At 39.1% G+C, this 51183-nt stretch overlaps 3 protein-coding genes across 8 annotated transcripts; 2 read left to right on the top strand and 1 right to left on the bottom strand.

Moving 5' to 3' along the window:
- Positions 1-641: 641 nt before the first annotated feature.
- Positions 642-50657, top strand: LOC132543290 (uncharacterized). Of its 6 annotated transcripts, XM_060206775.1 has the most exons (5): positions 19591-19615; positions 25975-26066; positions 39598-39819; positions 47172-47293; positions 48792-50657. In XM_060206775.1, the coding sequence occupies exon 5, from the start codon at positions 48898-48900 to the stop codon at positions 50227-50229; it is 1332 nt and encodes a 443-aa protein (XP_060062758.1). In that variant the 5' UTR covers positions 19591-19615; positions 25975-26066; positions 39598-39819; positions 47172-47293; positions 48792-48897; the 3' UTR covers positions 50230-50657. The 6 variants fall into 6 exon arrangements, with proteins under 6 accessions (XP_060062761.1, XP_060062759.1, XP_060062758.1 ...); XM_060206774.1 differs by lacking the exon at positions 47172-47293; XM_060206778.1 differs by lacking the exons at positions 19591-19615; positions 25975-26066; positions 47172-47293 and adding an exon at positions 642-698.
- LOC132543312 (uncharacterized) lies at positions 3117-4842 on the top strand. The gene is made up of 2 exons (XM_060206800.1): positions 3117-3174; positions 3731-4842. The coding sequence occupies exons 1-2, from the start codon at positions 3117-3119 to the stop codon at positions 4840-4842; spliced, it is 1170 nt and encodes a 389-aa protein (XP_060062783.1).
- On the bottom strand, positions 23480-26204 carry LOC132543311 (uncharacterized). Its single transcript, XM_060206799.1, has 3 exons — positions 26110-26204; positions 24161-24974; positions 23480-24079 (listed from the first exon to the last, which is right to left on the bottom strand). Exons 1-3 carry the CDS (start codon positions 26202-26204, stop codon positions 23480-23482), a joined length of 1509 nt encoding a protein of 502 aa, XP_060062782.1.
- Positions 50658-51183: the final 526 nt, after the last annotated feature.

The following is a 51183-nucleotide window of genomic DNA, read 5'->3' as shown; positions in this document are numbered from 1 at the left end:
CCTGAATTCGGAATAGATTATTTCGTTATCTTATCACTATAAAATTACAATACACGCCTTGTTTATCAGACGAACTTTATGTTTTTGTAAACAAACAAGTAATTGAATCCAATACATTCGTGAATATCCCGGAACGGATTTTCCAATCTCCATTGCAAGGAGAGCGCATCCTAATCCAATATGCCTTGCTGAAGCCAGTACTGAGCTGTTTCTATAGCCATTTTTTTCGGTTTGGAGGAAATGTTATTGACATTTGGTTCTGTAGCATACACTGTGTTCGCGTGCTGAACACGATATGCAAACTGTTGCATGACAAATTCCATGTTTTATTTAGACAGCTGTATGCATCATACAAATTTTATGAATGAATGAATGGGAATTCAACAGAAAGAAGTATAAACTGAATCATCTTTAGAGTTTTAATGGTTATCGTTGATGGGTGATCCTTCGGGGAGATCGTTTTGATAGGTGTTTTTGTAACGTGAATAATTACTACTGTAAGTCAGGGTGACGTATCGCTACGGAGGGAACAGTACTGATATAGATGTCGCGCTGTAGATTATTCTCGGCTCTATACATTGGATTGTCACTGAGAGCATCGCGTGCTTCACGTTTCTATAGCAGAATCTTCTCGATACCTCATCACCACATACAGATGTGTAACAGCCTATTTAAGGGACCCATGGAACCATGACCAGGTCAGTTGTACCATTCCTTATATTTGTCGAAGTCATTTTCGCATTTTTAATTTTCTGCTTCTGTTTGAAATTTAAGCAGAATTTTAGCTTTTCTTTCTTTGTCTTGTAAGCATTTTTATTACCTGTTGTCGTATTTGAAAGAAACGGCAGAAACGTTCCCCGTGAACACACACCAGCTAATCATTCAACAATCGACATGTACATACACACAGGCTTTACCTTTGTACCTGTGTTTTCTTACACATTCCTGTAACATGTAAACGCACAGCGGAAGCAATGCGGTTTGTTCTTCTGACGTATAAATTGTGAGGGCTGATGAAAGGTCACGCTGAAGTTTAGTAGATAAGGGGTCGTTGAGGTGGGACTCCTGAAAGATTTCTCTAGTAAAGATAGCTTGTTATCTATGTACTATCCTATTCTTTCATTTATATAATGTACACTGTAAGGAAAACCTGATTGTTTGTTGTGACCGAAAGCATGTGACTGTGAACTTGTCAAAGGTTGGAGAAGTGTGTGTACATGCCCGTGTACCACGATAACTCGTGCCGTACTGGCCCTAGTTTGCTAACCCGTGTATGTTTCATAATCGTGCTCAAGATTCGAGGAACACGATTTTGTGGACTCGACTCCCGGGACAAAGACCTATGTTTCAAGAACAACACGCGTACAATAACGTCTGTATCTCAACCCCTTGGATCAACAGAACAATGCATCGTGTTCCCGTGCCATTGGATAATGCTACACGGGAATAAGTGCGTGAAAATTGTGTCTTGTACTTCAGCTTTGAAGACGACAGCACAGTACTAATATCCCGAAAAAATATAAGTTAGAACTCCATCGTCGGGAATCCCACAAAGGTACGTCTAAAGTGGTAAAATATGCTCAATCTATTATCAAAACTGGTCACATTTTTCGTCAAACAAATCCATCGTCATATACACTCGTCACATCAGTTGTCACGATCACACGTCACATCAGTCATTAAAAACACTCGTCACATCAGTTGTCACACACACTCGTCGCATCAGTCATTAAACACACTCGTCACATCAGTTGTCACCATCACACGTCACATCAGTCGTTAAACACACTCGTCACATCAGTCGTTAAACACACTCGTCACATCAGTCGTTAAACACACTCGTCACATCAGCCGTTAAACACACTCGTCACATCAGTCGTTAAACACACTCGTCACATCAGTTGTCACCATCACACGTCACATCAGTCGTTAATCACACTCGTCACATCAGTTGTTACCAACACACGTCACATCAGTCGTTAAACACACTCGTCACATCAGTTGTCACCATCACACGTCACATCAGTCGTTAAACACACTCGTCACATTAGTCATTAAACACACTCGTCGCATCAGTCGTTAAGCACACTCGTCACATCAGTTGTCACCATCACACGTCACATCAGTCGTTAAACACACTCGTCACATCAGTCGTTAAACACACTCGTCACATCAGCCGTTAAACACACTCGTCGCATCAGTCGTTAAGCACACTCGTCACATCAGTTGTCACACACACTCTTCACATCAGTCATTAAACACACTCGTCACATCAGTTGTCACCATCACACGTCACATCAGTCGTTAAACACACTCGTCACATCAGTTGTTACCATCACACGTCACATCAGTCGTTAAACACACTCGTCACATCAGTTGTCACCATCACACGTCACATCAGTCGTTAAACACACTCGTCATATTAGTCATTAAACACACTCGTCACATCAGTTTTCACCATCACACGTCACATCAGTTGTCACACACACTCGTCACATCAGTCATTAAACACACTCGTCACATCGGTTGTCACACACACTCGTCACATCAGTCATTAAACACACTCGTCACATCAGTTGTCACCATCACACGTCACATCAGTTGTTAAACACACTCGTCACATCAGTTGTCACCATCACACGTCACATCAGTCGTTAAACACACTCGTCACATCAGTTTTCACCATCACACGTCACATCAGTCATTAAACACACACGTCACATAAGCCGTTAAACACACTCATCACATCAGCCGTTAAACACACTCGTCACATCAGCCGTTAAACACACTCGCCACATCAGTCGTTAAACACACTCGTCACATCAGTCGTTAAGACACTCGTCACATCAGTCGTTAAACACACTCGTCACATCAGTCGTTAAAACACTCGTCACATTAGTCGTTAAACACACTCGTCACATCAGTCGTTAAAACACTCGTCACATCAGTCGTTAAACACACTCGTCACAGCAGTCGTTAAACACACTCGTCACATCACGCGACACATCAGTCGTGTTGTTTCCCTCCCTGTTATATCTCCCGTTACATATACACATTAGTCACATACATGTACACCGTGACAAATTGTACGTGCAGCTGCCATCTTGATTGTCTACATGTACAAATTGAAACCTAGGTCACAACTCTTTTCTGCAGTGTTCCTGCCAAAGAAAGGTCAGGGTCGTCTTGTGGTGTAGCGATTTTAAGTGTTGATTTGTTTAAGGTATTGTACAATGAATGTGACCACAGTAGGATGCATTCTCAGCAATACACAATGCTTTATGGTACGTAACAAAACCACACAGCAATAATCCAATTGTAAAACTCACTTCCTTCAATGCATAAGGGCAAAGGGGAGGAATTGAATTAACGCAAAGATATTTGATTTTAGAATCACTGCAGCTCTTGTCACGTGATATTACTGGGAGAGAGTATCATGCTGTAGACAGTTGTTTTATTAACGTGAGCCAATTCCCGGGTGAGGGCACATTCCGACGTTTTGTTTTTAACTGGGTGAACAAAATGTATGTTTTGTTGATTATATGTGATGTAAGTTACACTATTAAGAAGGTTTGTGTATTCCACAAGCAAGTTCCCATCAATGGGAACATTCGGTAAAGTCTACTTCCAATTCTGGAGTGAAGTTCCATCTAAATTTTCATGCATATAAACTTTTACAACGTTCAGCCTTCATAAATAAGGTTGCTTTCACTATTTCACCACATATTAGCTCATTTTAAACCTCCAACAAAATTCCCACTAAATCTGAGTTTCAACACCCAACTCAAACCTCCAACAAAATTCCCACTAAATCTTACTTTTAACACCCAACTCAAACCTCCAACAGAGTCCCCACTAAATCTTACTTTTAACACACAACTCAAACCTCCAACAAAGTCCCCACTAAATCTTACTTTTAACACCCAACTCAAACCTCCAACAAAGTCCCCACTAAATCTTACTTTTAACACCCAACTCAAACCTCCAACAAAGTCCCCACTAAATCTTACTTTTAACACCCAACTCAAACCTCCAACAAAGTCCCCACTAAATCTTCTTTTTAACACACAACTCAAACCTCCAACAAAGTCCCCACTAAATCTTACTTTTAACACCCAACTCAAACCTCCAACAAAGTCCCCACTAAATCTTACTTTTAACACACAACTCAAACCTCCAACAAAGTCCCCACTAAATCTTACTTTTAACACCCAACTCAAACCTCCAACAAAGTCCCCACTAAATCTTACTTTTAACACCCAACTCAAACCTCCAACAAAGTCCCCACTAAATCTTACTTTTAACACCCAACTCAAACCTCCAACAAAGTCCCCACTAAATCTTAGTTTCAACACCCAACTCAAACCTCCAACAAAGTCCCCACTAAAACCTCCAACAAAGTCCCCACTAAATCTTACTTTTAACACCCAACTCAAACCTCCAACAAAGTCCCCACTAAATCTTCTTTTTAACACCCAACTCAAACCTCCAACAAAGTCCCCACTAAATCTTCTTTTTAACACCCAACTCAAACCTCCAACAAAGTCCCCACTAAATCTTACTTTTAACACCCAACTCAAACCTCCAACAAAGTCCCCACTAAATCTTACTTTTAACACCCAACTCAAACCTCCAACAAAGTCCCCACTAAATCTTCTTTTTAACACCCAACTCAAACCTCCAACAAAGTCCCCACTAAATCTTACTTTTAACACCCAACTCAAACCTCCAACAAAGTCCCCACTAAATCTTACTTTTAACACCCAACTCAAACCTCCAACAAAGTCCCCACTAAATCTTACTTTCAACACCCAACTCAAACCTCCAACAAAGTCCCACTAAATCTTATTTTTAACACCCAACTCAAACCTCCAACAAAGTCCCCACTAAATCTTACTTTTAACACCCAACTCAAACCTCCAACAAAGTCCCCACTAAATCTTACTTTTAACACCCAACTCAAACCTCCAACAAAGTCCCCACTAAATCTTACTTTTAACACCCAACTCAAACCTCCAACAAAGTCCCCACTAAATCTTACTTTTAACACCCAACTCAAACCTCCAACAAAGTCCCACCCAACTCAAACCTCCAACAAAGTCTTCTTTTTTAACACCCAACTCAAACCTCCAACAAAGTCCCCACTAAATCTTACTTTTAACACCCAACTCAAACCTCCAACAAAGTCCCCACTAAATCTTACTTTTAACACCCAACTCAAACCTCCAACAAAGTCCCCACTAAATCTTACTTTTAACACCCAACTCAAACCTCCAACAAAGTCCCCACTAAATCTTCTTTTTAACACCCAACTCAAACCTCCAACAAAGTCCCCACTAAATCTTACTTTTAACACCCAACTCAAACCTCCAACAAAGTCCCCACTAAATCTTACTTTTAACACCCAACTCAAACCTCCAACAAAGTCCCCACTAAATCTTACTTTTAACACCCAACTCAAACCTCCAACAAAGTCCCCACTAAATCTTACTTTTAACACCCAACTCAAACCTCCAACAAAGTCCCCACTAAATCTTACTTTTAACACCCAACTCAAACCTCCAACAAAGTCCCCACTAAATCTTACTTTTAACACCCAACTCAAACCTCCAACAAAGTCCCCACTAAATCTTACTTTTAACACCCAACTCAAACCTCCAACAAAGTCCCCACTAAATCTTACTTTTAACACCCAACTCAAACCTCCAACAAAGTCCCCACTAAATCTTACTTTTAACACCCAACTCAAACCTCCAACAAACCTCCAAGTCCCCACTAAATCTTACTTTTAACACCCAACTCAAACCTCCAACAAAGTCCCCACTAAATCTTACTTTTAACACCCAACTCAAACCTCCAACAAAGTCCCCACTAAATCTTACTTTTAACACCCATCTCAAACCTCCAACAAAGTCCCCACTAAATCTTACTTTTAACACCCAACTCAAACCTCCAACAAAGTCCCCACTAAATCTTACTTTTAACACCCAACTCAAACCTCCAACAAAGTCCCCACTAAATCTTACTTTTAACACCCAACTCAAACCTCCAACAAAGTCCCCACTAAATCTTACTTTTAACACCCAACTCAAACCTCCAACAAAGTCCCCACTAAATCTTACTTTTAACACCCAACTCAAACCTCCAACAAAGTCCCCACTAAATCTTACTTTTAACACCCAACTCAAACCTCCAACAAAGTCCCCACTAAATCTTACTTTTAACACACAACTCAAACCTCCAACAAAGTCCCCACTAAATCTTACTTTTAACACACAACTCAAACCTTCAACAAAGTCCCCACTAAATCTTAGTTTCAACACCCAACTCAAACCTCCAACAAAGTCCCCGCTGTATCTTCCTTTTTAACATCCAACTCAAACCTCCAACAGAATATCAACTCAACCTCTCTTTTTAAACACCTCACTCAAACTCCAGTTGAATGATTCTTTCAGTACTTTATTATAAAAAATCACACTAAACCTTTTACTGTTGTAGTTAACACACCACTCAAACTTCTACTGTTGTAGCTAACACATTACTCAACCTTCTACTGTTGTAGTTAACACACCACTCAAACTTCTACTGTTGTAGCTAACACATTACTCAACCTTCTACTGTTGTAGTTAATATACCACTCAAACTTCTACTGTTGTAGTTAACACACCACTCAAACTTCTACTGTTGTAGTTAACACACCACTCAAACTTCTACTGTTGTAGCTAACACATTACTCAACCTTCTACTGTTGTAGTTAATATACCACTCAAACTTCTACTGTTGTAGTTAACACACCACTCAAACTTCTACTGTTGTAGTAAACACACCACTCAACCTTCTACTGTTGTAGTAAACGCACCACTCAAACTTCTACTGTTGTAGTTAACACACCACTCAACCTTCTACTGTTGTAGTTAACACACCACTCAACCTTCTACTGTTGTAGCTAATATACCACTCAAACTTCTACTGTTGTAGTAAACACACCACTCAAACTTCTACTGTTGTAGTAAACACACCACTCAACCTTCTACTGTTGTAGTAAACACACCACTCAAACTTCTACTGTTGTAGCTAACACATTACTCAACCTTCTACTGTTGTAGTTAACACACCACTCAAACTTCTACTGTTGTAGCTAACACACCACTCAAACTTCTACTGTTGTAGTAAACACACCACTCAACCTTCTACTGTTGTAGTAAACACACCACTCAAACTTTCACTTTTGTAGTAAACACACCACTCAACCTTCTACTGTTGTAGTTAACACACCACTCAACCTTCTACTGTTGTAGTAAACACACCACTCAAACTTCCACTGTTGTAGTAAACACACCACTCAAACTTCTACTGTTGTAGTTAACACACCACTCAACATTCTACTGTTGTAGTAAACACACCACTCAAACTTCTACTGTTGTAGTTAACACACCACTCAAACTTCTACTGTTGTAGTTAACACACCACTCAAACTTCTACTGTTGTAGTTAACACACCACTCAACATTCTACTGTTGTAGTAAACACACCACTCAAACTTCTACTGTTGTAGTTAACACACCACTCAAACTTCTACTGTTGTAGTTAACACACCACTCAAACTTCTACTGTTGTAGTAAACACACCACTCAAACTTCTACTGTTGTAGTAAACACACCACTCAAACTTCTACTGTTGTAGTAAACACACCACTCAAACTTCTACTGTTGTAGTTAACACACCACTCAAACTTCTACTGTTGTAGTTAACACACCACTCAAACTTCTACTGTTGTAGTAAACACACCACTCAAACTTCTACTGTTGTAGTAAACACACCACTCAAACTTCTACTGTTGTAGCTAACACATTACTCAACCTTCTACTGTTGTAGTTAACATACCACTCAAACTTCTACTTTTGTAGTAAACACACCACTCAAACTTCTACTGTTGTAGTAAACACACCACTCAACCTTCTACTGTTGTAGTTAACACACCACTCAAACTTCTACTGTTGTAGTAAACACATCACTCAAACTTCTACTGTTGGAGTAAACACACCACTCAACCTTCTACTGTTGTAGTAAACACACCACTCAAACTTCTACTGTTGTAGTTAACACATTACTCAACCTTCTACTGTTGTAGTTGACAAGTAAGTCAACCTTCTACTGTTGTAGTTAACACACCACTCAAACTTCTACTGTTGTAGTAAACACACCACTCAACCTTCTACTGTTGTAGTAAACACACCACTCAAACTTCTACTTTTGTAGTTAACACACCACTCAACCTTCTACTGTTGTAGTTAACACATTACTCAACCTTCTACTGTTGTAGTTAACATACCACTCAAACTTCTACTGTTGTAGTTAACACACCACTCAAACTTCTACTGTTGTAGTTAACACATTACTCAACCCTTTACTGTTGTAGTTGACACACCACTTAAACTTCTACTGTTGTAGCTAACACATTACTCAACCTTCTACTGTTGTAGTTAACATATTACTCAACCTTTTACTGTTGTAGTTAACACACCACTTAAACTTCTACTGTTGTAGCTAACACATTACTCAACCTTCTACTGTTGTAGTTAACACACCACTCAACCTTCTACTGTTGTAGCTAACACATTACTCAACCTTCTACTGTTGTAGTTAACACACCACTCAACCTTCTACTGTTGTAGCTAACACACCACTCAAACTTCTACTGTTGTAGTAAACACACCACTCAAACTTCTACTGTTGTAGTTAACACACCACTCAAACTTCTACTGTTGTAGTTAACACACCACTCAAACTTCTACTGTTGTAGCTAACACATTACTCAACCTTCTACTGTTGTAGTTAATATACCACTCAAACTTCTACTGTTGTAGTTAACACACCACTCAAACTTCTACTGTTGTAGTAAACACACCACTCAACCTTCTACTGTTGTAGTAAACGCACCACTCAAACTTCTACTGTTGTAGTTAACACACCACTCAACCTTCTACTGTTGTAGTTAACACACCACTCAACCTTCTACTGTTGTAGCTAATACACAAACTTCTACTGTTGTAGTAAACACACCACTTCTACTGTTGTAGTAAACACACCACTCAACCTTCTACTGTTGTAGTAAACACACCACTCAAACTTCTACTGTTGTAGCTAACACACCACTCAACCTTCTACTGTTGTAGTTAACACACCACTCAAACTTCTACTGTTGTAGCTAACACACCACTCAAACTTCTACTGTTGTAGTAAACACACCACTCAACCTTCTACTGTTGTAGTAAACACACCACTCAAACTTTCACTTTTGTAGTAAACACACCACTCAACCTTCTACTGTTGTAGTTAACACACCACTCAACCTTCTACTGTTATAGTAAACACACCACTCAAACTTCCACTGTTGTAGTTAACACACCACTCAAACTTCTACTGTTGTAGTTAACACACCACTCAACATTCTACTGTTGTAGTAAACACACCACTCAAACTTCTACTGTTGTAGTTAACACACCACTCAAACTTCTACTGTTGTAGTTAACACACCACTCAAACTTCTACTGTTGTAGTAAACACACCACTCAAACTTCTACTGTTGTAGTAAACACACCACTCAAACTTCTACTGTTGTAGATAACACATTACTCAACCTTCTACTGTTGTAGTTAACACACCACTCAAACTTCTAGTTAACACACCACTCAAACTTCTACTGTTGTAGTAAACACACCACTCAACCTTCTACTGTTGTAGTTAACACACCACTCAAACTTCTACTGTTGTAGTAAACACATCACTCAAACTTCTACTGTTGGAGTAAACACACCACTCAACCTTCTACTGTTGTAGTAAACACACCACTCAAACTTCTACTGTTGTAGTTAACACATTACTCAACCTTCTACTGTTGTAGTTGACAAGTAAGTCAACCTTCTACTGTTGTAGTTAACACACCACTCAAACTTCTACTGTTGTAGTAAACACACCACTCAACCTTCTACTGTTGTAGTAAACACACCACTCAAACTTCTACTTTTGTAGTTAACACACCACTCAACCTTCTACTGTTGTAGTTAACACATTACTCAACCTTCTACTGTTGTAGTTAACATACCACTCAAACTTCTACTGTTGTAGTTAACACACCACTCAAACTTCTACTGTTGTAGTTAACACATTACTCAACCCTTTACTGTTGTAGTTGACACACCACTTAAACTTCTACTGTTGTACTAACACATTACTCAACCTTCTACTGTTGTAGTTAACATATTAACAACCTTTTACTGTTGTAGTTAACACACCACTTAAACTTCTACTGTTGTAGCTAACACATTACTCAACTTCTACTGTTGTAGTTAACACACCACTCAACCTTCTACTGTTGTAGCAACACATTACTCAACCTTCTACTGTTGTAGTTAACACACTTCTCAAACTTCTACTGTTGTAGTAAACACACCACTCAAACTTCTACTGTTGTAGTTAACACACCACTCAAACTTCTACTGTTGTAGTTAACACACCACTCAAACTTCTACTGTTGTAGTTAACACACCACTCAACCTTCCACTGTTGTAGTTAACACACCACTCAACCTTCTACTGTTGTAGTTAACACACCACTCAACCTTCTACTGTTGTAGTAAACACACCACTCAAACTTCTACTGTTGTAGTAAACACACCACTCAACCTTCTACTGTTGTAGTAAACACACCACTCAAACTTCTACTGTTGTAGTAAACACACCACTCAAACTTCTACTGTTGTAGTTAACACACCACACCACTCAAACTTCTACTTTTGTAGTAAACACACCACTCAAACTTCTACTGTTGTAGTAAACACACCACTCAAACTTCTACTGTTGTAGTTAACACACCACTCAAACTTCAACACTCAAACTTCTACTGTTGTAGTAAACACACCACTCAAACTTCTACTGTTGTAGTAAACACACCACTCAACCTTCCACTGTTGTAGTAAACACACCACTCAAACTTTCACTTTTGTAGTTAACACACCACTCAAACTTCTACTGTTGTAGCTAACACATTACTCAACCTTCTACTGTTGTAGTTAACATACCACTTAAACTTCTACTTTTGTAGTAAACACACCACTCAAACTTCTACTGTTGTAGTTAACACACCACTCAAACTTCTACTGTTGTAGTTAACACATTACTCAACCTTTTACTGTTGTAGTTAACACACCACTCAACCTTCTACTGTTGTAGTTAACACATTACTCAACCTTCTACTGTTGTAGTTAACACACCACTCAACCTTCTACTGTTGTAGTTAACATACCACTCAAACTTCTACTGTTGTAGTTAACACACCACTCAAACTTCTACTGTTGTAGTAACACACACCTTTTACTCACACCTTCAACCTTCTACTGTTGTAGTTAACACACCACTCAAACTTCTACTGTTGTAGTTAACACACCACTCAACCTTCTACTGTTGTAGTTAACATACCACTCAAACTTCTACTGTTGTAGTTAACACACCACTCAAACTTCTACTGTTGTAGTAAACACACCACTCAACCTTCTACTGTTGTAGTTAACACACCACTCAAACTTCTACTGTTGTAGTAAACACACCACTCAACCTTCTACTGTTGTAGTAAACACACCACTCAAACTTCTACTGTTGTAGTTAACACACCACTCAAACTTCTACTGTTGTAGTAAACACACCACTCAAACTTCTACTGTTGTAGTTAACACACCACTCAAACTTCTACTGTTGTAGTAAACACACCACTCAACATTCTACTGTTGTAGTAAACACACCACTCAAACTTCTACTGTTGTAGTTAACACACCACTCAACCTTCTACTGTTGTAGTTAACACACCACTCAACCTTCTACTGTTGTAGCTAACACACCACTCAATTTTGAAAGATTTGAAATACCCAACCTCTAGGCATGTATAACATTGCTGGGCTTTCAGATCCAGTTGAGCGATACAGGCCCTGTGGGCCCCTTACCAATTCCGTGTACCGGAATTTCCGCAACTTCGTAATTTTGATAAGAAACACTTATGATAAATGTAGCTGTGATTACACTAGTATATATAAAATGGCCATATAGCATGTAAGGACAACGACTGAGTATTCAGGCGCATAAATCCATCCCCAATCCGTAACTAAAACCTAATTAACATTTTATAGAATCCGCTTTATTAACCAATAGCAGACCCGATAAACATTCGGTATGCACTTTAGTATGAGTCAAATTGCGCGAGGGTACAAGTACACACAGGAACTCCCAAAGTGATTTTAATCGGTTTTGCCGGAAAAACCTCCAATGAGTACGTCAGCGGCGTTTGGTCCTCCTATTCCAGGTCAATTAATTCCAATATGTCCATTCCAATGCTTCCGTTGTTGGATGTTTCCCTTGGAGACGACTGAATCTTTTCTGAAGTCACCGTGTTAAGAGGCTTAATATCTTCAGTACGTGTTGTAGTGGTTAATTGGTCAATGGCCTTGGCCGAAACATTTCCGAAGTGAATATATTAGCACGCTAAACTAAGGCTGTTGTGCGTCTTAGCACAAATTGGTATTGCAAATTAACCCATTCATAAATTTCCACAAGCCTGTAATTCATCTTAGTACATTGTACCATGTTTTGCGTACTCTTGGAGAGTATGTAACTTTCTGCTTGTGATTCCGAAACCATCCTTTTGACCTTTAGCTCCTCTTGGAATTCTGGTACTGTAAAAAACAACAGTCAGTCCAGACAACGATCGATGTTTTACGAAACTACCGCTAAATGGTCTCGTGACCAATAAACATACGAAACTACCGCAAAATAGCCTGTGGTGACTAATAAACATACGAAACTATCACTAAAAAGTCTGCGGTGATCATTTATCGATCACTACAACAACTAATTGCTACAAAATTGGATTTAAATGTGACTTGTAGGGGTCATTACACACCGTTGTAGTGAAGATTCAAGGATAAAAAGGGCAGCGTCCCATTGGTGGGGCGAAGAGAAAAGGCTAAAGAAAAGGGGAAGTAACTGGTGAAAATATTTACAGGGGATTTAGGACAACCCAACGTGAGCAGATAATGATTTGAGGTGAAGAAGTGGAAAATGCGTTAAATATTGGCAATGAAATAAATATTATCTAGGGAATTAATCAATTCCAGAGGGTGTTTTATACTATTGATTCGGAGTGTAACAAGTTGAGGTAGATCGTGTAGAGCAGCCATTACAGAATCTGCTGATTGGCCTGAGTAGAATAGATTGCCAACATGTATGTAACAATTGTGCTCAAACGAGAAAAAGCTGTTAAAATAAAGACTAACTGGAGAAGTAAATTGTATTTTACATGTAATGATGGTAAAATATCACAACCGAAATAATGAAATCAATTTCAATGCATGGCTTTGTATTGCATGTTTCATACCTATATTCAGATATCCAGACTCAAGCACAGGATCACTTTATCACAATGCAGATGTTTATAAATCATAGAATCGACCAAAGCTTATATAACCAACGATAAAAGATGTGTGTAATTCCATCATGAAAAAGTGACAAAAATTCAATTTAGGACTTAGTCAACAATAATCACTTTCTCACTGCTATGTTGTTTGTGATATTTACGCAAATGTGTTTCCAGTGTTTTATTGGTCCACACGTATTTCAAGTTAAACGAATGTTTCCGATAAGATTGTCGGAAATATGCTTTGTACTCTTCGAATTTTTATATGAACGACACACTGAACTCATTCTGGTATTGACGTATAGGAGTGCAAAAATATCATCAGTCCGACTGGCAGTCGGCATTACAGAACGGGGGCTCTCGGAAATGGTCTGGTGATTCGTAGATCTTACGTAATATTTGACAAGTTTACGTGTATTTGTTTCCTGTTCAGCCTGTTGTGCCAGGACCGGAAGTCGGTCCTGTACTATGCATTTGACTGTAAACACATAAATAGTCTGGAATTCACAAGATTATAACAGATAGATTTGGTCCCTAGTTAAACTTCGTGACTAATATACCAGGTTGGTCGTGTTTCACGCCCTAGTCGAACTTCGTGACTAGTATACCAGGTTGGTCGTGTTTCACGCCCCTAGTCGAACTTCGTGACTAATATACCAGGCCCTACTTGTATAAAACATCTCAACTTAAGATTTCCTCAAGTCGAGATTTTCCTCTGCTGATATCTCCTCAAAAACGGCTTGTATAAAATTTTCTCAAGGAACAGGAGGAAGTCCTCGGCTAGGATGTCCTGAAATTCCTTGAAGAATTTTTATACAAGATATTTTCAAGGAGATATTAGCCGAGGAAAATCTGGGCTTGAGGAAATCTCAAGTCGAACTTAGTGACTAATATACCAGGTTGGTCGTGTTTCACGCCCCTAGTCGAACTTCGTGACTAATATACCAGGTTGGTCGTGTTTCACGCCCCTAGTCGAACTTAATGACGAAAGGTACATATGTACCGTGTTGGACGTTTTTCCCCAATCGAACGTTGTGACTAGGATTCCATCCTGGTTGTGTTTCATGCCCCTAGTCAACGTTGACTGTGTCTTATGACCCTAGAGGCTATTAGTGACTAAGGTACTCCGACCCCCGATAACTCGGTTCGAGCGTGGGTTTAAGTGACCTGAGATGGATATCTGAGGTGTCCGATTTTCCCTACTCGTAGCTAATGGATTTCCCATCATTGCAGACATGGTTATGACCTTGGCCAATACACTTTACCCTTTTCGCATGCGACGGACTTTCCGTATGTTGTCAGTGAGGTAGTCACCAACCACTATCAGGAAATCCAACTTCCAAATCACTCTAGACGAATGAAGGGACTAGGGTGATGCGTTAGATGTGTATCACAACCATAGAAAACTTAGTGATAGTGAAATTTGCTATGTAGTGCCGAGGCCCTGAAATTTAAAAAAACAGTTCAAGAGGATAAGTCCATGTGGACATTTTGTAAAACTTTGGACCGCATCACATCTGAATGATGACAACCGGTGTAAACGAGAAACCCTATTGTGAACATAATTAAGTAACTATCACATGGTCCTGTTTAACCTCGCAGTGCTATATATTCATGCTGGAGATGGTTACTGGCTGCGTTTCATATTCTAAGTCGTGCTGGTATGATGTCAAAAAATAGTCTGCTCATTGCAAATTAGTTCCTTCTGTAGAAATGAATGTTGTTTTGTAATTTTGTAGCGATATAGCTCCACAGAGAAATTAAAATCACCGGCTGTCAAAAACCGGAGAGGTTTTACCTAGATACTGGTAGGTTTGTGTGAATACCGAAGAGGTTCGTGAAACGCCTCCCAAGGTCGGGATAATCGACCAGATTCCCTTCCAACATTGGTGTTGTAACACTGATTAATATTATAAATCTTATTTGTGTGATAGAATTATACAGAATAAATTGAATTAGGACATGGTTTTTAATCAAAAATTTGTCTTATCTATACTGCAGATGTCTGTTACTGATAAGGTATGGTTACAGAACACGACAAATTATTGAATTTAACAAGGTCGCTGACTCCATTTTGGTCTAAATTGATAAAAACAACGGCTAGTCACGTATGATAGATATACACTACGGTATCTTAGGGTTTTTGCCATAATAATGTATATGTGTTGTTCAGCTGGAGAAGAGGTCAGTGATAAATGTTGAATATACTTTTAAATTCAAATTGTTTTTATATTTCTTTCAATATCAAAAACTCAAAGATGCTCTGCATTCTATATAAAGATAGCAAATTGAACAAGTACAGGCTTAGGTACCCAAACTTTTAAAACCTTACCTTTTCCGGTCTCATTCCAATGCTGTAGGAAGCACCGGATGTATATAATTGACGCTTCTGGCCATCCGTTTTCAAAATTAAGGAGCGAATTTAAATGTCATTCATCATAACTTGATAGGTATACAAAAAAAACCAGCATACAAATTCCATATCCTATACCTTGATATTTGAGTTTCAGTGAGGAAGGGAGTGTAGTCAGCGGAAGGAGAAATGCTATATCTATTATATGTTGCCGGAATATTTCTCAGTCTCCCGCGGCAGACTGAATGAAGCTCAGGGGAATGTGAAAACTCCACTAAATTGGCTCGACGTTTGGGAACGATAAAAATGACATAACGACTAATTACACATCAAGTTTCTCCAATTGAAATGTAGACAACGTCAGCATCGGCTTTAACTGAAGATAAGCACAGCTAGTATATAAGCGTGCCGACTTTAACGGTGTAACCTTCTGATAACACCTAAAAAGGGTTGTGTGTTTTTATCAGTTATTTAATGTAGTTTTCACTGTCAAAGGTATCGCTCTTGTCTTTAGTTACCTGGCAATAATTAACTTAAATATATCGATAACTTTTTTCTACCTCACGGAAACTTTGTTGGGTTTCGGGAAAAAGGAGAAATGTCACGAATTATTTTCATCTAAATAAGCTGTTTACTGGTAGGATAATGGAGTGTAAACTAACCATGCGTACGTAATTATGTAGAATGTTTGTTGGTTTTTGATGTTGAATATGGAAAGCAAAAGTTCAAGATATTTATTTTCTGTGTAAGTTGACTAAAAATCAATATCCATTGCTTGTAAATTAACAAATTAATATAGCTTGCTATGATTATAAACACGTAAACGTCGAAGTGGATCGAACTACACAGAATGTCAGATTCCACGGGTCATGAATGACCTTCACAGCAACAAAGAACCAAGCCACTCACGCTGTATACCGGCTTGCTCTGAAATATATATACTGATTATCTTAGCATGAGATATCAACTTGTTCCGAATTATGGTTTCTCTTGTCGGTACAGGATTTAGACAAATTCCAATACACGTGATTTTTTGTTTTCAATCCTGTACCGACTTTTCAGCGAAGCTCTTCAAGATAAAGACAAGACTTATAATTAAAATCAGAGACTTATTATAAATTATCATATTTGTGCGAGAATGGGAAAAATAATTTCATGTAAGAGTTATCTCCCTTATATGAACGTACCATTGTGATTCACCCTGTTTCCTATTTCACTTGACGGCATCAAGTTATAACTACAGACAGTGATGCCAGAATGTAGCTTTTATTCATTTAGAGAATATTTTAAGTTCTAACTAGGCATACTTTGTAACTTATATCTTAACATGGAATTAATCATTTTGATTATGCAAATACTCTGGCGCAATTTACTTTAGTTTTACTTGCGTAGAAGACCCACACGTCATGATGTGAGCCTGAAGTTTAACAAAAGCGGAACTGAGAACCAGACCAGAGTTCCTTTTAAGGAAAAGGTATATGTTGACAAAACCAAAGGTCCAATATACATATTAATTCGGGACAGGACTGGAACCCACCAACTTTTAGATAGAAATGAAGACTACTACAACTTTTGAAAAGAAATAGGTCTTATACAGAACTCTCACTCAAACTCTAATTAAACGGAACTAGGGTCTGGTTCCCAGCTCCGATTTTCTTTCACAGAACTATTGACAGGGAACCAACTTCAGACTCCCTATAAAGATCCCTGTGTGGCTTTTCGAAAAAGTGCAGGCGTGCTAACGCCGATCCAGGGATTGGGGATAGTGATGGGTTATACAATTTTTAAGGCATTTGACGGACTTCAAAATCATCCTAACTTAAACCCAATCTATGTAGGCCTCCATTTCTTCCTTTGCATTTCAGGGCAGCATGTTTCAGACTGCTAGAGTTTTTAGACAACGGAGCCGTCTTCTAAAAATAACTTACTCACACTATCACCGCTACAGATGGTTCCACCCTGTGTAAGGGATTCAGGTCGCCCCCTCACGCCGTCAGAACACTGACTTTCGTCGTTAAGACGATACCCGATTATGAATACATGTACAATAAGTCAGCTCATGCTACGTTATTTTCAGACTTTGAATTTTTTCATACTATTGAGTTTATTATCACTTTGGGTGTAAATTTCTTCATAAGATATCATTTTATACATTACGCCAATATGATACAGATGAAGATCGTAAGTACGTAAGAAATATGTTATTTGTATTTTATGTGTTGTATTTTACCAAGAAGACAAACATTGTACAAGCTATGTATTGGTGAACTTAATGATCTGACGGCTAAGATTATTCGATCTCGTTCCTTTGGCTCTAAGTCTGTTAGTTTATTATTAATCACTCTTGTTGGCCCGGATGGGAGCGCCCGAGGGGACTTATTGTGGGAGAAAACAGAAGTACCCGGGGAAAAATCACGTGGTCGGGCAGGCACGATAATTAATACATTAATTTAGTAGTGAATAAGCGAAATATAACCACTGGCATCAAATCATAGTGAAATCATTATCTTCATTTTCAAAATACTAATTAGGTACCAGATCTGTTTCAGTCTCAGCCATTGACTGAGATGAGACACGTCACTTTAATATGATGCAATACATTTAAACCATAGTAATTTCACATTTTGCCTGTTTTATGGACGAAAATTCATTTTGAAAACATGAATATTGTTTCGGAAAAGAAATATGATGAGGCACCCGGGGTAATGATTTAGTCTTACAGGGCAAATATTGACTGTTTCATATTTAGTTATGGGACGTGCTTGATATATATTTGCCGGCACCGTTATCCTTAAGGAGAATGTTTTGGCATCAACGTCACATTAATGTTTTATTCATCGTTGCGACATTGATACCCAAAATCTCGCAGGATTGGATATCGCTATTATACAGAACAAAGGAAGAAAAATAAAGCACATTAATATTTACGTGTGTCAATCATATACGAAAGTTCTTAACGTGGTTTACTAAGGCACATGCGATTTGAATAATGGACCATGTGATCTTCATATATACATGATGTGGATTGTGTCAAAATAAAGTGCTTTAATGACCATGAGGCCGACAAAGTCTAGCCTGCTATCAATTTCTGTCTGCAAGCTTGCCAAGTACCCATCAGTTATTGGTAAAACCTGTTTTTGATATTCAAAATTTAAAGAAACAAATAAGACCAAAAAGAGCAACCTAAATTGTGTTTTAATGAATTGATTTGTTGAAAATATGCCCATAGATATGTTTTTAATAATTTTGTTATTTTTTTTTATTCTCAGCAGGAGTTTTCTAAAAAAATGAAAAAAATTACGATTTCAATATTTGGTATGTTAACAATAAAAATGTTTCTCCCGTATAAAATGACACAAAGTTTTAATAAGTTAAAGAAATAAACCAACGCGAGTTTTTTTAATGAAAGGAACAAATTAAGGTCGCCCTTTACAAGGTGTTAGGATGTCTTCTGTCACCTCTCACCGTCAATAGTGATGCCGCTATCGTTGGTGTTAATTTTACTCCTTTCCCACATCCTCGCGATGAATTGTAATATATGTAAATTACCGTGTACTGTGATGCCTGTGGTTTTGCAAGCCCCGGGCTAAACACCATCCGACATAGCCGTTACGTAACCGTCATGTAAACAAACCCCACATTACCGATAAATAGAAGGCATGTAAAATGGCGTCGTTTTTTTGTTTTTTGGTTTTTTTTCTTTAATGGGTCCTGGATCCGTTATACAGAGTTTACGCCATCTGTCTGGAGTGGGCTGAGTTGTACGGAACATCTGCCTGAGAACAGTCCTAATTTGATAACTGTAAGTACATAATTGCATACATATTGTACCTGCATTGCACCATTTCAATTAACGTAACATGTTTCGCCTGTCTATATCGAATACAGATACGTTACACATTGCAATCCGCTGTGTTGTAAACAACTCCCAGCTTTTCAATTATCGTAACGTAATTTTTGTCGACATTTTCTAATTTAAAATGACTGAAGTTACATTGTACATTGTGTACCTTTTTTACTCATAGTACAACTCTCGTCAGAATTGTCATGGTTGTGGAAGGAGATGAAACCTTTCTTCACGCATCTCTCTTCCTCTCTCTCCCTCTCTCTATCTCAATCTGTCTGTCTGTCTGTCTGCATGAACATTAAACAGAGGAGGGAGGGGATGTAAAACGTATTCTGATTTCGACTTCTGACATCCGTCGTGCGTGTATTTAGTTCAAGCAAAAATAACGTTATCACATCGACAACGTGAGCGATGGCATTAAATCATAAAGAGTACACCCCACCCCAACCTCTCCCCTCCGACCCCTCTTTCCCCACCATTGGTTTGTACATTAAGAAAGATATTCTTGTCATGAGTATAAAAAGACATCTTGGCAAGTAGGAGAATACCGTAGATCCAAGGTCATTTGATCAGCCGTGCCTCACTGTTTATATCGCGTTCGTGTCCTTGTGGAAATGAAGAAGGATGGCGGGTTTAGATGATGGAAGTTGATCACGAGCCAGTGGTCAGAATAACCCGGTGGTTATCAGGGAAGATGTTTGATGAAAATGTGCACGGTTGTGTCTTTGGTTTCAATGTCATCTGGGTGACCTCTTGCCCTACGTGACCAATCTTTTGTAATTGCTTTCAATAAATTGTCTTCTATAATGTAAATAAATGAGAAGGAGAGATCTGTACGCGTATTGTGTGTTAAGCTGTAGTATTTTGTCAAACTGTCACTCAAGACTATATTTAGAACATGATAGACATAACATTGCTAAGGCCATGTATTCCCACGACTATGACGTCATCATGTCTGACCTCTGACGGTCCAAACTTCAAAACATAACATTGCAGTTCCGTGTAACATTAACCTAGCCAAAGCAGCGAAGTACACCATAAAATGCCATCGTCTCTGGTCATTACGTAACAAAGTTCGATCCCAGGTCAACTTTTTTTTAGCTGATTTGCAAAACGTGAAATAGAAATTGGCAATAATTTCCAACAGCCTGCATGTACTAGGCGGGCCATGCATATTGATCGTGTCGTTTTATGTCCTGGAGAGTCACTGGAACGGGAGGGGTAACACGCCGACGTCAGTCACCTGGCAGCCGTTTAACAGTTTGTTATAGGGAGGGAGAGACGATCTGACTCGACTTTGTGATATCTCTTGACATGAGGCGCCGAGTAACATACATGGCTGGCATGGATAACCCTCCTGTAATGCTCCGTATTTGGTTGTAAATAATGTGAGCTTTTGTCCAGAGGCTCTTCAACAGTCTCTCACAAAGAAGACGATCTCACGAGAAATAAGATATCACCCAGATCGATACAGATGTTGTCGTTTGCCTGTCAATATCATGTAAGTGAAGTAAATGCATTCTGCATCCTGTGACTCTTAATTACAGTCACGCCTGGAGCTGAAAATCATATTTCCATCATAACAGGCATATTCTTCCAAAATACAGTTTCCAATTTCCGAAAAAAGACATGAAATAATTAAAACCGCAATATCTATGTAATCCGGTCCGCTCTGTACATACCAATGTCTTCTTGACCATTAAACCCAACGTTCAAAGTGACGTCCGCCGAAGTCCGTAGTTGTTACCACAACAACAAGAAGACAAAGGTGGGTTTCTAGACTGGGTTAAATGCCTTAGAATATCTTTTCTCCGCTAGACTGCGCTCGTTGTGTTTTCGAAGCGAAGACTAGCAGAGAGCAGAAATATTACGACCGACAATCCAGTCTAGGTGTTTTTCCCGAAAAAAAAACGCACTTGAAATGTAATGTATTTCACATAGTTATATTGTATCTTTGTCCAAATGGAACTTTGTCAAACCATTCAGTCAACATAGCGATGAAGTACAAACAGAAAATAATCTGACTGTTGGAGAAATAAAGTTTGAGTCGTACTAACATCGGAGGCCAAGTACATGGACGTGAATTTAAGTCTACATCGCGGTAGAAACATACCCAAGGAATGTCATAAAATGGATTTATTTGCTCTGCAGAAAGTATTAGGTTTGTGATAAATTAGACTGTTTTTCGTAGTTTCAACGAGGTTGGATGTATGTCTTTTTACTCTTAAATGAGTATTTCTGGTTAATTAACTAACGTCATTTTTGATGCCGCATTGAGTATAATAATGAATACCGTAAACATTCTTGACTTTGAGTTGAAGTTTTTCGATATTTTTGAAGAGTGAATAAAAGCAGAAATAATGATGACGATAAAAAGAATATTTACGTCATAAAATGACGTCATCGAAAATCAGACATGGATGCCATTAGAAACCAGCTTGAAGTTAACAACAGTAATATTCTAAGGATTAATTTACAATGAATATTAATTGATTTCTTCTTCAAATATACAGTCTTCTATGGTTGACGTGACAATCAAAACTGTTGAACACTTACCGTATGCTTTAAGCACTCTTTTACATGTTTATGGTACAATATTTTCAGAGAATGGTCCATGTTGAAAATGGCTTATTGATTTTTTCTCTTAATGTGAATGAAATTGTGTTCGATACAGGCATACAGGTATGTAAGAAAAGAAAAATATGATTGGCAAAAATGAATAAATCAGGCCTGCTGACTATGTTTTGTAAGCTTTCAATTTTTGTTTTATTCTAGTTTTACATTCATCACGCTATGCAAATTACGTCTGATATCAATAGAGCACCGACTAGTGTATGTATAATTGTATATTACGGTGGCTGAGTTGTGTTATATGTCTCGTTGTTTTGTTATTGAGGGGTGAAATGACGAAGATTTAAAATAAGCTGAATTAGACAACCAAATACTGGGATGATATTCGATACCAGAGAATATAAGATTTTTCACAAAAGGAGAAGTGACGCTGTATGCTATTTTTTCTTGAATGAATGTTACGTATTGTTACGACAGGACATTAACGTGATTACAATTTTGGGGTTTTTTTTAACCGACAATCAATGACCGTTTGGGAATGGAAAGTCGGAGAGAAAGAAGGAGTAACATTTTTCGTCAAAAAGAGAGATATTAAGAAGTGTTCAATATCGTCATTTTGACGAACGGACGAAACAGTGAAAGACAGAAATAATTCACCTTGCAAACGCGTATGACGTAGCTTTACGTGGTTTTACCTCCGTTTGCTGTGACGTCAACAATTTACACAGCATGTTACAACTCTTACATAGCAACCTAGCTGTTATCTTGTCAGGAAACGTATTAGAAACAGTTTTCTATTGGTGAAGTTTTTTGGCATTAGAACTCAATTTCTACAAAAATAATGAAATAAATGCAAAGTGATGCAATTGATCGTTTGTACTGACATGCTGCAGCGTCACGTAAACATTGGTTTTACTTTTTTTGGCGATAATGTATACAATATGTCATTTTGGTGTCTTTCATATGTCTGAGAAAAGCGTAGTTCAAAGATGATTCGATTTAAATTTTTGATAAATTTCTTTTTTTTATCAAATGATTTCTCTGTTATGATATAATGGTACTAAGGTGATTGAAAGCGAGGATGAGTTAGATCATACAGCAAAACAGAAAACTACATTGATCAGTGTTTCAACTATTGCATGGATGTCATTGGACAAAGCATATTTTGTTATGATTTATTTCATTTATTCCGTAACTTACATTTAAAATACCGCCGAGATAAAGATGATGTAATAAAATCACGAATATTTAATCAAATATTAGGCAGTATGCTTTGATGAGACGACTCGCTTTCTGTGATGAGACGACTCGCTCTCTGTGATGAGACGACTCGCTTTCTGTGATGAGACGACCCGCTTTGTGTGATGAGACGAGACGACTCGCTTTGTGTGATGAGACGACTCGCTTTCTGTGATGAGACGACCCGTTTTGTGTGATGAGACGACCCGCTTTCTGTGATGAGACGACCCGCTTTCTGTGATGAGACGACTCGCTTTCTGTGATGAGACGACCCGCTTTGTGTGATGAGACGACCCGCTTTCTGTGATGAGACGACTCGCTTTCTGTGATGAGACGACCCGCTTTGTGTGATGATACAACCCGTTTTGTGTGATGAGACGACCCGCTTTCTGTGATGAGACGACCCGCTTTCTGTGATGAGACGACCCGCTTTGTGTGATGAGACGACCCGCTTTCTGTGATGAGACGACCCGCTTTCAGTGATGAGACGACCCGCTTTGTGTGATGAGACGACCTGCTTTCTGTGATGAGTAGACTCGCTCTCTGTGATGAGACGACCCGCTTTCTGTGATGAGACGACTCGCTCTCTGTGATGAGACGACCCGCTTTCTGTGATGAGACGACCCGCTTTCAGTGATGAGACGACCCGCTTTCTGTGATGAGACGACCCGCTTTGTGTGATGAGACGACCTGCTTTCTGTGATGAGACGACTCGCTCTCTGTGATGAGACGACCCGCTTTCTGTGATGAGACGACTCGCTCTCTGTGATGAGACGACCCGCTTTCTGTGATGAGACGACCCGCTTTCAGTGATGAGACGACCCGCTTTCTGTGATGATACAACCCGCTTTGTGTGATGAGACGACCCGCTTTCAGTGATGAGACGACCCGCTTTGTGTGATGAGACGACCCGCTTTCTGTGATGAGACGCTCTCTGTGATGAGACGACCCGCTTTCTGTGATGAGACGGCCCGCTTTGTGTGATGATACAACCCGCTTTGTGTGATGAGACGACCCGCTTTCAGTGATGAGACGACCCGCTTTGTGTGATGAGACGACCCGCTTTCTGTGATGAGACGACTCGCTTTCTGTGATGAGACGACCCGCTTTCAGTGATGAGACGACCCGCTTTCTGTGATGATACAACCCGCTTTGTGTGATGAGACGACCCGCTTTCAGTGATGAGACGACCCGCTTTGTGTGATGAGACGACCCGCTTTCTGTGATGAGACGACTCGCTCTCTGTGATGAGACGACCCGCTTTCTGTGATGAGACGGCCCGCTTTGTGTGATGAGACGACCCGCTTTCTGTGATGAGACGACCCGCTTTCTGTGATGAGACGACTCGACCCGCTTTCTGTGATGAGACGATCCGCTTTGTGTGATGAGACGACCCGCTTTGAATGATGAGACGACCCGCTTTGAATGATGAGACGACTCTTGTGTAATGATACTACTCGCTTTCTGTGATGAGACGATCAGCTTTGTATGATGAGACGACCCGCTTTGTGTGATGAGACAATAAGATTTTGGCTACTTCATCCGCATTACAATGTCTTTAATTTCCATGTCAACGAAAAGGACCACAGATTTAACATTATGCTGTAATTTTGTGATTTGTCGTATTTGTTTTTCACACGTCAGAATACAAGGGTTTTATCAGCGGTAAGCTCACTAGGTGTCGCGACATGTCTGCCAGTGTCTCGCCCCGGGAGCTTGTTTCGGCTCCGTCAACGATTTCTATGGTGCCAAAATGTGAGACCTTTAATCGACCGTCTGTGCTGGAAGTCTTATTTTGATTTGATGTTGTCTTAAATGATAGAAACATCACCGGGACAGGTCCAGAGGGAAATATTAATTGCCCAAATTTGGTATTTGTATGGAGCGGATGTACTCATTTTATGCATGCGCGTTTCTTTTTAAAATGTTCAACATGCAGAATAATGAGCTTGCATCCTTTGATTTAGTAGCATCTCGACTTTATAATTGGAAACGGCAACCATTTACCAATTTCCTATTTAAAATTTTGGCATTTGAAAGTGAATTAGTCAAAATTTAACTAAGTTGATTGTTAAATTTAACTCCCAACTGAATATCTAATTAACGAGCTAGGTGAGCCGTGCGAGATTTGCTTGGATTAACTTTATGCAAACAGATGGTTCGTTTAGAATAAATAAATTAGTTCTGTTCTTTATTACACAGACACAAGTACAGAGGTCGTTCTTAATCTTTGCGCAGTCATCACATCTGGAAGAACTAAGATTATCATTTTTGATTCCGAGCTAACATTATCGACTCTGAGAAATCCTTCTGTTGTTTATTATATTTTTCTTTGGTAGGAAATCGTTTCTTTGAGTTAGAATATCTATTACTCAGACTCATAACAAACGTGTTCTGTCGAAATCATTTAAAGAAAACCCTGGTGTTATTTCCTTCTCTCATATCAGTAATGAATAAGCTAACAGCACCATATTGACAATCTATTTTGGTTTATTTCTCTGTAGGCGGAAACAGAGCCAAATAACGGCAGAGAAGTTATTCTATACCTAACCCACAGACCTTCCTCGGGCTTTGATTTATCAACGCGCATGTTTGGGTAAGCCATTCGATTAAAGCATTGATATATGTGAAAATTTTACTCGGCATAGCGATCTATGAAAGCACTCAGATCCACAGCACACAGATGATTGAATTGGTAGACGTTTACGCCTGACAATGGTCGTGCTCCCGACATTTTGACCATACCCCAATCAGGGTCATGAAGTAATAAGGATAAATCGTAATGCTTACTATATAACATTAAATTACATTTTCTCGTTTACGGAAAATGCCGACGGTTCCCGATCGTTTATAACGGTCTCTCCCATTAAATTTCGAATATTCAATTGTACTTTCAGTTTTGAGAGTGAAAGCCATTGTCATTATATACCTGATTTCTCCAATTGGAAATATTTTGTTTTGGTTCAAGTCACCTCAAAATATAACAGTTAACATTTCCACTAACAAATGTTGGTTTAAATAACGATGCGACCACGTCAGATGTCCAGATTAACATTAATCATAACCTTGTTGGAAGCCTGCAGACCTTCAACCGTCCATTTCTCACTCTTAATTTCATTACGTGATAGCTATGTCTTCATCAGACATGCCGAGTTTCCGCCGGCTGCACGCGCTTGTTCCACCCTAAATAAAAATGTAAGTTGTCTAATTTCTTTTTGACCAATCAGAGGGCTAGGATATCGATGCTTTCGGCAAAAATAAAAATTGCAGTTGATATTGACATGGCTATTTAATAACAGAATTTGAGGTGAAATTGACTACAAGCATCTTACAATATCATGTCGTCTGCACGAACATTTTAGAACAGAGAATGATGGTGAAAATATTTAAGAGATAACATGATATTTTTTTATATTCTATTCTACTACAGTAGAATTTAATCATCCTAATTAAATATGTCTTAATGTCCGTTCGATAAAAATTTTATACCAATCATGAAATGTGTATCCCGCCAAAATCGATAAAGTCTCATTGCTGTTATACCTGTGCAAAGGGCACGTCCGAAAGGACGAATGAAGTAATTATGAAATGAATGCAAAAAAAAAGGTGCAATGCAGACATGATTTGATTTGACGGAGCAAAAACACTGTTCAGTTTATCAAAGATTTCCATGGCATAACCCAGGGACTTTCTCATCACAGTCCGCTTCCCCGTTTTTAAATGTCACATGAATCCATATTCCAGGGGTTTCCCCCACTTAGCATACTTTCCGCGGCAGCTGATGGCGAAATTTACAACACACGGTTTCGATAGTTTGGTTATGGGAATGTTATATTGACATCGTTTTGTGGACTTTGATTTAGAACAACCATTTTGTTGGCATGTCAATATTATTTGTTCCTGTAAACATGGCTGTACAATGCACTCGTACGAAGAAATTTTGTTCTAAAGACATCTCATCGAATGATCAACTTGTTTATCCTTCTTCCTGGCACATCTGTTTTATCTCCAAATATCTTTTTATGTCAGCAATAATAGCTATATAACCGATTATGGTTTTGTGAACAAACTTTCCCCTGACGTGAACAGTGGGGCCCATCCAAACTAACACGCCGGCTTCGAACACTGCCAAACGCTCGGGCGACCTTGATGTACAGATGATTTGTAGAAATTGAACACGTATGTCTTTCCTGTCATTTGTTTTCGCAGAGGAAATCCCGAGAAACTTGGTACTGGTTTCTGAAGTTGAAGTGCCGTTTTGATAGGTAAACCCTTTGTGATATGTAGGCCTATATTGCATTAACGATCTGTCATCACGTTCATCATACATGAACGCAATACCCAATGAAGTATGATAAATGATGATTTTTTACTTGACGTTATGGTTTTGGATTGAATCTGAGGTATTGCCTGTCAAATCACGTTATACCCCAGTTGAGGAAGAAACACGTCAGTGAAGTATGGCAAATTTGCGGTGACAAATAGGGCTTAGGGAAGGATCTTCTTCAATAACACCTAGTGTTGTTGTACACGTGTTCATCAGCTTAGTGTCATTGTAATACTAGTAAGCTAGGCATAGATTGATGGTATCTTTGAAGGTTTGGAGCATTAGATACATCCGCTAATTTGTACAATACCGATGGTTAGGTATTAGGAATAAAGAATATATTTTTGGATGTATAGCATAAAATGGCGAGATTTATGTGTGGCTAGGATCCGGTATCATGACATTTTGCTCTCATTATATCTAAGCTGTGTCCAGTTTGTCCGACGTCTGTAAACGAATGTGAACTTTATTATGGCTTACGTCAGTACTTCAGGCAAGTGTAGCTGAAACATACCGGAAGCCTCTACATTTTGGTTGAAACATGTCCAGAGATAGCTCTGTTTCATTGAAACATGTCTGGAGCCTGTCCATATTGATGGGACATGTCGAGAGTCTCTACATCTTGGTTGAAACGTGTCTAGAGTCGTCTCAGTTTTATTAAAACAAGTCTGAAATCTCTAAATCTTGGTTGACATCTGTCTATAATCAACCCAATGTGATTGCATCATGTTAGGAGCCTCTACATCTTGGTTGAAACATGTCTTGAAGCAGTGCAATTCGATTGAAACATGTCCAGTGCCTGTCCCCTGTGGTTGAAGCATGTCTTTAGAGTGCGGGTCATCCCTTATCTGTCTCTTTATATTGTCTCTATTCTCATTGTATTAAGACTATTTTTGTGTATTGCTGAGGTCTCTAGAGAGCATGGATCGTGCTGTATTAAAGTAACAGACAGACAGATGGATATAAAACTTCCTTATTTGTAATTATCTCTGACAGTAGTATTCCACCGCAAATTACAAGTGTAGATTTCTAATCAGCAAACATGACAGTGCTATGCGGAAGAGTATCCGTTTGGCCGTGATTCGGTTAGGGGCCCCGATAAATGTCACAGTTAACGAAGGCGGATGTTTATGTAAGTAATTGTATTATTGCGCGAGTTCAACGGATCTCTGTGTTGCGATGCTAAGACAGTAACGAACCTATCCATCTCCCTGACTTACTTCTGATCTAATCACATCTTCACGATATGGCCCGAAGACGACACCTACCGGATGGATACATCGTGGACTCTATTTATTTAAACCCTTATAAGAATTATCTCAGCCAAGATACAAGTTAGTTTGTACACTAAAGTTGAAATATTTGCCACTTTTCCCCACCATAAAATTTCGAAACAGACTGCCGGACTCTGTGTTCTTATAGATCAATACTTTATTTAAGCTAACGGAATGGTGCAAATTTCACTCAAACCGGTGGTTTTGCCCGATTAATCAATAACTTATCAATTGCCTCCAAGCAGCCATGTTGAAGTGGGTGAAGTTTCGATGTTTATGAGTATTTAATGCCGTTTTATTTTAGTTGGCGATGGTTGCCATGATAACGAGCTGACTGATGGCTGCTAATGACCAAATGTACATGTCAATAGTAATCACACAGATAATACGTAACTGCAAGTTTTATTCTATAACAATAAAAAACAAAAATTACAAGAAACCATAAACTTGTTCAAAAAGCGTTCTGACATTTTGTATGGTCCATAGAGCTATGAAGAAAAACACTGCCTGTGTGACTTTGTGTGTTCGCATACCAAAACAACGAAATATTTTTTTTACATTTTATGTAAGTTTCCATTTGCCATTAGTATGTAAAGATGTAATAAAAGGGTCAATGAACAGATACTGTATGGTGGGTGTGTCTGATGGTGGGTGTGTCTGATGGTGGGTGTGTATGATGGTGGGTGTGTCTGATGGCGGGTGTGTCTGATGGTGGGTGTGTCTGATGGTGAATGTATCCGATGGTGGGTGTATCTGATGGTGAATGTATCTGAAGGTGGATGTATCTGATGGTGGGTGTATCTGATGGTGGGGGTATCTGATGGTGGGTGTATCTGATGGTTGGTGTATCTGATGGTGGGTGTGTCTGATGATGAACGTATCTGATGGTGAATGTATCTGATGGTGAATGTATATGATGGTGGGTGTATCTGATGGTGGGTGTATCTGATGGTGAATGTATATGATGGTGGTGTGTCTGATGGTGGGTGTGTCTGATGGTGGGTGTGTCTGATGGTGGGTGTGTCTGATGGTGAATGTATCTGATGGTGGGTGTGTCTGATGGCGGGTGTGTATGATGGTGGGTGTGTCTGATGGTGGGTGTGTCTGATGATGAATGTATCTGATGGTGAATGTATCTGATGGTGGGTGTATCTGATGGTGAATGTATCTGATGGTGGGTGTATCTGATGGTGGGTGTATCTGATGGTGGGTGTATCTGATGGTGGGTGTATCTGATGGTGGATGTATCTGAGGGTGGGTGTATCTGATGGTGAATGTATCTGATGGTGGGTGTATCTGATGGCGAGTGTATCAGATGGTGAATGTATCTGATGGTGGGTGTATCTGAGGGTGGGTGTATCTGATGGTGGGTGTATCTGATGGTGAATGTATCCGATGGTGGGTGTATCCGATGGTGGGTGTATCTGATGGTGGGTGTATCTGATGGTGAATGTATCTGATGGTGGGTGTATCTGATGGCGAGTGTATCAGATGGTGGGTGTATCTGATGGTGGATGTATCTGATGGTGGGTGTATCTGAGGGTGAATGTATCTGATGGTGGGTGTATCTGATGGTGGGTGTATCTGAGGGTGGGTGTATCTGATGGTGGGTGTGTCTGATGGTGGGTGTATCTGATGGTGGGTGTATCTGATGGTGAATGTATCTGATGGTGAATGTATCTGATGGTGGGTGTATCTGATGGTGGGTGTATCCGATGGTGAATGTATCTGATGGTGAATGTATCTGATGGTGGGTGTATCTGATGGTGAATGTATATGATGGTGAATGTATCTGATGGTGAATGTATATGATGGTGGGTGTATCTGATGGTGGGTGTATCTGATGGTGAATGTATCTGATGGTGGGTGTATCTGATGGTGAATGTATATGATGGTGGGTGTATCTGATGGTGGGTGTATCTGATGGTGAATGTATCTGATGGTGAATGTATATGATGGTGAATGTATCTGATGATGGGTGTATCTGATGGTGGATGTATCTGATGGCGGGTGTATCTGATGGCGGGTGTATCTGATGGTGGGTGTATCTGATGGTGAATGTATCTGATGGTGGGTGTATCTGATGTTTAAGTTTGCTGAAATATGTCTTTTAAAATTGTTTACAAAGTTTCATCCGATCATTTATGTACAAAACCTTTTTAATAAATGTAACTATGTCGATTTCAGCAACGCTAAGTTGAGTTAATAGTACAATTTCTGTCTTTTGATTTCCTGTCCATTCTAGTACAACTCTTGATGACGTCGTTAAAAAGTTGTTTTGTTTTGCCGTCATGACATAGAGTGCAAAATGACTGCATATGGGATCGAATCATCATGTCGGCCAAAACAAGACAAGATATGAAATATTGGATATGGTTCTGGTTCGATGTGTACAATTTGAGGTAAATACTCGACGAACCTGCTGGAACTGAATACTGAACATTCGGAATTTTTTCATGGATTTTTTTTTCAAAATGTTGTCAGTATCAGAATATATTGACTTGACCGCAGGTTAGTTCGGACAAACAGCAAACAAAATAGATGGAATTGTCCCCGGCCAATTTGAATAGACCACCTAAATAGGAAACTAGTAACACACCAGGCTTGATCAAAGCTGCAGTCACACTTAGAACACATATTCTACATTTATGTACCACACTTAGATACTAAAAATGATTGAAAAGTCGGTTGTATCTAAGGACTGATCTCCAAAGTTGCCATATTTGGTTGCAGTGCATTGCGCATGTGCAAACGCTTGTTGACATAATGACGGCCCGCTTTATATCGGTCTAATAATTACCAGCTGTTTTCGTGTTGGATTAAGGCCTAATATCATCGTAAATAAAAAGTGATTTATAATCTTAAAAACATCCAACGTATTCTCAAGTTGTCGGGAAATCCTTAAACATTGTCCACTCGCATAAATCAATCAGTTACCTTAAATAACGATAGACAATGCTTTAAAATGCTAACATTTTTTTCCACTGAATTATACCAGCTCGGCGGTGAAATTGGCGATAGTTAAATTCGGGCGATAAATGGAAGTTTTACAGTTGTCACGTGTGAAAAGCACTAAATCATTCTAAATATAAACCAATACAGCAGTTTAACTGCGACCCCTATTTCATATAAAAGCTGACGATATAGACAGATCAAGTCAATGTTTGAACAAACCTGTGTCGTTTAGACGCTTGGGGATTAGACTGGTGTTACATAAGGGTACTTGGGGTAAAGGTGCCAACTGCTGATCCTACAGTGACATCAGATGTGACGCCATTTTGTTTCTGCTGGTAAATGTATGTGGGTTCCTTCCAGAATAAGAACATCTCCTGCCTTAATTGATTTGTGTTGATTGTGTTAGCAAATACTGCACGTTTCCTTGTCTCGATACATGGGTTTTTTGTTTTTTTGTTTGGGGGGGGGGGTGGCAAATTTGATTACTTTGCTTTGACGTTGCTTAAGACAGAACAGCCTTCATTCACGATAATATGCCCAATGCCTTTCAAGCTATCGGCCCTCGGATCATCCCCACGCCCTCCCTCTAGTCTGGGGTCACACTTGCAATGCAGGAGAGGAGGTTTAATCGGGAAAAGTTGATCATATATGTTTTTGGTTAATCAGCCAGGAATATGTGCTTTAGGGACTAAAATCATGAAATATTTCTCGATAAAAGCCTCCATTAACCGTTACGTAATCAGGTCGATCTGTTACTACAGAGCTGCATAACGTCAAACGGTTTACGACTTTTATTTCTCATACCGACAATCAAAGCCAGCACATATAACTATTGAACTATTAAGGTTAGGGTTTGAAATAGCTCTGTCAGAAGAATAAGACAGTTCCATACAATGAGATAGGGGTATACAATTTAGAAGGGTTTTGGCAATGTCGATTTAAGTGAGACAAACAGTCCCAAAGCAATATGTTACTTGTCTATATGTAGATAGGGTGAAACTAAAATCAAATCAAATGATCGACGCACGCTTGTTCTCCACTGGAGATACATGTATGTGCAACTATGTATGCTGGTGGTACCGCAATTTCGACCTTGGAATCTGTCCTTGAACAATTTATTTATAAACATGAAATATATCTACGTTGTTAATTCCTTGCAGTTTCCTAAGAGTATGCCACGTGCTGCATAAAAATTCTGTGAGATACTCTCACGAAAACCACAGATATGCTATTGGTGAATAACAGACGCCACACCTCATGCTAAGGTGTTTTAAAAACGAACCACATAATCTTGGTATATATTACTTGAACAAATCAGACTGTGCTGGAATACCTGTTGGATAGAGGCATATGGTTACCCATGCGAATATATTGGAATCAGGCACACGTCTTTGTATGCAGATTTAACCGTCGGAGACTCCCGAAATACGTAATGATGAAGAGTGACATGTGATAGTGTATCGGTAAGGGAGGCCAAACCAATACCAAAAGCCACAGGATGGCGTATTAGAATAGGACTCTGTAACTTCAGTGAAAGTTTCCCTTCTTTGACAAAATCATCACGTTTAATATCAATTTGTATAGTTTATTATTGTCTTACGCTCTGTTAATAACCAAGGTCATTTAAGATAAAGGTGGCAGGTTTGGGTGGCGGAGGAAAGCCGGAGTTCCCCGAGAAAAGCCAGCCCCACGTGGGTCTCGAACGGGTTAGTGATAAAGACGGTCTAACGTCTACACCAGTCAACCGCCGCGATCCCTCGTCTTAAAATCAAAGTTTATATTGAAGATATAGAGACTTTAAGGTATGGTTTGGTTTGTATTCTTTGGTTACTAATCGAGGTGAAATGCTATTTAAATTAAAACTATCTATTTTTGCAACAATTACGAAACAAGTTATATCACGCGAGGGGTCTTGTTTATTGTGGGAGAAAAACAAGAGTACATGGAAAAACCCAAGTGGTCGGGCAGGGACCCGTACCTTTCTAGTTCCGTTCGGGGAATACAACCCTGGAATATTAAGTGAAAGACGATTGCGTTTCCTCTGCGCCACCTAACCACCCTAATGCTATATGACTAGATGTCCTTTGCTGCTATCGTTTTATCATCATATTCGTCTTCAACAAAACAACACTTGTGGCAGACTAAGGAGATACCTCTTCTGCTATAGTTTAATGCGAATCTCTGGATATGGAGCTGATATCCCTGTTATCACGTGTCAGGCACGGTTCATGACGTAGACTTTTGTCTCCGAGGTGGTTTGTCCCAGTACATTCTCGCGTGACTTTCGTTACGTTAATGTTGCATGCTTTCTATCATACATCTATTGTACAATGCAATATCTCAAACCAATCCATGTAACCCGTTTAAGTTTGTATACTGAATTAAACACGTTAGGAGTGTTTTTTCAATGTTGTTCCGTCTGTGAGGACAAATGTCAGTCAGTGTCACGTGTCGCTCTGAGCAGACACTCCAACACATTCCTTATCAATATTGAATAGGAAAAAAAACGCGTCTTTTGTAACGTAACACGTGTGTGTGCGGCTCTTTGTGAAATACAGACACATCAATGTTTTACTGATAATAATGTATGGCCTTATGAATATATATCACTCTCATCGTTAGCCGTGTGTGTTCTGTGGGCCGTGTCAGATGTTACTGGTAACCATAGAACACCGTCACGCTGCGCAAGGTCACATGCCTTTCCACATAATTAGCGTTCGTTCCATTCCAGAACATTGCAACGCGTTGCAAATTGCTCTTCTGGAATTGAGCGCCATTGATTTAAACGAGACTTTAAAAATATTTTATAGGCAGTCTTAATGGTATGCCACTTGGCGATGAGCAGTAATTAATTAGAAAATTAAGGGGATAATCCGGATATATGGATGTCGTGTATCGAGTTAATTGATCAGCTGAAGATACAATTGATGGACATCCGCTTCCGGTGTACGTTAACTTGCGTGTACTATTGGTAAATTGTAATTACAGGTCAATGCATCACAGCCTGTTTGAGCTTCTTTGTAGGTGACTTTAACACTGAATCACGCAAAGTGTAACTTGAGCATTATACATGTAGCAGATCCGCAGAAATTAGATGTATATCGTAAATGAGTGTTAAAATACCTGTGTTACTGACGGTACATCATATTCAACCATTTAGGAACATGTGAAGGCCACGATATCTCGGTCGATAGAGCATTGAAAATTGTAACCACATGCGAAGATCTTAAGTGACGTATTTTTTCTCGGCAATATAGGAAGCGGATGAACAGTCTGTATTGACATGGCTGCATCCTTGAGAAATGCATGTAGCGGGCATCCCGTATGTTGTTCACTGATGTAGCCACCACCTATTAAATGGATAATATGTCTCAAATTGACGCCGACTGTTCAGTTAACGAAACAAACGTACAATGTATATAAAAAACCGCCAAGTCAGCGTTACAGTCATTACATGACAATGGCAATCATACGGATAATATTTACCGTAGATGTGCTGACGTTACGTCACTACAACAGTCAGAATCATGAAAACGAGTTTATTACGCCACGGTAAATGTAAACGTGTTTATTGCGTCATGATAATGTAAACATATAATAGTTTCCATGCACAAGTTGTCATTTCGTCTTGTATGTCAGGTTGTAACGCGGTAAATACCTCGTGAACTACACACAGTATGTAGATATCGTGCGGCCTCTGTGTGTGTGATGGTATTTTCTACCCCAGATAGTTTGAAGACGAATATATAGAGAAAGATAAAACACTAAAGGGTATTCACTTCACGTGATTCCTTTTATATCTTTTCCATTACATTATGATCTTTCAGAAGTTACGATGAACAAGTAAATACAGAACACACATGTATGAAGGAAAATGTGACCGTATCAGAGAGTGGTTATTTAAGAACACAGGTACGACGCCTGGTGGCCATAAAATGGCTTGACATTGATAATAATGTTGCCACACAATGTCCTCACGAAGTACTGCTCTCAAATGTGCTCGAAATTACAGAGGACCGTTTTCTCGAGCACGACCTCGTGTCTACCGGTGTGTGATGAGTAGCTTTATTTCTTCACTAGATTCCACTACAGCCCGATGTCTGTGCTTACTGATAGTTTATTTCGTTCAGGCTCGTCATTGACCAATCCTGATGCTACAGCACACTTCTCTTGATTAGTTGGGGGCCGGAGGTCCATTTCCTGGTCCTTTGGACATTCTATACGTAACGTCCCTGGAATTGTCATAACCCTGGACCAATAACTGAGCCAAAAATAGTTCCCTGAAGCAACGTAATTATCTTTCGGTGTGTGGAGAATAGATAGACAGTCAAAATATGAACACCAGAGAAATTACGTTCTTTCAACCCAAAGATTTCAGTGTCTATACTGTAGAAGATATGTGTGTAAAGTGTGTCCGCTCATCAACGGAAATGGGGGGAAAGACGCTGAAAAAAAAGCTAGCAGTTTTGACAACAAAAGTATGACGTCACAGTTCTGGTGTAGACTGGACAACGTAATGAGATTTGTGTTGATATTCTATTGTATGTCAAGAAAAGCATATATACTGGTAAACTGGTAATATTCACTGCTTGCAATTGAGGCGGTTAAAATTTGGTCCTGGATATTATCCTCAAAAGTAATTTGTTTGTTTGTTTGTTTATGTGTGGGTTTTATTTAACCATTTATCCTCGGTGCTCAATACGGACTGTTGTATCAGTATTGGTTGAAATCGACGACAAAATATTTCCGTGTCGTGTCATTCTGTTTAAAATATGACGTCATTTTCCCATCCCTAACGTCGTTTTAGATGAAATTGTCTCGGCTATTTAACTTCTTGATAGATTTGGAAAATTAGTATGCATATAAAACATGGATTTTTACTGAAATAAAGTAATACAACACATATATCGTAATTTTATTCCGGAGAAATAATTCCAATTTTACAAAAGTCCGTCTCTAATCCTGTGTTGTACTGACGTGTATATTTACTAGCCCGCATAATAAAAGCATGGCTGCCTTCGTTGTCCCAATACATCAGTCTTAATATAACTCAAAAGTGTTTAGTCGTTGTCATTTTTTAAATGACGTCACAATTACAAACGCCTACCTGTGCACACCATGTACACTACTCCTTATACGTTTTCGTTATCAATATAATTACATTTTGATAATTTAGCTCAATAAAATTAATTGATCGAATACGTTTATATTGTAGTCATGACGTTCATGATTCAGTCTAGACCGGATGCAATGCATCGTGTCACTTCCGGTTTTGACTAATTTTTTTTCTTCACATTATTCGAGTTTGAGCTGGATCGCACAGCAGATCTAGCTCTGAATAGCGATTTAACATCTCGTACGTTGCACAGCACTACTTTGTAAAATAGCACGTTGTGTAATACACGTACATGTGTATCGCAGTCCTTTATAAGGCTATCAGGTCTCCTGATTACAAAGACTAAACATTTAAACAGCTGATAAACACATAAGTAATGCAATAAGTAAAGAAAACAAACAGCACCATTTGCCAAATTAAATACCCATTGAACAGAATAAAAAACAGATCTAAATTAAACGAAACCCAATGCCCAGCCAGACAGCGATAGGGTTTTCACTGTGCTCCGCTGGTGAAGTCGCTAAGCGGTATTAGTAGAAAAGCTGTGTGTAGTTTCTTTGGGGTAAGAAAAGCTACCGGTGTTTCGATCGCCCATACACGAGTAAGGACAGCTTGTTGAAGGGTCGACATTATATCTTAATGGATGTTTCTGAGAAATTCATCGTCACTTTGAAATGAAGTACATTCATTTGAAGTCTAATTAGCAGTTATGGTATAGCAGAGGCATCGCTTATATTGTGTATTGATTTCGAATGAATATCGATTTTATAACGTAATTTATTAGTATTTAAGTTGACTAGGCAAGTCTTCGTCACTCACCTGGAACCTGTAGTGGATTGTTTGAAGTTTAATTCCTCCAGCAGTGTGTAAGATTTTACATCAAACAAACGGCAGTTAATAATTTAGCTCGTCGCTCCATGTGTTTTCATTCATAAATAATGCGGAGGACGTCACGCCTCCGACTTCAAACATGTTCAAACGAGATGATTACAACGGAATTATTGGAGAAACTGCGACTGTGTATTGAAGGTTAATATTGTGGATGTGAGAAGTAGTTGTGTTACGTGGATGTTCACGACACATTCCGAGATCAGGAAGGATCCGACGGGAGGGGCGAAGGGAGGGGCACAAACGGAGAGGCAAAAAGGAAGGAATTTTCTGTTCCTTTTTAAAGACCAGTCGTGACTGCTGATGATGTGACAATAAGTAATATGTATTAATTGGTCCCAGTATCACGGACAAATACGTACACGGTAAGTAGTATGTGGTCAGACGGACGACTGATTAAATCGATAACTAGATATACTTTGATACGACTGAGAATAATTCAATATAGGATAGGTTAATTATTTTTTTATCTGTTTGGGGACAATGGAGTTTGTGATCAATCCTAGTAACTTCGGCTGTATACCTTGTAAATTACTGATTCAAGACAATAACAGGGAAAACATTGACATACAGCTGACCTGGTATAAACGTATACAGAAACGAGAAACGTCAACAAAGAGTACAGAAATATGGCAACATACATAATATACATGTAGAAATTAGTTGTCTTAAAATTTGATGACTTACTTATTTACAACACACAAGAGGCTCATCATTTCTGCAGGTAAATTAAACGTGAATGTACTTTGTTATTTAAGGTGGTATTCATACCAAAATGGCTTCCCAACAGATCTCGTGCTAACGGACCATTTCTTCTTACTAATATTTCATTCTCAGTTCCGGTGTACGATTTAAAACCTCATTTCCTGTTCCGCTGCAGGTGGACGCTGTTGTTTTTCTGGACATATTTCTGTTTATCGCCGTAATGTACATGTACAGAACGAGGACACATAATACATATTTCGCCAGCTGTGGCCAAGTTGTAATGACATTCGTTTATCTGATTCTATTTCAGTGTGAAATATACAATGCATATTACACCGTTTCGTTGCCTTATCTGTCTCGTATTCATGGATCTGCTCCGACTCCGGCATTATTATGCACTTATCCAAGAGTAATCACGTGACAATGATCGCGTGCAGTACCATGTGAGTCAGGATCAGGTTTTGTTTGTAAGTTTATTCAGCAGTTGAGAGAGAAATTTATCTAAAGTGCACGATATATCTTACACTCCAGACTCCTGGACCGCTCAACGATTGATCCGCGAACACGGGAAGCTTCCTTTGCGCGGTAGTCTACTTAACATGGAAAAGCACTGTGCTCATTTGACTTTAATGTAAAAAGGATGAGAAAATGTCATATTGGGAATGATGGATGCACCTGTTTTTGATTGGAAAAAGCGTAACGTGAGGGGTCGTGTACGTACAATGATTACAACGTACACTGCGTGATAGTTTGGATTCGGGACGGAAAGGTCTTCCGAAATTACTTCTCAATCAGCATACATGTATGATCAGCTACCATCGAAGGTTTCACAGGTCAAAACTAATTACGTCCTTTTTCACAGGGAGGAACACTGGTGCGGCCGACGATGATTGTCCTTAGAAAGTGGAATTTAATGTGATCTCCAGAAAAAATCCGATACGGAGGCTGGGGCCCTGGAAATGAAAAGGGGCATTCCGTGTCGGATAAAAAGGATGAGAGGTTTCGAGGGCACCGCAGAAACGAACCCTACATGCTGCATCATAGCTTATGTACCTGTGTAAAGGACCGTCTCCATTGTTTATGGGTAAGTGTCGTCACGATTAAAACACAAGACAGTATGTTTTTGTCTTTAGTAGCTCTTGTTTTGGCATTGAGAATTAAGTTTGTTAGACGAGTGATTTGAAACCATCATCTGTATCCGCCTATTGTCATTGAATAGAGAATGGTACATACATGTATTTACAGGTCATAGTGTAATCTACAAAACGAGTCAAATAACTGTGGGTAAGAATCGTTTCATAAAACTCTCATAAAATAGAGACGAATATATGATTCATTTTATCACATTACTTAGATATTTTACAGGCGATTGTATAGCTTCCTTCTTCCACCATTCGCCTGTAAACATCTGTGATTGGCGTTGTTTTGCCTCTCTCCTGTAAACATCTCTGGTTGTCGTTATTTTGCCTCCCTCCTGGAAACATCTCTGGTTGTCGTTGTTTTGCCTCCCTCCTGTAAAAATCTTTGGTTGTTATTGTTTTGGTTCCCTCCAGCAACATCTCTGATTGTCATGCTTTGCCTCCCTCTTGTAAACACCTTTGGTTGACGTTGTTTTGTCTCCCTCCTTGAAACATCTCTGATTGTCGTTGTTTTGTCTCCCTCCTGGAAACATCTTTGTTTGTCATGTTTTGCCTCTCTCTTGTAAACATCTCTGATTGTTCTTTTGCCTCCCTCCTGTAAACATCTCTGATTGTTGTTTTGCCTCTCTCCCGTAAACATCCTTGGTTGTCTTTGTTTTGCCTCCCTGCTGTAAACATCCTTGGTTGTCGTTGTTTTGCCTCCCTGCTGTAAACATCTCTGGTTCTCGTTGTTTTGCCTCTCTCCTGTAAACATTTCTGAGTGTCGTTATTTTATCTCCCTCTTGTAAACACCTTTGGTTGACGTTGTTTTGTCTCCCTCCTTGAAACATCTCTGATTGTCGTTGTTTTGTCTCCCTCCTGGAAACATCTTTGTTTGTCATGTTTTGCCTCTCTCCTGGAAACATCTCTGATTGTTGTATTTTGCCTCTCTCTTGTAAACATCTCTGATTGTTCTTTTGCCTCCCTCCTGTAAACATCTCTGATTGTTGTTTTGCCTCTCTCCTGTAAACATCCTTGGTTGTCTTTGATTTGCCTCCCTGCTGTAAACATCCTTGGTTGTCGTTGTTTTGCCTCCCTGCTGTAAACATATCTGGTTCTCGTTGTTTTGCCTCTCTCCTGTAAACATTTCTGAGTGTCGTTATTTTATCTCCCTCCTGTAAACATCTCTGATGTCGTTGTTTTGCCTCTCTCCTGTAAACATCTCTGGTTCTCGTTGTTTTGCCTCTCTCCTGTAAACAATTCTGAGTGTCGTTATTTTATCTCCCTCCTGTAAACATCTCTGGTGTCGTTGTTTTGCCTCTCTCCTGTAAACATCTCTGGTTCTCGTTGTTGTGCCTCTCTCCTGTAAACATTTCTGAGTGTCTTTATTTTGTCTCCCTCCTGTAAACATCTCTGATTATCGTTTATTGCCTCCCTCCTGTAAACATCTCTGAATTTCAGTGTATACCTCCCTCTATTGGACATCACTCCCGTGAACGTCTCTGAGTGTCAAAGTTTAACCTTCCTTGTAAAAGTCATCAGTCTGTGAGCATATTTTCCTGACCTAGATTAATTATTAACAGATGTCATTATTCGGTTCTATATCTCATTGTCAACAAATCGGTTCGTGGTTGTTTAGCTGTGACATGCTGTGAACAACTATCTTTGTTTGGAGCTTCGCTGTCCCAGCGCTAATTCCATTCTCAATCTGTGTTGTTTGCACACTGACTCATCCTGGCCGCAATAGTATCATGTTTTACAGGTATAATTAGTTATAGGCATGTTTCATATGTCATACTACCGGCTGTCATCTTGAAGGTTTGAGTCATTAACAGGACTTGTAAAACATCAAACACGCATAATATATCAGGATTTCTAGTAAAATCCACCTCACACTACTGGTCGTCAGCTCTCATCGGTAGTGATGTCAAGTATTTGCAGTACGGTATTAAGTATTTGCAGTACGGTATTTTGAGAGTTGTGAGTGTTTAGTGTAAAGTACAAATTGTTAGTAGTGGTTCATGACATTTACTGGTAGAAAGCTGGCATTTACTGATTGTGAATTTAAAGCGATGCATTACTTTTCTTGTTGTACGCATATAGTGATTCATGGCATGTGCTTGTAGTACGCTTACAGCGATGTAATACATTTATTTGTAGTACGCTTACAGCGATGTATGACATGTGCTTGTAGTGAGCTTACAGCAATATATCCCATGTATTTGTAGTAAACTTACAGCGATTCATGACATGTACTTTTAGAAAGCTTACAAAATGTATGACATGTATTTGTAGTGAGCTTACAGCAATATATCACATGTATTTGTAGTAAGCGTACAGCGATCTATGACATGTACTTGTAGTAAGCGTACAGCGATCTATGACATGTTTTTGTAGTAAGCGTACAACGATCTATGACATGTTTTTGTAGTAAGCGTACAGCGATGTATGACATGTACTTGTAGTAAGCGTACAGCGATCTATGACATGTACTTGTAGTAAGCTTACAGCGATGTATGACATGTACTTGTAGTAAGCGTACAGCGATCTATGACATGTTTTTTGTAGTAAGCGTACAGCGATCTATGACATGTACTTGTAGTAAGCGTACAGCGATGTATGACATGTACTTGTAGTAAGCTTACAGCGATGTATGACATGTACTTGTAGTAAGCGTACAGTGATCTATGACATGTTTTTTGTAGTAAGCGTACAGCGATCTATGACATGTACTTGTAGTAAGCGTACAGCGATCTATGACATGTACTTTTAGTAAGCGTACAGCGATCTATGACATGTTTTGTAGTAAGCGTACAGCGATGTATGACATGTACTTGTAGTAAGCTTACAGCGATGTATGACATGTACTTGTAGTAAGCGTACAGCGATCTATGACATGTTTTTGTAGTAAGCGTACAGCGATCTATGACATGTACTTGTAGTAAGCGTACAGCGATCTATGACATGTACTTGTAGTAAGCGTACAGCGATCTATGACATGTACTTGTAGTAAGCGTACAGCGATCTATGACATGTTTTGTAGTAAGCGTTCAGCGATGTATGACATGTACTTGTAGTAAGGTTACATCGATGTATGACATGATTTTGTAGTAAGCTTACAGCAGTGTATGACATGTTTTTGTAGTAAGCGTACAGCGATCTATGACATGTACTTGTAAGCGTACAGCGATCTATGACATGTACTTGTAGTAAGCGTACAGTGATCTATGACATGTACTTGTAGTAAGCTTACAGCGATCTATGACATGTACTTGTAGTAAGCTTACAGCGATCTATGACATGTACTTGTAGTCTTGTAAGCTTCCACTGACAGCGATGCCTGACGTGTTAATGTACTTGACTTACAGTGCCAAGAATCACTGATATCACACTTACTGACAGGCAATATTTTTATTGATGATGATATATATATATATCACTTCATTTTCACCGTACAACAGCGAAGAGAGTAGAGACGGGAAAAATGGTATTTCATTGACTTTGCTAAATTGGACATTTACGGTTTTTTTCATGCACTCTAGTGGTGACGTAGGCCTAGAGTAACTCCTTTACTGACAAAGATAACGTTGACATGTACTGCTTGGTAAAGGAGGAGTTGACAGCTACCAGGAGATGGATATGTATTGTCTGGTAAAAAGGGAGAACGAAAGTGCAGCGCTTGTCGGACGGTCCTATAATTAACACATTACATAGTGTGATACGCCATGTAATACTAGGCACTTCCGAACACCACCGTTTCTAAAGACTGAAGACAAAACCCTATTCATCGTGGAGTGTGACAATTTTTTTTTATGTTACACATTTAATGTATCCTGGATTGGGTACACAGCTGTAGGGTCGGGAAGGTGTTTAAGGGTTAACGTTTTCAGCTGCAAGGTACACGAGAGACGGAGAATGATTTTTGTTATAAAAATCTGAGGAAGGAAGGAGACAAGAGTGATCCGAAGTACATGTAATTAGAAGGTATCAGCTGTAGATATCAGTTGAAATTGAGGATGTGAGGGTCTGATAGAGAGAAGGCATCCCGTATAATATTCAGTAAGGCACTCACTAGCTATTGCAATGAATGGGGCAACGTCTCAAATGACACTGATTGTTCAACTGATGACACACCCAGTCTCCTTCTAGATATGTGAATTGTACATTTTAACCATCATAATGTCTTATGAATATATATGTTAATGTGTCTTAATGGTTAATTGTCGTAAACCTTTTTCTCATTTGAGAACGTTACTTTACTTACTTGTATTGACCAAGAGGCAAAAGATGCTTACCATTCCAGAACACATGGTCGTAATCTCTTTGTGCATTTGGTCCTTGTAAATCTCTCTTTAGTTCACGGTTTTCGAGTTTTAGGTATTGCTACAAACCGGATTTAGTTTAGATATGAATATGAGATACGAGAAATCTCTTTGAAAATATAAATTCACATTAAAAACATGATGGTGTATAACGCTTTACATTAAATCGTCCTTTTATTTTGTTTGATGTTATTTCCTTTTTGGATCGCTGTGTGTTTTACCGGTTGATGGTCCTAATGACCTTTCATGTGTTGACGGGCCGTTAAGAATCTAGTAGTAATAATAATAATACATTAAATCGAAAGTACATGTTTAAATTTTGAAGTTTTCATTCGCTTGAATTTGAATTCAAACCTTCTGTTGTTATGGTATTATTTAATCCTGTTTCCATGAGCATTTTCAACAAATACAAGTAACTGAACGACTGGTTTTCCATTTGTTTGATGTTTAGCAGATCTCCCTCCGTAGTGTGACATTATGATTATACAATGTTAATTAAACAATTCAGTATTTGTGTTCCACATTTTTTCCATAAATTGTTAATTGTTAAAAAATACAATGAATTTTACAAGAAGAATAATTGAACGGCGCTATGTTTTAAAATTTCACAAATACGCCACCGTGGTTTTGACTAATTAAAACACAGTCATAATCACAGTGCTTAAAACGCACTTTTATGGCGATAAAAGATGAAAAGTTTGGCACAACTGTTAATTAACTGCCTTTAATGATTGATGTTGTTCCTATGGATTATACCTGAAAGTTTGCGTGACAGGAAAACAGCCGAGCAACGCGTCTGTTCCCTACTGATAGCTTTCCAAAGCGCCTTAGGCGTTCAAGGTAAGCGGTTCATATTTGGACTTCCAATACAGTTACATGTAGGCCTCAGTGTAGTACAAACTTGTAATTAATTTCTTATTTTTAAAGTAAATTTGAAGAAATCAAACAAAGAAGAATTGCTTAAAATAAAGGTCTGTTGTTTAACTACCAATGTTTTTGTCTCGATTGAAGAGAGATAGCGAGACTATCATGCTATTTGTCGGTCGGCGTTAGCACTGATGTCAACATCAACGACCCAACGTTAAGAATTTGTTTACCTTATAAAGTATGCATAATGTATTAAATGATCTAAACATAAAATAAAGCGATATGAAAAAAAATGTTCGGGTAAAAAGTTGATGGTAAGACGACGCCATATTGAATAGAGCTTTACGTTGAGTTCTACTATTTTACGCTGTAACCTGGTAAGAATTGTTTACAACACTTTTTTTATACATCGAATTATAAACCAGAAATGTACACGGGTATTATATGATGGAGAACCAACTTATTTAACACACGCTTCATTTGTGTTCGAACAAGAATATTTCGAACTTCGATGCAATGACTGGAAATCACCGCTCCGCATAAAAGTACGAAAATTACATCATCAATAAAAAGCTATATAATCAATAGTAGTGAGGAAAAATCCTTATATCATCATTCCCCGCGCGTGCTTGTGGGAATGGCATTCAACGACGGCTGTGTATCAAATAAAAATTACTAGTTGATGGGCAAAATCTTCATCATTGGTGTATTTGGATCACAAATGTATCACGTTTTGTTTACCCTCTTAGCAAAAATAGATACACAATGTGGCTTCCTTGACAACAGCATGGTTTTCCTAGTTACATTAGTCCGTATTTGGATAGTGTTTCCCACCAAACATAACGTGCTCCAAGCGATACTGAACAGCAGAGCTAGAAACGTTAGTGTTTGATGAGTAATACGTGTTTCAATAAAGAATTTGCGGGGATATAGTTACAGTGGTCATGTTAGGATTTCGGCCAATACTCAGCTGTCATTTAGTAGAGCTTCTCTCGTCATTGGAAGTGATGACTCAGCGTTTCCCTTCCACATAAAACGAACTTTATTATCTTATTTTTTTTCAATTTATTTGCGTCGACTCATCATATTTGTTTTATGACATAGGATGGACCTGGTAGATGATAGTGTATTGACACTTGACGGTACCACATGATTCATAGCAATGTGTCGCATTTGCAAAGGCAAATAGCATTTTTCAAAGAAGAAAATGAGAAAGATGCGCAGATTAAATATCGCGACAAGGCGAAATACAACTAGTATTGTACAATCAATTCTTTTTAGGATGGTAGCAGAATCGATAAATAAAAATCAAGTTGACGTCGTTGAAATGTGGACCGGAACCTGTTGTTTGTTTTCGTGTCTATTAGGATAAAATTGAGTTAATGTTTCTACAAATCAAAAAAGAATATCAGGGTTTATCCTAGCGGAGTCTTCTGGTCTCGGAGCGTCAGTTCTAAGTGTGCTAGAACATATACACGACTTCGATGATCCGTAAAGATATAGAATGGAAAGGCATGGTTAGGGGTACTTTAAAAGGTTTCCAGTATTAAGAATCCGTGAAGGGGTTGGTGGGTTTAAGGATCCGTGAAGGGGTTGGTGGGTTTAAGGATCCGTGAAGTTATTGGTGGGTTTAAGGATCCGTGAAGTTATTGGTGGGTTTAAGGATCCGTGAAGGGATTGGTGGGATTAAGGATCCGTGAAGGGATTGGTGGGATTAAGGATCCGTGAAGGGATTGGTGGGATTAAGGATCCGTGAAGGGATTGGTGGGATTAAGGATCCGTGAAGGGATTGGTGAGTTTGAGGATCCGTGAAGGGATTGGTGCGATTGAGGATCCGTGGAGGGATTGGTGAGTTTGAGGATCCGTGAAGGGATTGGTGGGATTAAGGATCCATAAATTGTTAGGCGAGATTAAAAATTTACAGATTTTTGACCACAATGAAGTTGATTTCAAACAATTTGAGGTTTCATTATTGTCAGTAAAACGTTGAATTATCGTGGTTTTTTTCAAAATATAATGTGTGTTTTTTATAGTTATTATTGACATTATGTAATTGTGTTACAAAACATTTGTGCGGTAAAAAGTTGAGAACTGTGTAATATGTATTCGATATCTTTCTTTTTTATTAGGTCATCTGACCCGAAGGGCATCGTGCTTCGTCCATCGTCGTCCGCCGTGCGTAAACTTTTAACGTTTCAAACTTCTTCTCAAGCTCCTGAGATGGTGCTGACCAAGTGTTGTTATTTTTCAGGTATGTCTGAAATCCAAGATGGCCGCCATTTTGAAAAACATATTTCAAACTTCTCCTCCAGTTCCACTGGTGCCATTGAGCTAAAAGATGGTGGGAATGTTGATGAAATGTATATAACAAAGATTTGTTACGGCAGCCAGGGGAGGCCATTTTGAAAAATGATTGCGCATTCATGGTTTTCTTGTGCAACGACTATTTCAAACTTCTTCGCACGTTTCACGAGTGGGATTGAACTCCAGCTTGCATGAAATGATCCTGAGATGGTCTTGACCAAGTGTTGTTATTTTTCAAACATATTTTAAGCTTCTTCTCAAGATTCACTGGTGCCATTGAGCTAAAAATTAGTAGGAATGATAAGGAAAGGTAGCCAACAAAATGGTTTTTTACCTTGCAAAAGCTTCGTTATGGGGAGCCATGGGAGGCCATTTTGTTACGTGATTGTGCAATCTTGGTTTCCCTGTGCCACACCTATTTCAAACTTCTTCTCAAGTTTCACCAATTGGATTGAGATCCAACTTTACTTTCAACTCCTCACCAAAACTACCATATACATCATGGAAAGCAGCTTCTTAGTAAGATTTCATTTAAAGTAGAATTTTTTGAAGAATTTATTTTAGAATTTTTGTAGACAAATGACCGTCAAGGCCCATGGGCCTCTTGTTTCAAATACAGATGAGATTTTAAAAAGATTGACACATCTTAATTTGTTTCAAACAATCAGAAACACCTATTATTGATGTATAACAAACCCTGAAGCAGCGTTATACATACTAATCATTGATAACAAGAGCTTTATTATCAAAGCAAACAATGGAAATGAAACGTTATAATGACATTCAAATGGCTATCCATACGTATGAAACGAGAATATCATATTGAATGTGACTGGCATTATTTTACCACAGTAAACAGAGAGCTCGTTGTTATCTCTTTCCTTCGGGGTTTTATCGGATGAGGAAAAAACACGTGATATGTTACTATAGAAACAAAGCTTCTTGTTATAATTTGATGTTCTCTTGGCGTAAAAATTAATTTATACAAATGCAGATTCCATTTAGGAACCAACGCTCGAATTATGTTGTACGTGCAAGCCATAATGTTCTCGGATGTTCCTGACCGAGACGCGACGGCGTCTGGTTTGATGACGTCAGACGGTTATTTTTGGTCGATCCAGTCTACTTTGTACCAGAGTATAAAACATAGCACAAACAGTTCTTCACCGACCTTCTTAATCCATTCTCAGAAAATTTCCTCAGTTTTCTGAATTTATGGACATGGATGGAATTTAATGTCTCTTTTTAAGATTGTATTTTGATCAAATATATATTAAGTACGGACTACTCATATTTAACGACTAGCCTGATTGTTTCATTTATTTCAGAGACGCATTTTGGAAAGATATTTCTCGTTCTTTTCATTACATAAAAAAACTGAGAGAAGTCCAGAAACAAAATTATTACAAAAGAGCTGATGGCATTGTTTTATTTGAATGTTTCAGATCACTGTTCTACGTTTTGTCCGTGGAGTGATCACAACAGACATGGTGTGTTGCAGTCCAATAGACATTGCAGGAAACAGTGGGGTCACAACAAATCTTTGTGTGAATGATGTTCGGACATGCGCAGACCCAGCAGAATATTCACGTACAATCACGTGACAAACAGGTAAAAGATATGGTGAAAAAAATGGTACTCAATTTAGAAAATCTTCAAGGTAACCTTCAACAAGTGGTCAGCGATCTAAAGACATTAGTTGAACAGATAGACTCTGTTACTGCAAAAATTGACAAAACGTACGGCACCAAGTGGCGACGTGAGGAAAAATCTCTGTCAACAAAGACTGCACGTTCACCGTGCAATATTCCAAAGAAAACAAGTGTAATCGGTGATGACGTTAAACGTGACCTTCTCCGTGTAGAGGACACGAGAGCGTGCGACGCATCTCCTGACCTTGACCTCTCTTACTTACAAATCAGCCCAGGTGAGCACCGATCGAGATGGGGAAGGTCATTAGTGTTTTCTGACCCTTTAAATATTTCCAGTAACGCCGAACGGACACCAAAGCGTTCTTTCTCCTTAGGCACGGATATGGGTGATTACGCAGGCGCGCCTTTACAGGATCTGCTACAGCACGATCCTATCTGTAGTGTCCCCCACCAGGCTCCAAAGCGTTCCTTGTCGGTGAATACGGATATGACCGACAACAGTGGGATATCTGTCCAGACATGTATACCTGTACCCGTGGCTAAGTGTTTCGCGCAAATTAAGCATGATGTTGTTGAGGAAGAAACAACACATCACAAACCAGAAATAGATATTACCCCTGATTCAAAATCTTCGGGAGAAGACGCTTTGTGCAAACCTGAGATATCGGTTGACAGCACGCCGGACAATGGAATAGCTACGTTACTTGATTTCGGGGCGGCGGCCAGCAGTAGCGGTGCAATAGGGGGAGGCATACCGTACGATTTATTAAACTCTAAAATTGTCAATGTTGACAGCTCGAGCGAGCATGGTTCATATAGTACGGAAGACTACGACGGAATGTACGAACGCCTGATGGAGAACGAGCTGGAAAACATGTCGGCGTCATCCGACTGCACCGACCTCACGGAATCATCCGAGTATAATATGGATTTGGGAAGTCTGGATAAAAGTGACACCACCAGTTTTTCAGATGATATTGAGGTCCGATACGACCGCGACATTAACACGTGGACGTCATACACTTTAGCACACATGAACAGTTCGGCGAGAAGTTCCGACAGTTGTCTTTCGGAAACCCCTTCAGATATACTTAATGATAACACTCAGGCTACTGTAATGTATGGAAACATGATATTTTCGGACCAGCTGGTGGTTCTTAATTCAAGAAAGCATCGGCGTAAACGACTTCAAAGGGATCACATTACGAACAACGCCGTCGATATACCATAAACATGGCCTAGTCATGAAGTTCACTCATAATATTGGTGTTAATTTTCCTGTATCCTTAAAGGAAGGGATGACACAATTCTTTTCAAAGAAAATGTGATGTAAAATTTGTGCAATTTCTGATATAGATTTTTTCACAAATCTATATATAAACCAATGTGAATATGTGGATGGCTTTGCGCCCGACGCAACCGGAAGTACATCTAATGGTACACATACACTTGATGTTTTCCTTTAAATTGATTGAATGTTGAGTCGGTCTGACAGGAATATTTTAAGACAATTATGTGCCATTATCAGCTTTCTGTGGCATTGATAACACTTGTGAACAGTTGTGTATTTGACATTCGCCGCGATTGAATAACTGTTATTGAGGATCACGTTCATTCTGGAGTCTTCGATATCCATTAAATAAAACCAAGTAGAAAATATGTTGTTATTTGTTGTGTTGGTGCTCGGACGCGTATTCCAATATCGTTCGCTTTATAACAAATGGCCTTCTGGTGTTGGCCACCTTCGAATCGATAGTCAGGCTTGACTGAGTCACGGAAGCATGCGGAACCACTCTAGGTATTACCATGAAACGGAAACAAGAATTTCGAGGTATGTTCGAAGAGATGATTTTATTAGGTATTTTTAGTAGTCGAATGGTTTATACATCGTAATACTGCTACAAGCTGGCACTGTTTTATAACACCAGATGCTTTGTCAGTTTCCGAATACCTCGTGGTGACGTATTTGATGATTATGTATAGCACGTGGTGCCGGTTTTTGAGTTTACCAAGTAGTGCCGTGTTGTAGTGTATACCACGTGACGCCGTGTTTGGTGCGTCATATATATAGCATAATACCGAATTTAAGTGTAGCATACAACGTGGTGCACGTAGCAACGTTATTGATGTATACCACACCGCCATCATTGTTGTACAACAGTGGCGCGTTTGTAGCCTACCACGT

The sequence above is a fragment of the Ylistrum balloti genome, unplaced genomic scaffold (assembly GCF_031769215.1).
Source record: "Ylistrum balloti isolate Yb309-2 unplaced genomic scaffold, AGI_CSIRO_Ybal_v1 Utg369752, whole genome shotgun sequence".
Lineage (NCBI taxonomy): Eukaryota > Metazoa > Mollusca > Bivalvia > Pectinida > Pectinidae > Ylistrum > Ylistrum balloti.
This window is presented reverse-complemented; position numbering and strand designations above follow the sequence as displayed.

What these genes read in the sequence shown, in the direction of transcription:
- LOC132543312 (XM_060206800.1), top strand. Translation starts at nt 3,117, where the DNA reads ATGTACAAATTGAAACCTAGGTCACAACTCTTTTCTGCAGTGTTCCTG. An exon ending in AGTGTTCCTGCCAAAGAAAG is followed by an intron (nt 3,175 to 3,730) that starts GTCAGGGTCGTC and finishes ACCACATATTAG; the next exon opens with CTCATTTTAAACCTCCAACA.
- LOC132543311 (XM_060206799.1), bottom strand. Translation starts at nt 26,204, where the DNA reads ATGTCGGGAGCACGACCATTGTCAGGCGTAAACGTCTACCAATTCAAT. An exon ending in TTCATAGATCGCTATGCCGA is followed by an intron (nt 24,975 to 26,109) that starts GTAAAATTTTCA and finishes CATCACACAAAG; the next exon opens with CGGGTCGTCTCATCATACAA. An exon ending in CGTCTCATCACAGAAAGCAG is followed by an intron (nt 24,080 to 24,160) that starts GTCGTCTCATCA and finishes GTCTCATCACAG; the next exon opens with AAAGCGGGTCGTCTCATCAC.
- LOC132543290 (XM_060206778.1), top strand. Translation starts at nt 48,898, where the DNA reads ATGATGTTCGGACATGCGCAGACCCAGCAGAATATTCACGTACAATCA.